We start from the raw sequence: 60948 nt of genomic DNA on the forward strand, positions 1-60948 counted from the left end.
TCCTCGTCCGAACTTTGAGTCAGAGAGCCACTGCTTTCTACAGGTTCGTATTCTGACCCGCTGGATTCATCAGATGAGGGTTCCCATTCCTCATCCGACTGGGTCAGAAGCCTGTAGGCCTCTTCAGAAGAATACCCCTTGTTTGACATTTGGGCAACTAAACTTAGGGGTATTCCCTGAGACTACCCAAGAAAAAAAGCAAGCCTGTCTTACAAATGGGAGGCTAGCGAAGTACCGGAGGCCGCTGCAGTTGATAAAAATATCAAAACTGATTTTTTTTATCGCCGCAGCGCGTGTAAAGTGAATGTGCAGTGATAAATAAATAAATAAATATTTTGTCACTGGGGCGGGCGTGGGTGAACGCACATGTGGGCGACGGATCAGGCCTGATCGGGCAAACACTGCGTTTTGGGTGGAGGGTGAACTAAAGTGACACTAATACTATTATAGATCTGACTGTGATCAGTTTTAATCACTTACAGATACTATAAAAGTACAAATGCTGATTAGCGATACGCTGATCAGCGAATAACGGACTGCGGTGCGGTGGGCTGGGCGCTAACCGATCGCTAAACTACCTAACCAAGGGGCCTAAACTATCCTAAAACCTAAGGCCCCTTTCACACGAGCGAGTATTCCGCGCGGGTGCGATGCGTGAGTTGAACGCATTGCACCCGCACTGAATCCTAACCCATTCATTTCTATGGGGCTGTTCACATGAGCGGTGATTTTCACGCATCACTTATGCGTTGCGTGAAAATCGCAGCATGCTCCTCTTTGTGCGTTGCGGTGCGATAATCCACGCAACGCAGGCCCCATAGAAGTGAATGGGGTTGCGTGAAAATCGCAAGCAAGTGCGGATGCGGTGCGATTTTCACGCATGGGTTCTAGGTGACAGTCTATTCACTGTATTATTTTCCCTTATAACATGGTTATAAAGGAAAATAATAGCATTCTGACTACAGAATACATAGTATAATAGTGCTGGAAGGGTTAAAAAAATAAAAAAGTTAACTCACCTTATCCTCTTGTTCGCGTAGTTCGTTCCCGGTCTGTTTCTTTGCTAGCTGTGGGCTTGGGCTAAAGGACCTTTGATGACGTCAGATCACATGCTCCATCACCACGGTGATGGACCATGTGATTGGAGCATGTGATCTGACGTCACCACAGGTCATTCAGCCCAAACCCACAGCTAGCAAACAACAGACCGGGAACTACGCGAACAAGAGGATAAGGTGAGTTAACTTTTTTATTTTTTTTTAACCCTTCCAGCACTATTATACTATGCATTCTGTAGTCAGAATGCTATTATTTTCCCTTATAACCATGTTATAAGGGAAAATAATACAATCTTCAGAACATCAATCCCAAGCCCGAACTTCTGTGAAGAAGTTCGGGTTTGGGTACCAAACATGCGCGATTTTTCTCACGCGAGTGCAAAACGCATTACAATGTTTTGCACTCGCGCAGATAAATTGCGCATTTTCCCGCAACGCACCCGGCTCTTATCCGGGCAAAAAACATGACGTCCGTGTGAAAGAGGCCTAACAGTCGATACCAGTGAAAAAAAAACTTTTTTCCCTTTCACTAGTGATTGACAGGGGCAAGAAGGGGTGATCAAGGGGTTAATTGGGGTGCAGGGGGGTGATCTGGGGCTATGTGTGGTGTTTGGTGCTACTCACTGTGAAGCCTGCTCCTCTGCTGGAACCAACCGACCAAAAGGACCAGCAGAGGAGCAGGGAAGCCATTTAACACATCATATTTACTAATATGATGTGTTAGATGGCTTCTGATTTGACATTTTAAAAATCGCCAGCCCGCCAGCCACGATCATTGGCTGGCAGGCTGGTGCCAAAATTGTTCTCGTTCATTTGCCGGCCCGCGATGCGCTTGCGCGGGCCGGCTCAGTCCGAAATCTTGCGTCTCGCGAGATGACGCACGGATGCGTCCAGGCGGAATGAATCAACCGCCTCCCGGACGCATCCGTGCGTTCAGCGGTCGGGAGGCGGTTAAAGAACGAACATACGAATGCGGAAAGCACATGGATCACCCATGTGCTTTCTGTATCTGTATGTCCGTTTCACAAAAAGATAGAATATGTCTGCAAAATGTAAACCACAGCCCCATTTAAAGAGGATCAGTTTTGCAAAAGTCTAATTAGGGTGTTACCTTATAGGGTGGCCCCCACTGCTGCCATGGCTGTTTTGATTTTGGCGCCTTGTATTATAATGAGAAGTAGTGGGCGTCTCCTTCTCCCTGGCTGTAGCTCTGTCCAATCACAGCGCAGAGCGTTGCAGGGGTTTTTCTCCCTGGCTGTGATGCTCTCTGCTGGGATTGGACAGCGCTACAGCCAGGGAGAAGGAGACGCCCAGTGAGAAACAGGGCAGTCTCCTCCTCCCTGTACCGATGCTAGTAATTAGCATACTGAGCGGGAATAATACCGGAGGGCACAGCGGGCGAACGGAGCGGAACCCAGGTATAATAATAAGCACTATAGGATCGCTGCTTTATGCCCTACCTAAGGTGCTACTTATCTTATAAAGTCTGGACCCATGACAGGTCCTCTTTCAGTCAGTCGGCAAAAAAATGAGTTTAAAAACGGTGAAAAGAAATATGTGACTTCTGTGTGCTTTCCGCATTCATATGTCCACTCCGCAAAAGTTAGAATATGTCCTATACTTGTGGACCGCAGACGCATTAAAGTCAATGGGTCCGCAATGAAGTGGGGCATGCACACTGACCGCATCTGTATTTTGTGATCCACGGTGGTGTAGTGCTGGGCAATGTACCTCTGTTCACGATATACTGAGGGATTAAGAAGCGGCAATATGACCATCTTAATTATTGCGGTGTTTTAGTGACATCATAGGGGCAGTCACAGTTGCGCACATTACCTGTCATTTCCTTCAGCAGCTGCCCCCTTCTCGCTCCTATTTCATCAGGACCCGAGAACTGTGAGCCACAGCACAGCCCCTTGCAGACGAGCGTGTCCAGATTATGTCCGGATGCGTTCAGTGAAAACTGCGCAATTTTGCAGGCAAAGTCATTCAGTTGTGCCTGTGATCGCGTTCAGTTTTTATCGCGCGGGTGCAATGCGTTTTGCACGCGTGTGATAGAAAACGGAATGTTTACAAACAACATCTTTTAGCAACCGTCTGTTAAAATAACATCCGCACTTGCTTGCGGATGCAATGCGATTTTCACGCAGCCCTATTCACTTCTATGGGGCCTGCGTTGCGTGAAAATCACAGAATATAGAACATGCTGATATTTTCACGCAACGCAAAATTGATGCGTGAAAACCACCGCTCATGTACACAGACCCATTGAAATGAATGGGTCCGGATTCTGTGCAGGCGCAATTCGTTTGCATCACACATTGCACCCGCGCGGAAATTCTTGCTCGTGTGAAAGGTGCCTAACAGTGTTTTATGGATGTCTTGATATAAAGAACCGCGTCAGCATAACAACCTAAAGCACGGGTGGTCCTATATAGACGTACTTCTAGGAGCACTGCCCACTACAGCACTAAAACTGCACATGCGGTATATATCCGTATTCCTTCTGTGCAGTACTTGTGTCAGATGTAGACATTACTACAATTAAAGCCTCGGCTTGGAACAATCTTTATAAGAGGGAGTAGGCAGCAATTTAGTAAATATGTGGCACAAATATTTCTATATGTAGGACAGAGTGTATTTTCTATTATATATGTAAATGATTGTCCCGCTTTCAAAGACTTTTGGGCAGCCACACGCCCTGTTAAACCTGTGAGGGAAACATACGTAGGGCTCATGCACACGGCCGTTACCGTTTTTGCAGTCCGCAGATAGCGGATTTGCAAAACACGGATACCGGCCGTATGCATTCCGCATTTTGCGGAACGGAGCGTCCTGCTCTCTATTGAACCGTTCTATCCTTGTGCATAAAATGGACAAGAAGAGGATATGTTCTATTTATTTTTATAGAGATATGGACAGCACACGGTGTACTGTCCGCATGGTTTGCGGCCCCATTGAAGTGAATGAGTCCGCATCTGACCCTCAAAAAATGTGGATCAGATGTGGACAAAAAACACAATTGTGTGCATGAGCCCTTAAAAGGCTATTCCAGTTTTGTCATTTACAGCATCAGTTGACTAATTACTAATAGTGATTGTATATTTGTAATGTCACGTGACATTTTCCTACTGTGTTGCTTCCTCCTCCCGATGACATCACGTTGACATCAGAGGCATTACAAGGCTTGTAAAGCTGTACTTAGGCTTCCACAGGTCCCACAGAGGCCTCCAGTGACGTCATTGCATCAGTATGTCTCCAGGCTTGGTGTACAAAAGTATCTTCAAATTTACCCCAGAAACACGTGACACTCAACGCTTTTGTTGGAGTCTCATGCCCATGCTTCGACTCTCTATGGACAGAGCCTTACAAATCTTCCTCTGCTCATATAGCAGCATATACAACCCAACCAGTAGACACCACGGAGTGTGGGGGAAGTTTAATTTTTACTTCTTTTAAGAGACCTTCCAGTGTTTTGCAGCTTCGTATACCGAGAGCCTATTGAAAAAAAAACATCATGTATGGCTGATCGAAGCAGAAATGAGAATTGTACCAAACATAGGCTGATGTCACCTGGTTTCACAAACAGTATCTTTGCTCACAAACTTATTTCGCCTGACATTTACAGCCAGGTCCATAAATATTGGGACATTAACACAATTCTAACATTTTTGGCTCTATACACCACCACAATGCATTTGAAATGAAACGGACAAGATGTGCTTTAACTGCAGACGGTCAGCTTTAATTTGAGGGCATTTACATCCAAATCAGGTGAACGGTGTAGGAATTACAACAGTTTGCATATGTGCCTTCCACTTGTCAAGGGACCAAAAGTAATGGGACAATTCTCAGCTGTTCCATGGCCAGGTGTGTTATTCCCTCATTATCCCAATTACAATGAGCAGATAAAACGTCCAGAGTTCATTTCAAGTGTGCTATTTGCATTTGGAATCTGTTGCTGTCAACTCTCAAGATGAGATCCAAAGAGCTGTCACTATCAGTGAAGCAAGCCATCATTAGGCTGAAAAATCAAAACAAACCCATCAGAGAGATAGCAAAAACATTAGGCGTGGCCAAAACAACTGTTTGGAACATTCTTAAAAAGAAGGAACGCACAGGTGAGCTCAGCAACACCAAAAGACCCGGAAGCCACGGAAAACAACTGCAGTGGATGACCAAAGAATTCTTTCCCTGGTGAAGAAAACACCTTTCACAACAGTTGGCCAGATCAAGAACACTCTCCAGGAGGTAGGTGTATGTGTGTCAAAGTCAACAATCAAGAGAAGACTTCACCAGAGTGAATACAGAGGGTTCACCACAAGATGTAAACCATTGGTGAGCCTCAAAAACAGGAAGGGCAGATTACAGTTTGCCAAATGACATCTAAAAAAGCCTTCAGAGTTCTGGAACAACATCCTATGGACAGATGAGACCAAGATCAACTTGTACCAGAGTGATGGGAAAAGAAGAGTATGGAGAAGGAAAGGAACTGCTCATGATCCTAAGCATACCACCTCATCAGTGAAGCATGGTGATGGTAGTGTCATGGCGTGGGTATGTATGGCTGCCAATGGAACTGGTTCTCTTGTATTTATTGATGATGTGACTGCTGACAAAAGCAGCAGGATGAATTCTGAAGTGTTTTGGGCAATATTATCTGCTCATAATCAGCCAAATGCTTCAGAACTCATTGGACGGCGCTTCACAGTGCAGATGGACAATGACCCAAAGCATACTGCAAAAGCAACCAAAGAGCTTTTTAAGGGAAAGAAGTGGAATGTTCTGCAATGGCCAAGTCAATCACCTGACCTGAATCCGATTGAGCATGCATTTCACTTGCTGAAGACAAAACTGAAGGGAAAATGCCCCAAGAACAAGCAGGAACTGGAGACAGTTGCAGTAGAGGCCTGGCAGAGCATCACCAGGGATGAAACCCAGCGTCTGGTCATGTCTATGCGTTCCAGACTTCAGGCTGTAATTGACTGCAAAGAATTTGCAACCAAGAATAAAAAAGTGAAAGTTTGATTTATGATTATTATTCTGTCCCTTAACAAGTGGAAGGCACAAATGCAAACTGTTGTAATTCCTACACCGTTCACATAATTTGGATGTAAATACCCTCAAATTAAAGCTGACAGTCTCCAGTTAGAGCAAATCTTGTTTGTTTCATTTCAAATCCATTGTGGTGGTGTATAGAGCCAAACATTTTAGAATTGTGTCGATGTCCCAATATTTATGGACCTGACTGTATTTAGCCCTAATAAAAGAAAGCCCGGCTGTGTTATATGCAATAGTTGTGCGACAGTAGAAACCGTTCCCAGCAATGATTTATAATGAGGTCTTTTACTTGCTGTTTATTTCAGGACTTCAAGCTTGCATTTGGTAACCACAAAGGCAAACTGAACTCCCGATGGCATGGAGGAGCGGCGACAGTAGTTGAAAGTGAGGGTGACAAGGTTTGGGGAGTTGTATGGAAAATGAATATTTCCAACCTGGATTCCCTGGACGTGTAAGGATTTATGCTCATTTAACACAGTTAAAGGACCCTTGCATATCATGTTCCGAGGATCCGCTCTCCTGTATGAGTTAAAGGGGTATTCTGAGTGTTTAATATTGATGAACTATCCTCAGGATAGATCATCAATTCCTGATCGGTGGTGTTCGAACACCTGGAACCCTTGCCAATCAGCTGTTTGAAGAGGCTGCGGTGCTTCAGTAAGTGCCTCGGCCTCCTAGCAGCTTGCACAGCACAGTACTGTCCATTGCTATTGCAGCTCAGCCCCATCCACATTAGTCACGCCTAGGTCACGTGACTGATGAACATGATGTCACTGGGCTAGGATGAGGCCTCAACAAACAGCTGATTGACGGGGGTGCCAGGAGTCGGACCCTCACCGATCAGATATTGATGAACTATCCTGAGGATAGGTCATCAATATTAAACACCCAGACAACCCCTTTAAGTAAAGTGTAAATTCCTTTTTTCTTTTTATAAAAGATTGCGATCTTGTGGCTTGCCGTTCTCTGTGATGACATCCTCATCCTTTTAATGACCCCCTAGAATGCCCGGGCCCCACCTCTAGAGCATACTTAGCTGCTTCCCGGCACCCATGTCACTTCTGATGCCTGTACGGCCGCCGCTGCATCTCCCCGTCTCACGGAACAAAACATCTGGCTACGGGGAGGAGCAGCCAATAGCAGACCGCAACGGTGACAAGCCTCCCTAGCGTCACCCGCGATTCTAGGGAGACTGGTCACTGCCGCGGCCTGCTATTGGCTGCTCCCCCCCATCGTCGGATGTTTTGTTCCGTGAGAAGGGGAGATGCAGCGGTGGCCAGGGAGCAGGTAAGTTTGCTCTTAAAGAGGGGCCTGGGCATTCTCGGGGGTCATTATAGGGATTGGATAATCCCTTTAAGTAAGGCCAAGTTCACACTTCAGTTATTGTGAGCCAAAACCAGTGGTGAAGCCTCCACAGAGATGAGGTATAATAGAAAGATCTGCATCTGTTCTGTGTTTTTTACCCGCACATGATTTTGGCTCAGAATAACTGATAGAAATAACTGAAGTGTGAACTTGACCCAAGTTAGTTAAGAGAAAAACAGATTCATTAAACATGAACTAAATAAGTGACAGACTGATACAGAAAGAAAGGTCCCTACCCACGAGACCTTACAAGCTACATGGTAAACTTCCTAAAACACACCATGTGATTTGAGGGTGAACTGTAAAAGCATCCAGGACGTACTCTGTTGTGTGCAAAAATGACTGTTTCCTCTGCTCTGATCAGCACTTGTTATAATTGGCTTTACATGATTATCTGATTTTCTAGCCAAGAGGGAGTGGCTGGTGGCGTTTATCAACCGATAGAGATCAATGTTCAGACACCAAATGGAGAGCTTGTCTGCCGGTGCTATAAAATGAATAAATGTATTTATGGACTGACATCTCCTCAATACAAGCAGGTAAAATATATATCTTATATTCTGGTATTATAAGGGTTAACATGGACCAGGAAAATGTTTTTCTTTTCACCATGACCCATTAAAGGGGAACAAAATGATTTGCTTCTGAATTTCCTGTCGTCCGTCACTGTAATCCATGATCAGTGTGTGTATTACATGTCATGAAGCTCACACAATGGCTTAGGGCTCATGTACACGATCGTATGTATTTTATAGTCTGCAAAACACGAATCCGCAAAAGATACAGATGACATCCGTGTGCATTCCGTATTGTGCAGAACGGAACATCTGGCCCCTAATAGAACAGTCCTATCCTTGTCTGTAATGCTGACAATAATAGGACATGTTCTATTTTTTTATTTTTTTGCGGAACGGACATACGGAAACAGAATGCACACGGAGTAACTTCCGTTTTTTTTGCAGACCCATTGAAGGAAATTGTTCCGCATACGATCCACAAAAAAAACCTGAACGGACTTGGAAAAATATATTTGTGTGCATGAGCTCTCATAATGGCTCTCCTGGTTGACTTCTATGTGTGCTGCCAATTTTTTGATTACTACACCATTTCCAAAAAGTACAGTTAGGTCCATATATATTTGGACACTGACACAAATGTAGTTTTTTTTTTTACCTGTTTATTAAAACATATTCATAAGTTATAGTTATATAATGGACATGGATACAAAGTCCAGACTTTTAGCTTTCATTTGAGGGTATCCACATTAAAATTGGATGAAGGGTCTAGGAGTTTCAGCTCCTTTACATATGGCATCCTGTTTTTAAAGGGACCAAAAGTAATTGGACAATTGGCTCAAAGGCTGTTTCATGTGCAGGTGTGGGCAATACCTTCATTATTTCATTGTCACGGCTGTGTCATGGTCTGGTGGTAGTGGACCGTGACACTTTAGCTGTGCATGCTTGTTGCCGGTGGCAACGTGTAGTTTTTAGCATGTTTACATACTTCCCCTTTAAGGTTGTTGTCCCTTCCCATTCTGGTGGGTATGGTGTTAAAGTGTGAGAAAGGTGGAGCTGGGTGTGGGCTCTTATAGTATTTGGGCTTGGAGCCTGAGGTTAGTGGAACTTTGCTTCTTTCTGAACTGGAGTTATACTGCCATCCTGGACCTTACCATCTGTCCAGATTGAGGGCCACCTTGTTAGACATAGATTGTCATCCCTTATGTATCCTCCATGTTCCCTACCTTACCTGTGTTGAAGTTTAGTGTGGATTTATGTTCAGGGTGTGGTGTACGTCTTGTTGTAGTTTCATGTCTGTTCTTTTGGTGTTGTTCGTCCAGTATGTATGCAAGGCGTTTCCCTGTGTGTTGTGCCTCCGGTGAGGGCTCCTGGGTTCCTCGGAGGGGGGAACCGCGTTGACCACCTGCCTGTGGAAGTGGGCTCCAGGGTTTCCTGGAGGGGAAACCACTACTCAGTAGCAGTTGTTGTTTCATCCAGTTGTTGTGGCAGGTAAGTGCTGTTGTTTCAGTGTGTGTGTTATTTGCGCTGGGTGCTTACCTGCCAATCTGGTTTATGCTACTGTCTGTCTCTTTCCTTGTTGCTAGGCCTGCTGGAGACTCCGATTCATCCATGTCATGGATGAACAGGTCGTCTCCTAGCCCTGACATTATTGCCAGGGATCTCTAGGGTTAGTAGGGCCCGAGGTTCCGGGTATTAGCCCTTCCACCATTAGGGTTCGCTCATACAGTTAGGAGGTCAGGGCTAGGATTTAGGGGTTTGTTAAAAGGTGACCTGCTCCCTTTTATTCCAGTTTCCAGGCGTAGTGGCATATCCCGCCAACCTACATTGTACGGTGTAGCGTTTCCCTCCACTCCCCACCGTGACATTCATCCTCAATTAAGCACATAAAAGACCTGAAGTTGATTTGAGGTGTGGTGCTTGCATTTTGAAGATTTTGCTGAGAAGGAAACATGCAGTTAAAAGAGCTTTCTATACAGGTGAAACAAGCCATCCTTCATCTGCGAAAACAGAAAAAAAACATCTGAGAAATTGCTACACTATTAGGAGTGGCAAAATCTACAGTTTGGTACATCCTGAGAAAAAAAGAAAGCACTAGTGACCTCAACAATGCAAAAAGACCTGGACGCCCACGCAAGACAACAGTGGTGGATGATCGAGAAACCCCTTAACAACAGCCAACCAAGTGAACAACACTCTCCAGGATATAGGCGTATCAATATCCAAATCTACCATAAAGAGAAGACTGCATGAAAGTAAATACAGAGGGTTCACTGCACGGTGCAAGCCACTCATAAGCCTCAAGAATAATAAGGTTAGATTGGACTTTGTTAAAAAAAAAAAAAACATCTTAAAAAAACAGCACACTTCTGGAAGAACATTCTTTGGACAGATGAAACCAAGATCAACCTCTACCAGAATGATGGAAAGAAAAAAGTATGGCGAAGGTATGGTACAGTACAGCTCATGATCCAAAGCATACCACATCATCTGTAAAACACGGCAGAGGCATTGTGATTGCTGGGACATGAATGGCTGCCAGTGGCACTGGGTCCCTAATGTTTATGGATGATGTGACACAATTCTGGGGTTTTCAGACTGATTGGTCAGCGTTTCATAATATAGATGGACAATGACCCAAAACATAAAGCCAAAGCAACCCAGAAGTTTATTAAAGCAAAGAAGTGGAATATTCTTGAATGGCCAAGTCAGGCACCTGATCTGAACCCAATAGAGCATGCATTTCACTTGTTAAAGACTAAACTTCAGACAGAAAGGCCCACAAACAAACAGCAACTGAAAACAGCTGCAGTAAAGGCCTGGCAGAGCATTAAAAAGGAGGGAACACATCGTCTGGTGATGTCCATGAGTTCAAGACTTCAGGCAGTCATTGCCAACAAAGGGTTTTCAACCAAGTATTAGAAATTAACATTTTATTTACAATTATTTAATTTGTCCAATTACTTTTGAGCCCCTGAAATGAAGGGATTGATTTAAAAAAAATACTTTAGTTCCTCACATTTTTATGCAATCATTTTGTTCAACCCATTAAATTAAAGCTGAAAGTCTGAACTTCAACTGCACCTGAATTGTTTTGTTAAAAATTCATTGTGGTAATGTACAGAACAGAAATTAGAAAAATGTTGTCTCTGTCCAAATATATATGGAGCTAACTGTAGATGACTGTTTTATCAAGTGGCACATGTTACAGTCCAAACAAAACTATTTGGTACAGCATCCATTGTTAAAGGGGTTATCCTATCTGGACATTTATGGCAGCTTGTTAGGCTATGCCATAAATGTCTGATAGGTTCCACCTCCGGGACCCACTCTTATGTTAAGAACGGGGCCCGTCATGATTGGAGAGCAAGCCGCACATATGTGGCCACACTTCTATTCACTGATAGGGGACATCTAAAAAATAGCCAAACGCTGGCTTAGCTATTGAATTAAATGGAAGAGGGCACACATTTGCAGCTTGCTCTACATACACTGCAGGACCAGGTTCTTGTGATAGGTTCGGCTCTCAGAGATGGTGTTACCATGCAAATGTGGATCTGCTGTGTCATTTAAACAGATTTGGTTTGGGGCTACTCCTAAGAGCATTATCTAAGTGGCCCCTCTGGTATTCACCCTTTTAACGTCTGTAAAGTGATCTGGTTTCGATGCAGGGGAACCCACAGGCTGCTGCCTCTTGGAGTGGTCTTTGTTTACTTGACGGATGACCTACAGGAGTCAATAAACATTGGTGTGGAGCACCGAGGGATCAGGCAGTAATGAATTCAGGGCAGGCTGAAGTCAAGACAGGCAGAGTCCGTGTAGACTATAAACAGTCTGAGGTAAGCTCAGGGTCAGGCAACCTCCTGGGAAACAAGCAGAAGTTTGTACATGGGCAGAAAACAAAGAAACAGCACACCTTTGCAGGACACTAGTGAACTAGAATCAAATGCTCAGGCACCTTCCTACAGGGAAAGGGTGCCTTAAAGGGGTTATCCCACTTTGCATTTTCATACTTACCTGCTGCCAGTGCGCCGTTCACTTCCTGGATTCCGGCTGGGGGCGGGCTTCATCTTGATTGAAGTCTTCTCCCGGCCGGGCCGCGCGCTGGACTGAATGCGAACGCCGCCACGCATGCACCATGGTGACTTATTCCTGGCCAGTATAGTACAGACCCGGCGTGCGCGTTCGCGGCTCTGTACTTTTCTGGCCAGGAAGAAGTCACCATCGCGGCTGCGTGCGTGTTCAGCGAGCGGCCCGGCCGGGAGAAAAGGAGTCTTCTGCGCAAGCGCGGCCACCGGGATTCGGGAGAAGAGCAGTGGCCGTAACCAGGGGAGACCGAATGACAACAATGAGGTAAGTGGGGATGAATTTTCTCCTAAACGGTGGGAATTGGTTAATCAAATATACAGTACAGACCAAAAGTTTGGAGACACCTTCTCATTCAAAGAGTTTTCTTTATTTTCATGACTATGAAAATTGTAGATTCACACTGAAGGCATCAAAACTATGAATTAACACATGTGGAATTATATACATAACAAAAAAAGTGTGAAACAACTGAAAATATGTAATATTCTAGGTTCTTCAAAGTAGCCACCTTTTGCTTTGATTACTGCTTTGCACACTCTTGGCATTCTCTTGATGAGCTTCAAGAGGTAGTCACCTGAAATGGTCTTCCAACAGTCTTGAAGGAGTTCCCAGAGATGCTTAGCACTTGTTGGCCCTTTTGCCTTCACTCTGCGGTCCAGCTCACCCTAAACCATCTCGATTGGGTTCAGGTCCGGTGACTGTGGAGGCCAGGTCATCTGGCGCAGCACCCCATCACTCTCCTTCATGGTCAAATAGCCCTTACACGTCCTGGAAGTGTGTTTGGGGTAATTGTCCTGTTGAAAAATAAATGATGGTCCAACTAAACGCAAACCGAATGGAACAGCATGCCGCTGCAAGGTGCTGTGGTAGCCATGCTGGTTCAGTATGCCTTCAATTTTGACTAAATCCCCAACAGTGTCACCAGCAAAGCACCCGCACGCCATCACACCTCCTCCTCCATGCTTCACAGTGGGAACCAGGCATGTAGATTCCATCCGTTCACCTTTTTTGCGTCGCACAAAGACACGGTGGTTGGAACCAAAGATCTCAAATTTTGACTCATTAGACCAAAGCACAGATTTCCACTGGTCTAATGTCCATTCCTTGTGTTCTTTAGCCCAAACAAGTCTCTTCTGCTTGTTGCCTGTCCTTAGCAGTGGTTTCCTAGCAGATATTCTACCATGAAGGCCTGATTCACACAGTCTCCTCTTAACAGTTGTTCTAGAGATGTGTCTGTGGCATTGACCTGGTCTATAATCTGAGTTGCTGTTAACCTGCGATTTCTGAGGCTGGTGACTCGGATGAACTTATCCTCCACAGCAGAGGTGACTCTTGGTCTTCCTTTCCTGGGGTGGTCCGCATGTGAGCCAGTTTCTTTGTAGCGCTTGATGGTTTTTGTGACTGCACTTGGGGACACTTTCAAAGTTTTCCCAATTTTTCGGACTGACTGACCTTCATTTCTTAAAGTAATGATGGCCACTCGTTTTTCTTTACTTAGCTGCTTTTTTCTTGCCATAATACAAAATCTAACAGTCTATTCAGTAGAACTTTCAGCTGTGTATCCACCTGACTTCTCCACAACACAACTGATGGTCCCAACCCCATTTATAAGGCAAGAAATCACACTTATTAAACCTGACAGGACACACCTGTGAAGTGAAAACCATTTCAGTTGACTTCCTCTTGAAGCTCATCAAGAGAATGCCAAGAGTGTGCAAAGCAGTAATCAACATAAAAGGTGGCTACTTTGAAGAACCTAGAATATTACATATTTTCAGTTGTTTCACACTTTTTTGTTATGTATATAATTCCACATGTGTTAATTCATAGTTTTGATGCCTTCAGTGTGAATCTACAATTTTCATAGTCATGAAAATGAAGAAAACTCTTTGAATGAGAAGGTGTGTCCAAACTTTTGGTCTGTACTGTATTTACAAAAATGATCACTGTCAAATCATTAACAGATATAACAGTGATCATTATGATGGGATAGGTTGGAGAAGATTAGGTTCCCTGTGCAGCTGACCCTTTAAGAGCTAGAGGGACCACAGCAGAAGCAACCCTAAGCATGTGTTGAAGAGTGGGAAACTGGCAGCACTACCCCAGTGGCCTGGTACACCAAAGGAAATCTGGTGCGGTAGGAGATGCGGCAGCTGTGCCCACCAGAAGGAGCGGAGCGGTGTTGGGCATGGACTGCCAACATAACAGGTGGGACCTGCACCTATTGGACATTTATGGCATGTACTGGGTGTCCGGATGGGAATATCCTTTTACAATCAAATAAACCAAAGTCTTAAAGTAAAGTTGAATTGCTAGAGTCTAATTTCCCATGGTATTCCCCTTTTATCATGGTTCCTGTATGAAGAAAGAGGAGCATGTTCTTAATCAAACTGTAGTATATAGCGTTACCATAAATGGGGCAACTAATCTGGTAAACCCTTGTCCATATGCCCCATTAGGGCGCCAAAGTAATATAAATTACTATGGTGATGATTCTTATTAAATGTGATTGCCACAAAACATATCATAATCAGAATTAACTATGAGAATTATCAGAAATATGTATATTGTATGAGTACATTAGATATTTGTAGTATAATCTTTACAGTGCATGCACTCACAACAGCATCTGCCGCACAGCCGCTCTGTAGATATTACATCGGTCGACCAATAGATTGAGATTGACCTTTTTTTTTTTTTTTTCTGTATCTGTATTATTCCTGTCTGTCAATTATTGTATTACATGTAAATAGATATTCTCATATCTGTAGGTTATGCAGTTTAAACATGGATTTCATTTACTTTATCTGCAGGTCATGTGTATGGGAGCAAAGCAGAACGATTTACCATTGGAATATCAGAAAATGTTGGAAGAATTAAAAACCAATAACTATTCTGGGCATATTGCAATAATGGACAAATTGAAAGAAGCAATGCAGAAAGTGCAAGATGATGGATGATTTCAGTGTGAATTGCAGTATCTGCCATGTTTGATTTTGAGTTAATTTACATCTTTTTCCTTATGGACTTCATTTGGCAGCTTACATATGTGATTGATCCTAGAAATTTCATAAATTTATATTTCAAGTGGTCTCAAGTGTCATCATTTTCATGCTTGCAATTTATGTAAAATAATGTACAGTACTTCGTTCAATTACCACATTTTTCGCTTTATAATATATACCTGATGATAATTATGTGCCTACATTTTAGAAGAGGAAAATACGAAACAAATATTTTTCATCAGTACAGACCCCTTAATCATCAGACCCCCAAATTAGACCCCAATCTTCATCAAAGTTCAGATCAGACTCCCATATGAAACCACAGATCAGACCCACACATCAGACCTCAAAGCAAACCCTAGCATCAGATCAGACCCCTATGCCAGCTCTTAGATCGGATCCCCATCAAAATAAATAAATTAACTTACCTCTCCAGCTGCACCGCCACTCTTCAGATCTGGCTGTCTCTTCTGTCTGCCCCATTCCCAGGGCTGCGCTGGGACCTGCCCTGGGGGAAGACCAGGGAGTGATTAGCACAACACTACAGTCACCGCTCCCTGCTGCTCCTGGATACTAGTGAGTGGTTTTATAATGAAGACTCTCACTAGTATTCGCTCTATTAGATGAAATGCCATTTTTTCCCCTGCTTTAGAAAATTTGGTAGTTATGTACACAAAGCAGTAATGAGTATAGTGGCATATTAACAGACCACTACAGGTAAAAGTAACAGGATCCAGGTGCCCCTGTAACAAGGAAACAAGGTGGATATGTAGCATGGGTTTCTATGTCTGAACAGCTGCATGCATGAAGCACAATGCCAAGCATTGAGTTAAACGACCAAGCGATTCTCTTTTTTTTTTGTTTTTTATGTATACTGTTTATTAATATAGAACACAAAATTCCCTCCCGACTCTAATCAGGCAATCAGACTAACTCCCTGGATCAACGACCCCTCTCTAGTAGCTATAGCCTGTAATATTATTAAGCGCCAGAAATACATCCAGGCCCCTCTTGAATTCCTTTTATATGCTATATTTATTGCCCCGATTCTGTAGTTTGTAGAATCACCCCATATGTGGCCGTAAACTACTGTACGGGCACGCGGTAGGGCGTAGAGGGAAAGGTGCGCCGTGTGGTTTTTGGAAGGCACATTTTGCTAGACTGGTTTATTTACACCATGTCCCATTTGAAGCCCCCCTAATGCACCCCTAGAGTAGAAACTCCATAAAAGTGACCCCATCTAAGAAACTACACCCCTCAAGGTATTCAAAACTGATTTTACAAACTTTTGTTAACCCTTTAGGTGTTGCACAAGAGTTATTGGCAAATGGAGATGAAATTTGAGAATTTTAATTTTTGGGCAAATTTCCCATTTTAATCCATTTTTTCCAGTAACAAAGCAAGGGTTAACAGCCAAACAAAATGCTATATTTATTGGCCCGATTCTGTAGTTTGCAGAAACACCCCATATGTGGCCGTAAACTACTGTATGGGCACACTGTAGGGCGTAGAGGGAAAGGTGCGCCGTGTGGTTTTTGGAAAGCAGATTTTGCTGGACTGGTTTATTTAGACCATGTCCCATTTGATGCACCCCTAGAGTAGAAACTCCATAAAAGTGACCCCATTTTGGAAACTACGGGATAAGGTGGCTATTTTTAGGGTACATATGATTTTTGGTTTATCTATATTACATTTTTGTGAGGCAAGGTTACCAAAAATAGAAATTCTGAAATTTCATCTCTATTTGCCATAAACTGTTGAGGATCACCTAAAGGGTTAATAAAGTTTGTAAAATCAGTTTTGAATACCTTGAGGGGTGTAGTTTCTTAGATGGGGTCGCATTTAGGGAGTTTCTACTCTAGGGGTGCATCAGGGGGGCTTCAAATGGGACATGGTGCCAAAAAAAAGGCCATCAAAATCTGCATTTCCGTCTGCGTTCCTTTCCTTCTGCGCCCTGCCGTTTGCTCATACAGCAGTTTACGACCACATATGGGGTGTTTCTGTAAACTGCAGAATCAGGGTAATAAATATTAAGTTTTGTTTGGCTGTTAACCCTTGCTTTGTTATTGGAAAAAAAATTATTAAAATGGAAATTTTTTACCGTGTTCATCTGAGGGGTTAGATCATGGGGTATTTTTATAGGGCAGATTCTTACAGACGTGGCGATACCTAATATGTCTACTATTTATTTATTTATTAATGTTTTACACTATATTATCTTTTTATAAAGAAAACATTATCTTAGGTAGGTGCTAATTTTTTGCGGGATGAGAGGACGGTTTTATTGGCACTATTTTGGGGGGCATATGACTTTTTAATCGTTTGCTATTACAATTTTTGTGATGTAAGGTGACAAAAAACACTTTTTTTTGCACGGTTTTTTTATTTTATTTTTTTGACCGTGTTCATAGAGCAGTTTCTTACAGACGCGGCAATACCTAAATTTTTTTTTTTTTTAGTTTTAGTGTCTCACGTCTGAGAACCATAGTTTTTTTTATCCGATTGTGAGTGGCTAAATTGGGATATAAATTTAGTACTCCATGGAAGTGTTGTACTCCCTGAAGCAACCAATAATGCAGAGGCCCGGATGATCAGGGCACGTGTCACACTGAGTAGTGGTGTCCTTCCGTATCCCCCTCCTGTGACACACTTTGCGCATGGCGTTATATTGCTTGAGGACTTGATCAGATATATTAACTCCTCCTATATACCGATTGTAGTCAACGATACAATCGGGCTTGAGGACTGTTGCCGCAGTACCTCGCACAGGGACAGGGGTGATGCCGTTACCATGAATTGTGGACAGTACAAGGACATCCCTCTTGTCCTTATATCTGACCAGCAACAGGTTTCCACTGGTAAGGGCATGGGTCTCACCCCTGGGGATAGGTACCTGGAGGAGGTGGGTAGGGAGGCCGCGTTGATTTTTCCACACGGTCCCACAAGCAGACGTGGATCTGGCGGTGAGGGACTGGAACAAGGGGATACTAGTATAAAAGTTATCCACGTACAAGTGGTAACCCTTATCTAGCAGTGGGTGCATAAGGTCCCACACAAGTTTCCCACTAACACCCAGAGTGGTGGGACATTCTGGGGGTTGAATACGGGAATCTCGCCCCTCGTACATACGAAACTTGTAAGTGTACCCTGAGGTACTCTCACAAAGTTTGTACAGCTTCACGCCATACCTTGTCTGCTTAGAGGGAACATACTGGCGGAAAAGGAGTCTCCCCTTGAAAGCAATGAGAGACTCATCAACCGCAACCTCCCTTCCAGGTACATAGGCCTGGACAAATTTGGCCCCAAAGGGATCGATGACCGGCCTGATTTTGTACAGGCGGTCATAGGCATGATCACCTTGGGGGGGGACATGCTGCATTATCTGAATAATGCAAGCATTTCCGGATGGCCTCAAACCTGGAGCTTGTCATGGCCGTACTGTAAAGTGGGGTCTGGTAGAGGACATCCCCACTCCAGTAATGCCTGACACTAGGTCCATGTGCAGCACGAGGCCCCAAAACGTCCTCATCTCGATTGCACTGACCGGAGTCAAGCCACCGAGCCTAGACAAAAAAGAGCCTGGGTGCTCAGCAACAAACTGTTGGGCGTACAGGTTTTTTTGCTCCACCATTAGATTTACAAAGTAGTCGTATTCAGTGAAGCCCACTGTGGAAATCTGGATTCCTGGTTGGCCTACAAAATCAGGAATCACAGACTCAAAACGCTCTGGGGTATACCATGCAAGATCACCCGCAGGGTGCTCCGGTGGACTTAACTGGTGTGCCAGAAAACTAGTACGAGCCTCAGAGCTGCTCGTACTAGTGTGGGCCACAGGGTCCCTAGCATGGCGATCCCCTTGCTCCGCCTGGCGGCGTATCCACCGCCTTGGTGGCTCATCATCATCGCTAGATGATGAGGATGCGGATGACAAAAGGAAAGTGGGGTCATCCTCGTCCTCACTGGGGCTCTCGGACTCGGAGGCAAGCTGGGCATATGCCTCCTCGGCCAAGAACATCCAGCGGGCCATAGGGGAGTGTGTGTGTGGGTGTGGAAAATTTTATTTGGTGTGCGTGTGTGTGGGGGCACGAATGTTCGCAAACTCAACCTAAACCTAACAGACAAAAAATAAATAACTAACTAAAATAAGGGCAAGAAATATGATTTTATTTTTTTTAACGTTCAAAATCGCTGATCAACCGTCCGAAGTTGATCAGCGGTGGCGTGTGTGCGATGCGCTAACAGTGGCCGGACGCTAAGAGTGCCGGCCACAGTCAGCGTACGCAAAAAAAAAAAAACTGCTTGCGCTTAAAAAAAGTTGTGGGGGGAGGGGGGCAAGCTGTGCTGTGGACCCCAGACACCCGATTTAGGGTGATGCAACAAAAAAAATTTATTTATTTTTTCTCACTAACTTTCCTTGAATATCCCTGCCTAACCTAACCTTTCCCTGAATATCTGGGTGGTGCTGGGGCACAGATGGGGGTGCTGGCTGGAGATCCGTGCAGCTGGCGATCCCCGTGCAGTGCTCCTCTCTCCTCGGCTTCCGGACACAAAAGGAGGAGAGGAGCGCTGCAGTAATTTGAACTGCCCAGCCGACCAATGAGAGCGATCCTGAGAGGTGATCACAGGATGGTGATTGGTGGTGTATTATCACACCACTGATCACCATCCTGTTCCGAGTTATCGGGTCCCCAGAGACCCGAATAACCCGGAAATGCAGCAAACCGCAGGTCTAAATTGACCTGCGGTTTGCTGCGATCGCCGACATGGGGTTGTCACAGGCCCCCCCCCCCCCGGCGCATTGAGACAAGGTGCCTGCTCAATGATTTGTCCTTAAGTACATCATGTGTCCTTAAGTACCGGGACAACATGCCGTACCGGTACGTCATGTGTCCGGAACAGGTTAACACTGGCCTACAATACAGACATACAATGCAAAAGGGAAATTAAATCCCCATACGGTAATCCATTAAATCATATAAGTCTCAATACTCATCTTTGCCCCCCATGTCTTGATCCACACGGATGCGGCTGCAAAGTGGATTCTGGCAGCAAAATGGCTTGTGTGCAGCCGCATCCGTGTGGATCGAGATATGGGGGCAAAGATGAGTATTGAGACTTATATGATTTAATGCATTAACGTATGGGGATTTAATTTCCCTTTTACATTGTATGTCTATTGTAGGCCAGTTTTAAGAGGTGAGCCTGGGTTTGGGTGTGCGGTTACAAACACAGCCCAACACAGGGATCACCACCTCTGAAATTGTAACTGAGCCTATTGTTAATAGGTCCCCTGATGAGTTGGACTGATGTCCAACGAAACGCGCTGGGGACGTTTAGAAGGACCAAACGTAGTACATGGTTTATGACCAGAAGACCGATCTACTGGTAACAGGGCTCTCCACCACAGCGTGACGAAGCTGGGCAGTCTCCATTCTACATGGAGGGCCTTATAGGTTTCCACCGACAACTATGGGAATTGATGTGGATGGTGCCACTGACACCCTATATCCATTGTAGGGAGAGACTAGCTGTTTGAGACCCAGTATTAGTCTCCCCCATCCCTAGCTCCTGGTTACCACTGGCGCAGCGTATGGTGTATATCATTATATTTAGGGATTTATTTGTATACTAATAAAAGTTATGTTTTGAAAGGTATCTATTTGGAATATAATTGTGAAACTTATGGTACCAGATTCTTTCACCAAGCAGTGACCAATGCGCATTTTGGTTGTGTTACAAGCCGAAGTTCCACATGTATGCTGAGCCCACTCTGTATTCCACTTCTACTGGTGCCACAAGACCTCCACTTTCCAGGTGAGCAGAGTCAGGTAAATCTCCCTCAGGGGTTCAAAGGGAGCCGTCTGGAGGGAAGACAGAACCAGATTGAGATACCAGGAGGGCAGAGGAGGAACATACGGAGGAACCGAATGCGCCACCCCCTGCATGAAGGTCCTCACAGGCCCAAGCAGAGCCAGGGACCACTGAAAGAAAATGGCAAGAGCCGAAACTTGACTCTTTAGGGAGCTCAGGGACAATCCCATCTCTAGGCCCAACTGGAGAAAGGAGAGGACCACAGGAACAGAAATACGAAGGGGACAAACGTCTAGTTTCTCTCAAAAGGCAAGAAAGGCCTTCCAGATACGGTAGTATATCCTGGATGAAGCAGGCTTCCTGGCCTTGATCATGGTCTTCACAACGGAGTCCGAGAAGCCCCTCTTCTTCAGGATGGCGGTCTCAACAGCCACGCCGTTAAACAAAGCGACCGTAAATTCTGGTGTAAGAGCGGTCCTTGAGACAGCAGGTCCTCTCAGAGGAAGAGGCCACGGAATGTCCGCCAGCATCCGAGTGACCTCCGGGAACTAGGCGCGGCGAGGCCAATCGGGAGCGATGAGGATGTCCGGAATCCCTTCTACCGTGATCCTGCGAAGAACCTTTGGGAGTAACGGCAGCGGTGGAAAGACATAGAGGAGGGCAAATTCTCGCCACGGAGACACCAGAGCGTCCACCCTGTACGCCTCCGGATCCTGAGCTCGGGCCAGGAATGTGGGAACCTTGTTGTTGAGTCTGGACGCCATCAAATCCACGTCCGGTTTGCCCCAACGACGACAGACGTCCTCGAATACGTGACCACTCTCCCGGATCCACTTTGTTGCGACTGAGGAAGTCTGCCGCCCAATTGTCGACCCCCGGGATGTACACTGCCGACAGAACTGGAACGTGAGTCTCCGCCCACTGAAGAATCCCTCTCACCTCCTGCATCACCATCCGACTTCGGGTCCGGCCCTGATGATTGACGTAAGCCACGGCTGTGGCATTGTCCGACTGGACCCTTACCGGGTGACACGCCAGGAGAGAAGTCCAATGAGAAAGGGAGAGGAAAATTGCTCTGAGCTCCAGAATGTTGATCGAAAGGCAGACCTCCACCGCTGACCAAACCCCCTGAACCGTCCGAGTCCGGAGAACGCCACCCCAACCCAGAAGACTGGCGTCGTGATGACGACCGTCCAGGAGATTGGAAGGAAGGACCTCCCTGAAGTCAGGTTGTGAGAGGAGAGCCACCACTGGAGTTCCGCGCGAACCCAAGGAGGCAGGCGGATCCGAGAGTCCAGACCTCTCGATGTCTTGTCCCAGGAGGACAGGATCGCCTGCTGCAGAGGCCGAGTGTGAGACTGGGCAAAGGGGACGGCTTCGAAGGAGGCCACCATCAGCCCCAGAGCCTGCATGCACTCCCGGATGGAGAGATACCGGGAGTGCAGAAGACGGGACACCGACTCCTGAATCTGAGAGGACTTGGCATCCGGAAGGAATACCCGGGCTGCCGTGGTGTCCATAATCATCCCCAGGAAAGTCACCCTCTGGGAAGGACGAAAAGAGGACTTTGGGAAGTTGATCAGCCAGCCGAACTGTTCCAGAGTCTGGACAGTGATTCGGACGCTGTCCTCTGCCTGAGGAAGGGAGGGAGCCTTTATCAGTATGTCGTCCAGGTAGGGCAACAGAGATATGCCCCTGGTACGGAGAAGCACCATGAGCGGCGCCAAGATCTTGGTAAATACCCCTGGAGCTGTCACCAGCCCAAAGGGAAGCGCGACGTACTGATAATGATGTCCCCCGATGGCGAAGCGCAGGAATCTGAAGTGAGATTCTGCGATAGGGACATGCAGATAGGCGAAGCGCAGGAATCTGAAGTGAGATTCTGCTATAGGGACATGCTGCACGTTCTCTGCCGGAAAAGGATAAAGAGTATCCATGCGTCTTGTGGCAAAAAAACGGTGATTAGGGCGGTCCCAGGTCTTAGAAAGGACCTTGGCAAATTCGCCATAGATGGGGAAAGCGACTGCCTCTGGTTTTCTAGAATGGAAAAGGGGGAATTCCTGGCTACTGGTGGAAGGAGGGTCCCCCTGGATATCAAAGGTGTCACGAACCGCCGTGACCAAGTCTGCCACCATGGTGGACAGTTTAGGCGACGGCTCCAGCTCAGTGTCTTCGTCCGAGCTGGATCGTTCCCCTTCAGACCTATGGTCCCTGCGAGGAGGGGGAGAGTCTGAGTTCGCCTCCAGGCGAGGGGGTGAAGCAGAGTCATCCGAAGAGGGATGCTACTATGCACGCTGCCTCTTAACAGTAGTGCGTCCCCTGTGGGAAGCACTGTTAGGTGGAGCGGTGCTAGCCACATCAGGCAGTCCCTAAGTGTCACACAGGGAGACCGAGGGGGGGGGGTCTGCAGGAGAGCTGCATATACTTATCTGCGTCCTGCAGTCTTCACCCTCTGCTCCACACCAGCGGGGTACACCTCTTCAGTCAGCTGGCACAAGGAGTGGCAGTGATCTGGGTAGAGGGCAGGAGTAGGTGACCCTGGAACTGGTAGGCCGCCGGAGCTGCAGGTTGAGCCCGGTTCCACTTGTCTTCTGGGGGGAGTCTGGAGGTAGCCGGGGACGCCATTTCGACCCCGGCACTCGCTCCACTGAGAGACCAGGGCAGCCCTATGCTGCCCTGTGTCCTCTGTTGAGAAAAAAACAAACATGAGTAGAAGAAACAGAAGTGTCAACCTCCTTATCCGACACTAAGCAAGAACTGAGGTCCTCCTGTGGGAGTCTGGGGGTATAGCCCGTGTAGGAGGAGCTTTCTTCTTTATTTGCATAGTGTCTCCTCCTGGTAATGGCCTAGGCTATACCCATGGTCTGTGTCCCCCAATGGAATGGGCGAGAAACCATATGCCGCACCTTTCCCTCTACGCCCTACTGTGTGGCCGTACAGTAGTGTACGACCACATATAGGGTGTTTCTGTAAACGAGTCAGGGCAATAAATATACAGTCTTGTTTGACTGTTAACCCTTGATTTGTTAGTGGAAAAAATGGGTTAAAATGGAAAAATTGGCAAAAAAATTAAATTCAGAAATTTCATCCCCATTTGCCAATAACTCTTGTGGAGCACCTAAAGGGTTAACATAGCCTGTGAGATCAGTTTATATGAATACCTTGAGGGGTGTATTTTCTAACATGGGGTCATTTTTGGGTGGTTTCTATTATGTAAGCCTCACAAAGTGACTTCAAACCTGAATTGGTCCCTAAAAAAATGGGTTTTGGAAAATTTCTGAAAATTTCCAAGATTCTGCTTCTAAACTTCTAAGCCTTGTAACATCCCAAAAAATAAAATAGCATTCCCCAAATGATCCAAACATGAAGTAGACATATGGGGTATGTAAATTAATAACTTTTTGGGAGTTATTACTGTGTATTGTAGAAGTAGAGAAATTGAAAGTTAGAAATTTGCAAATTTTTCAAAAATTTTGGTAAATTTGGTATTTTTTTATAAATAAAAATGAATTTTTTTACTCCATTTTACCAGTGTCATAAAGTACAATCTGTGACAAAAAAACAATCTCAGAATGGCCTGGCTAAGTAAAAGCGTTTTAAAGTTATCACCGCATAAAGTGACAATGGTCCGATTTGCAAAAAATGGCCTGGTCCTTAAGGTGAAAAAAGGCTGTATCCTGAAGGGGTTAATGACAAGTCCCGGTTTGGGCCTCCCTGACTACAAACTCACATTCCACGCATATGCTCGACAAATTTGTAAAACCATGGCGGGTGTGCTGACACAATATCACAGAGGTAAGTTACGTCCTTGTGCCTTTTTCTCAAAAATCGTTCCGGCATCCGTCCAAGGAATGCCGGCCTGTCTGAGATCTCTTGCAGCCTGTGCTATGATGGTTGAGCTTGCAACGCCACTTACAATGGGACATGAGACTATCCTGTACACCACACATGATGTAGTAGGCCTTCTCAAAGGCATACACACACAGCACATGTCCGCACAAAGACTATCTGGATATGAGATTCTACTCCTCAGCAATCCCTCCCTCCAAATCAAATACGCAACACACACCTCAGGTCCAGCACCTATCTTGAACGCCCTATTAGGAATTAAAGGACCTGAGGATCACTTGACAGAGGCACATGATTGTATACACGCCATACAACATGAGACATAACCCCGCTCTGATTTACAATCTGTACCAGTAGAAGGGGCTCCTGATGTTTTTATTGATGGATCCTGCAGCAGACCAAATGACAACACTTATCATGCAGGATATGCTAGTGTTATGCTACCCGATGTTGTCCTGGAAGCCAGACCCATCACATGCCAATCTGCACAAGCAGCAGAATTAATTGCACTCACGAGAGCATGCATACTACATGAAGGCAAGCCAGTCACCATTTACACTGACAGCAGGTACGCACATGAAGTGGTCTGGGACCACGGGGTCATTTGGCAAAGGAGAGGATTCATTGCAGCTGATGGTAAGCACATCTCACATTCACAACTTGTTATACAACTTTTAGAAGCCATAAGATTTCCCTCACAGATAGAGATGTCGCGAACATAAAATTTTCCATTCACGAACCGCGAACACAAATTTTTGCAAATGTTCGCGAACGGGCGAACCAGGCAAACCGCCATTGACTTCAATAGGCAGGCGAATTTTAAAACCCACAGGGACTCTTTCTAGCCACAGTAGTGATGGAAAAGTTGTTTTAAGGGGACTAACACCTGGACTGGCATGCCGGAGGGGGATCCATGGCAAAACTCCCATGGAAAATTACATAGTTGACGCAGAGTTGGGTTGTAATCCATAAAGGGCATAAATCACCTAACAATCCTAAATTTTTTTGAACAACGTGGTTTAAAACATCCAGTGTGTGTATACGATCAGGTATGATGTTGTATCGATCAGGTAGTGTAAGGGTTACGCCCGCTTCACAGACATTGACAGACCAAACTCCCCTTTTAATGCACCGCAAACAACCGCAAACAGTCCATTTGCCCAATCGCAAACTCCCCATTTGCACAAGGTTGGATACCAAGCTAGCCATGTCCTGTTGATGTCATTGAAGGTTTCTTCCTCCACCCAGCCACGTACAACACCAAGGGTCCCCGAAAGGTGAATTGAATCGATTTTTCGAACGGGGAGATGGTTAAAAAAACGCTGGCTCCCTCCCCTTTGTTTAAATCCACGGTTACTGCGTCTGCGCCGTGCAATTTACTGTCACACCCGATATGAGTGGTATTTTCTGTAGTACTATTCTCATCAATTAAATCCCTGTTACGTCCCCAATCTGGTGTCCATTTATTGAATTGATTTTTCGAACGGGGAGATGGTAAAAAAAACGCTGGCTCCCTCCCCTTTGTTTTAATCCACGGTCACTGCGTCTGCGCCGTGCAATTTACTGTCACACCCGATATGAGTGGTATTTTCTGTAGTTCTCTTCTCATCAGTTTAATCCTTGTTACGTCCCCAATCTGGGGTCCATTTATTGAATTGATTTTTCGAACGGGGAGATGGTAAAAAAAACGCTGGCTCCCTCCCCTTTGTTTTAATCCACGGTCACTGCGTCTGCGCCGTGCAATTTACTGTCACACCCGATATGAGTGGTATTTTCTGTAGTTCTCTTCTCATCAGTTTAATCCCTGTTACCTCCCATATCAGGGATTGCCTTTTGTGAAAAAAAATTTAGGACGGGTACCTTCGACTGCCTTCACAGTGACAGACCAAACTCTGATACACCAAACTGAACTGATTTTAGGAATCAGGAGATGGAAAAAGCAGCTTGGTCGGTCCTCTTACTCCCAAGTTAAGGCATTGCACATGCACGGAGCAATGTGCTGTGACACCCTGACCCTATATGAGTGGTGTCTTAACTAGTACTATTCCTATCAGTTTAATCCCTGTTACGTCCCCTATCCGGGGCCGTGTGTTGAATTGATTAACCATTGTCGAATTAACGAACCATTACGACATCCTGAAATAATTTAGTTCTGAGCTCTGTACTTGCTTTGTATTGGAATTGATGGGGATTTTTTAAATTGTCTGCATTATTTCTAATAAACTATTAAGAGACTTTATTATGATTTTTTTATTTTATGTATTAAAAACCCATACAACTAAAAAAAAATAAAAAAAAATTTATGATTTTTCTATGAAAAATTATCCAGCCGATCGCTTTTAGTCTGATCATAATGAAGCAACGACCTTATCATCTGGGGTGTGGCAACATTGCCAACACACTCATAGAGGTGATGATCGCTTCATTGTGATATGCAAGCCCCTTCACCACAACAAGGTACCGATCACGAAGGGGAATTGACACATATATGTGCCTTTTTTTTTGTTTTGTTTTTGCAGCCACAGTGCAGCACCAGAGGCCAGAAAAATTAGGCATGTACACATGCCTGAAAAATGTGGTATTGTTGCAGCCGCTGCTACAGCTGTAGCAGCGGCCGGAATTTTTTTTGTCTTCCAGGCAGAAAGGTGACTAAAACATTGCGGCTTGAACCCTAGTTGGTGGTGGAGAATTCACGAAAGTCATCTGGTATGCAGACATTAAATACAGCAGCGTGGGGACCATTTTACGGCCAAGGCATGTCATCAGGCCTTTTGTTAGTCAAATTCATTCATCTTAATGAAGGTGAGGTAATCAACACTTTTTTGACCGAGGCGACTTCTTTTGTCAGTGACAATGCCTCCTGCTGCACTGAAGGTCCTTTCTGACAGGACACTTGAAGCGGGGCAGGCCAGAAGTTCTATCGCAAACTGGAATAGCTCAGGCCACAGGTCAAGCCTGCACACCCAGTAGTCAAGGGGTTCATCGCTCCTCAGAGTGTCAATATCTGCAGTTAGGGCGAGGTAGTCTGCTACCTGTTAGTCGAGACGTTCTCTAAGGCTGGATCCCGAAGGGCTGTGGCGATGCGTAGGACTGAAAAAGCTCTGCATGTCCTCCATCAACAACACATCTGTAAAGCGTCCTCTCCTTGCCGCCGTGGTCGTGGTAGGAGGAGGATTACTTTCACCTCTTCCCCAGTTAGATTCCCGTTGTGCTGTGACATCCCCCTTATAGGCTGTGTAAAGCATATTTTTTAGTTTGGTTTTGAACTGCTGCATCCTTTCTGACTTTCGTTAATTTGGTAACATTTCCGCAACTTTCTGCTTATACCGGGGGTCTAGTAGCGTGGCCACCCAGTACAGGTCGTTCTCCTTCATCCTTTTTATACGAGGGTCCCTCAACAGACATGACAGCATGAAAGACCCCATTTGCACAAGGTTGGATGCCAAGCTACTCATTTCCCGTTCCTCGTCCTCACTGATGTCATTGACGGTCTGTTCTTCCCCCCAGCCACGTACAACACCACAGGTCCCAGATAGTTGACAACAACGAGCACCCTGGGATGCCTGCTGTGGTTGGTCTTCCTCCTCCTCAAAGCCACATTCCTCCTCTGACTCCTCTTCCTCATACTCCTCTTGCAGCGTTACCGCAGGTCCGGCAAGCGATGATGACAAGGCTGTTTCTGGTGGTGATGGTGACCACAACTCTTCCTCTTCCTCTTCACGCTCATCTACAGCCTGATCCAGCACTCTTCGCAGGGCATGCTCCAGGAAGAAAACAAATGGGATGAGGTCGCTGATGGTGCCTTCGGTGCGACTGACTAGGTTTGTCACCTCCTCAAAAGGACGCATGAGCCTACAGGCATTGCGCAGAGGCAGAAGCTGTCCTAGCACCCCGGTCATACAAATACTCGTTGACTGCTTTTCTTGTTGGAGCAGGCGGTCGAACATTAGGAGTGTTGAATACCAAGCTGTTGGGCTGTCGTAAATCAAGCGCCTCACTGGCATGATGTTTCAGCGCTGAATGTCTGAAGAGTGCGCCATGGCCGTGTAGGAACGCCTGAAATGGCCACACATCTCCTGGCCTGCTTGAGGACATCCTGTAAGCCTGGGTACTTAGACACAAAGCGTTGTACGATGAGATTCAACACATGTGCCATGCACGGCACATGTGACAACTTGCCCAAATTCAATGCCGCCAACAAATTGCTTCCATTGTCACACACCACTTTGCCGATCTCCAGTTGGTGCGGGGTCAGCCACTGATCCACCTGTGCGTTCAGGGCGGACAGGAGTGTTGGTCCGGTGTGGCTCTCTGCTTTCAGGCAAGTCAACCCCAAAACAGCGTGACACTGTCGTATCCGGGATGTGGAATAGCCCCTGGGGAGCTGGGGGGATTCAGTTGATGTGCAGCCTGACGCCGCAGCAGAAGAGGACTCAGTTGAGGAGGTTATGGAAGAGGATGGAGTAGAGGAGGTGGCAGTAGGCCTGCCTACAAGTCGTGGCGGTGTCGTTAACTCCGCTGCAGAGCCACGCATTCCATGCTTGGCAGCCGTCAGCAGGTTGACCCAATGCGCAGTGTACGTGATATACCTGCCCTGACCGTGCTTTGCAGACCAGGTATCAGTGGTCAGATGGACCCTTGCCCCAACACTGTATGCCAGAGATGCCATGACTTCCTGTTCAATCACTAAGTAGGGGTTTGGGATTGCCTTTTTTGAAAAAATTGTCCGGGTACCTTCCACTGTGATGGCCCAATAGCAACACATTTTGTGAAGGACTCAGACTCCACAGGCTAGTATGGTAAAAGTTGGCGGGCTAAGAGTTCCGTCAAGCCAGCTGTCAGATGCCAGGCAAGGGGGTGACTCTGTGACATTGGCTTCTTACACTCAAACATTTCCTTTACAGACACCTGACTGTGGGCAGATGAGATGGAACTGCTGAAGGTAAGAGGCGGAGTGGCGGGTGGTTGAGAGGGGGCAAGGAGGACAGCAGTGGTTGACGTGGCTGAAGATGCTGGACCAGGAGGAGGATGGTGGCTTTGAGTTTGTGTGCTGCTTGTACTCATGTGTTGATCCCATTGGCGTTTGTGATGTGAGATCATGTGCCTTCGCAAAGCAGTTGTACTGGGTATTGGACTTCCCACGACTCAGTTTCTTTTGGCACAGGTTGCAAATGGCATTGCTGTTATCAGAGGCAGACACACCAAAAAATGCCACACTGTTGAGCTTTGCAATGACGGCATTCTGGTGGTGGCAACAGCATGCGTTGATTGGCGTGCTCTCTGGCTGACCCCGGGTGCCGATACATGCTGTCTGATTGTGCCACTAGTTCCTGGCTACGACCTCCCCCTGCTTCCAACTCGTCTCCTCCTTCTCTCTGTCTCCCCTTCAGAACTTTCCCCCTCTTCTTCTTCTCTTCGAGCAGGCACCCACGTGGCATCCACGGACACATCGTCATCATCAACCGCTTTACATGTATCTGACACATCAGCAAAGGAAGCAGCAGCGGGTACAACATCATCATCATCATCACACTGTACGTCCATGTGTATAATGCTGCCTGACTGAGACATATCCCTGTTATCTACATCCTCTGGCAATAATGGTTGCGCATCACTAATTTCATCTAACTGTGTAATGTGTAAATAATTCCTCTGAGAGATCAAGCGAAGCGGCTGTGGTGGCTGTGGTCGTAGTGGTGGTGGTGGCAGCAGGCGGGAGAGTGGTAACTTGAGAGCAGGTGACCAAAGCTGAGCTGGAGGAGGATGGTGCGTCAAGGTTCTTAGCGGAAGCTGTTGAAGATTGGGCGTCCTGTGTAAGCCAGTCAACTATTTTCCCCGAATTTTTGGGGTTCAGGGTACGTGGCCTCTGAACACTGGGCATTATTCCAGGGCCAGTGGAAATCACAGCACCACGACCACGACAGCCCCTGCGGGGTGGCCTGCCTCTGTCTGTCATTTTCTTTTAGATAAGTGGTACTATGCGTGCAAGGTACTGAGCCACCCTATATAAGTGGTGGGCAGTGGGCACAGTACAGTCTGTATGGGCCTGACACACACTGGCTTGCAACTGCGATTATATCACAGAGAAATAATATAAATTGAATTATTTTTATCTGCAAGGTATTGTCTGTGACACCCTGTATGAATGGTGTGCACACAGTACTGTCTGTGGGCCACACAGTCACTCACTGGCTTGCAAAGCGATTATATCACAGAGAAATAATATAAATAGATTTTTTTTTTATCTGCAAGGTATTGTCTGTGACACCCTGTATGGATGGTGTGCACACAGTACTGTCTGTGGGCCAGACAGTCACTCACTGGCTTGTAACTGCGATTATATCACAGATAAATAATATAAATTGAATTTTTTATATCTTCAAGGTATTGTCTGTGACACCCTGTATGGCGGGTGTGCACAGAGTACTGTCTGTGGGCCAGACAGTCACTCACTGGCTTGTAACTGTGATTATATCACAGATAAATAATATAAATTGAATTTTTTTTTTATCTGCAAGGTATTGTCTGTGATACCTTGTATGGATTGGGTGCACACAGTACTGTCTGTGGGCCACACAGTCACTCACTGGTTTGCAACTGCGATTATATCACAGAGAAATAATATAAATTGAATTATTTTTATCTGCAAGGTATTGTCTGTGACACCCTGTATGAATGGTGTGCACACAGTACTGTCTGTGGGCCACACAGTCACTCACTGATTTGCAAAGCGATTATATCACAGAGAAATAATATAAATTGAATTATTTTTATCTTCAAGGTATTGTCTGTGACACCCTATATGGATGGTGCGCACACAGTACTGTCTGTGGGCCAGACAGTCACTCACTGGCTTGTAACTGCGATTATATCACAGATAAATAATATAAATTGATTTTCTTTTATCTGCAAGGTATTGTCTGTAACACCCTGTATGGATGGTGTGCACACAGTACTGTCTGTGGGCCAGACAGTCACTCACTGGCTTGTAACTGCGATTATATCACAGATAAATAATATAAATTGAATTTTTTTTATCTGCAAGGCATTGTCTGTGACACCCTGTATGGCGGGTGTGCACAGAGTACTGTCTGTGGGCCAGACAGTCACTCACTGGCTTGTAACTGTGATTATATCACAGATAAATAATATAAATTGAATTTTTTTTATCTGCAAGGTATTGTCTGTGATACCTTGTATGGATGGAGTGCGCACAGTACTGTCTGTGGGCCACACAGTCACTCACTGGTTTGCAAAGCGATTATATCACAGAGAAATAATATAAATTGAATTTTTTTTATCTGCAAGGTATTGTCTGTGACACCCTGTATGGATGGTGTGCACACAGTACTGTCTGTGGTCCACACAGTCACTCACTGGCTTGCAAATGCGATTATATCACAGATAAATAATCTAAATTGAATTATTTTTATCTTCAAGGTATTGTCTGTGACACCCTATATGGATGGTGCGCGCACAGTACTGTCTGTGGGCCAGACAGTCACTCACTGGCTTGTAACTGCGATTATATTACAGATAAATAATATAAATTGATTTTATTTTATCTGCAAGGTATTGTCTGTGACACCCTGTATGGATGGTGTGCACACAGTACTGTCTGTGGGCCAGACAGTCACTCACTGGCTTGTAACTGCGATTATATCACAGATAAATAATATAAATTGAATTTTTTTTATCTACAAGGCATTGTCTGTGACACCCTGTATGGCGGGTGTGCACAGAGTACTGTCTGTGGGCTAGACAGTCACTCACTGGCTTGTAACTGCGATTATATCACAGATAAATAATCTAAATTGAATTTTTTTTATCTGTAAGGTATTGTCTGTGACACCCTGTATGGATGGTGTGCACACAGTACTGTCTGTGGGCCACACAGTCACTCACTGGCTTGCAAAGCGATTATATCACAGAGAAATAATATAAATAGATTTTTTTTTATCTGCAAGGTATTGTCTGTGACACCCTGTATGAATGGTGTGCACACAGTACTGTCTGTGGGCCACACAGTCACTCACTGGCTTGCAAATGCGATTATATCACAGATAAATAATCTAAATTGAATTATTTTTATCTTCAAGATATTGTCTGTGACACCCTATATGGATGGTGCGCACACAGTACTGTCTGTGGGCCAGACAGTCACTCACTGGCTTGTAACTGCGATTATATCACAGATAAATAATATAAATTGATTTTCTTTTATCTGCAAGGTATTGTCTGTAACACCCTGTATGGATGGTGTGCACACAGTACTGTCTGTGGGCCAGACAGTCACTCACTGGCTTGTAACTGCGATTATATCACAGATAAATAATATAAATTTAATTTTTTTTATCTGCAAGGCATTGTCTGTGACACCCTGTATGGCGGGTGTGCACAGAGTACTGTCTGTGGGCCAGACAGTCACTCACTGGCTTGTAACTGTGATTATATCACAGATAAATAATATAAATTGAATTTTTTTTATCTGCAAGGTATTGTCTGTGATACCTTGTATGGATTGGGTGCACACAGTACTGTCTGTGGGCCAGACAGTCACTCACTGGTTTGTAACTGCGATTATATCACAGATAAATAATATAAATTGAATTTTTTTTATCTGCAAGGTATTGTCTGTGACACCCTGTATGGATGGTGTGCACAGAGTACTGTCTGTGGGCCACACAGTCACTCACTGGCTTGTAACTGCGATTATATCACAGATAAATAATATAAATTGAATTATTTTTATCTGCAAGGTATTGTCTGTGACACCCTGTATGGATGGTGTGCACACAGTACTGTCTGTGGGCCACACAGTCACTCACTGGTTTGCAACTGCGATTATATCACAGAGAAATAATATAAATTGAATTATTTTTATCTGCAAGGTATTGTCTGTGACACCCTGTATGAATGGTGTGCACACAGTACTGTCTGTGGGCCACACAGTCACTCACTGGTTTGCAAAGCGATTATATCACAGAGAAATAATATAAATTGAATTTTTTTTATCTGCAAGGTATTGTCTGTGACACCCTGTATGGATGGTGCGCACACAGTACTGTCTGTGGGCCAGACAGTCACTCACTGGCTTGTAACTGCGATTATATCACAGATAAATAATATAAATTGCATTTTTTTTATCTGCAAGGTATTGTCTGTGACACCCTGTATGAATGGTTTGCACACAGTACTGTCTGTGGGCCACACAGTCACTCACTGGCTTGCAAATGCGATTATATCACAGATAAATAATATAAATTGATTTTCTTTTATCTGCAAGGTATTGTCTGTGACACCCTGTATGGATGGTGTGCACACAGTACTGTCTGTGGACCAGACAGTCACTCACTGGCTTGTAACTGCGATTATATCACAGATAAATAATATAAATTGAATTTTTTTTTATCTACAAGGCATTGTCTGTGACACCCTGTATGGCGGGTGTGCACAGAGTACTGTCTGTGGGCTAGACAGTCACTCACTGGCTTGTAACTGCGATTATATCACAGATAAATAATATAAATTGAATTATTTTTATCTGCAAGGTATTGTCTGTGACACCCTGTATGGATGGTGCCACACAGTACTGTCTGTGGGCCTCACAGTCACTCACTGGCTTGTAACTGCGATTATATCACAGATAAATAATATAAATAGAATTATTTTTATCTGCAAGGTATTGTCTGTGACACCCTGTATGGATGGTGCGCACACAGTACTGTCTGTGGGCCAGACAGTCACTCACTGGTTTGTAACTGCGATTATATCACAGATAAATAATATAAATTGAATTTTTTTTTATCTGCAAGGTATTGTCTGTGACACCCTGTATGGATGGTGTGCATACAGTACTGTCTTTGGGCCACACAGTCACTCACTGGCTTGCAACTGCGATTATATCACAGATAAATAATATAAATTGAATTATTTTTATCTGCAAGGTATTGTCTGTGACACCCTGTATGGATGGTGTGCACACAGTACTGTCTGTGGGCCACACAGTCACTCACTGGCTTGCAAATGTGATTATATCACAGATAAATAATACAGGTCCTTCTCAAATAATTAGCATATTGTGATAAAATTCATTATTTTCTGTAATGTACTGATAAACATTAGACTTTCATATACATTAGATTCATTACACACCAACTGAAGTAGTTCAAGCCTTTTATTGTTTTAATATTGATGATTTTGGCATACAGCTCATGAAAACCCAAATTTCCTATCTCAAAAAATTAGCATATTTCATCCGACCAATAAAAGAATAGTGTTTTTAATACAAAAAAAGTCAACCTTCAAATAATTATGTTCAGTTCTGCACTCAATACTTGGTCGGGAATCCTTTTGCAGAAATTACTGCTTCAATGCGGCGTGGCATGGAGGCAATCAGCCTGTGGCACTGCTGAGGTGTTATGGAGGCCCAGGATGCTTCGATAGTGGCCTTAAGCTCATCCAGAGTGTTGGGTCTTGCGTCTCTCAACTTTCTCTTCCCAATATCCCACAGATTCTCTATGGGGTTCAGGTCAGGAGAGTTGGCAGACCAATTGAGCACAGTAATACCATGGTCATTAAACCATTTACCAGTGGTTTTGGCACTGTGAGCAAGTGCCAGGTCGTGCTGAAAAATGAAATCTTCATCTCCATAAAGCTTTTCAGCAGATGGAAGCATGAAGTGCTCCAAAATCTCCTGATAGCTAGTTGCATTGACCCTGCCCTTGATAAAACACAGTGGACCAACACCAGCAGCTGACATGGCACCCCAGACCATCATTGACTGTGGGTACTTGACACTGGACTTCAGGCATTTTGGCATTTCCCTCTCCCCAGTCTTCCTCCAGACTCTGGCACCTTGATTTCCGAATGACATGCAAAATTTGCTTTCATCCGAAAAAAGTACTTTGGACCACTGAGCAACAGTCCATTGCTGCTTCTCTGTAGCCCAGGTCAGGCGCTTCTGCCGCTGTTTCTGGGGAATGCGGCACCTGTAGCCCATTTCCTGCACACGCCTGTACACGGTGGCTCTGGATGTTTCTACTCCAGACTCAGTCCACTGCTTCCGCAGGTCCCCCAAGGTCTAGAATCGGTCCTTCTCCACAATCTTCCTCAGGGTCCGGTCACCTCTTCTCGTTGTGCAGCGTTTTCTGCCACACTTTTTTCTTCCCACAGACTTCCCACTGAGGTGCCTTGATACAGCACTCTGGGAACAGCCTATTCGTTCAGAAATATCTTTCTGTGTCTTACCCTCTTGCTTGAGGGTGTCAATGATGGCCTTCTGGACAGCAGTCAGGTCGGCAGTCTTACCCATGATTGCGGTTTTGAGTAATGAACCAGGCTGGGAGTTTTTAAAAGCCTCAGGAATCTTCTGCAGGTGTTTAGAGTTAATTAGTTGATTCAGATGATTAGGTTAATAGCTCGTTTAGAGAACCTTTTCATGATATGCTAATTTTTTTAGATAGGAATTTTGGGTTTTCATGAGCTGTATGCCAAAATCATCAATATTAAAACAATAAAAGGCTTGAACTACTTCAGTTGTGTGTAATGAATCTAAAATATATGAAAGTCTAATGTTTATCAGTACATTACAGAAAATAATGAACTTTATCACAATATGCTAATTTTTTGAGAAGGACCTGTATAAATATAATTTTTTTTATCTGCAAGGTATTGTCTGTGACACCCTGTCTGAATGGTGTGCACACAGTACTGTCTGTGACTGAGCCTGCAGCCTCTCACACACGGGCAGGCAACTGCAATGTATATATATATATATATATATATATATATACATATAAAAAAAAAAAAAAAAAAGAAAAAAAGCAGACTGATGTACCAGCCCTAAAAAAGGCTTTTTGGGGTGCTGTCAGGACGCTGTCCTTACAGCAGACGAGTCTGTGGACACAGAACACTGCACTAGCTAACGCTTTCCCTATTGAATCAGCAGCAGCTACACTCTTCTTCCTCTCACTAAGAATGCAGCTTCCGAATGAATCTAAAATGGATGCTGTCCAGGAGGTGGGAGGGTCTGGGAGGAAGGGTCTGCTGCTGATTGGCTGGAATGTGTCTGCTGACTGTGAGGTACAGGGTCAAACTTTGCTCAATGCTGATGTATAGGGGGCGGACCGAACATCGCATATGTTCGCCCGCAGCGGCGAACGCGAATAAGTTATGTTCGCCGTGAACTGTTCGCCGGCGAATCGTTCGGGACATCACTACTCACAGATTGCAATTGTCCACTGCAGGGCGCATACTGGTGGTAAAGATCATGTGTCCCAAGGCAATGCCCTGGCAGACGTGGAGGCCAAGAAGGCTGCACTGATGGCCCCGGCCACATTGCAAATGGTGAATTTAGTACCTACTTCACTTGAGTTAACTCAGATGCTTGTGGATCTCCAGTCCTCAGCTACTGACGATGAAATGGCCTGATTAGTGTTATCCAATCTTGCAGAAGAATTCTAGGACAGGATTAATCTGCAAATACCACAGCACAGCTCCCCTTTGTTCATTGCACATTTTCATGGAGTAGGACACAACAGCATTCAAACAACACACATGCTGCTAGCACAGAATTTCTATATTACAGGCATTAAACAGTTAGTGTCAGATTATGTGGGAAGGTGTATCACATGTTTGAGGAACAACCCAAACACCAATGTAACCAGATTGATTAAAGCCCTAAGTGAAATTGAGGAAAAAGTTGCTTTTAAGTCTCATTGTCTTCCACAGGAACCAACTCACCCATTACAGGTGGGAGATATCGTGCTGATAAAGAAATTAAAGAAAGGAAAATTCGCAGGAGACTTCACCTACTGACCACCGACTACAGTGGTAGCCGCGACCCGCAAAGCAGTACTCACGGAAAAAGCACCTACTTGGATCCACGCCACCAGAGTAAAACTGGTAAAGGAGGCACCCCAAAAGGAGGTAATAACGGGGACAAACAGTCCTGACCTCGAAAAAGGACAAAGTGAGGTACTAACGGGGGCAGACAGCTCTGACCTCTACCAGGATGCACTCCCTCAATTCTGGAAGATGGCACAGACGATCCACTTGGACTGTGGGATTACTAACGATCCTAATGACTCTGCCGGAGGATAATAGCTGAAGTTGCTATAACTCAGAAAGGTGGAATCACTACCTTCTGGTACAATTCCTCCAGTACTCACGTTGCAACTTACTCCTTCTGTTTATGCAGCATAATGAAGTGCAGTCCTTCCACGAGATGCGGCAACCACTATAATAATGGACAGGCTTATATCTGTATTACTGACCCTTATTGGGGTAATAGATGTGCATATTGGGGGTCAGCAAAACTGCATGGTACTTGATATGATACTTGCAGAAAGAGGTGGTGTCTGTAAGGTATTGACAGACCCCTCATCCTGCTGCACGTTCATACCCAACAACACCGGCCCTAATTGTAAGGTCACACTGGCAATAAAGAAACTCGAGGATTTATCAATCGAGCTCAAAAGAAACCCAGGTATCGATAACCCTTGGGATCAGTATTTTGGCTGGTCCACTAACTGGAAACAGGCACTTGTACAGTTGGGAATCATTATTCTGATAATTATTATAGTAATAGCAATAGTTGCAACATGTATCATACCATGTGTACAGAAACTGATAATGAAAGGAGTATCAAATATGTCATTTTATGAGACTCTGCTTCCCAATCCTGAAGACAACTCACATGAAGGATATAGAAAATATCTGGCGGTATACAGGGAAAAGGGCAAGGGTAAGAACCATATTATCTAAGAAATTTGGTTCTAAGAGGGGATTGAAGAGAAATGTGACTCCATCTTGTTTCTTCTAAATATGTAAAGAATTGTTATAACATCTCACCCACGCACTGTTTCAAGTTCCCCCGCTGTGAGTTAGGTTCGCTTATCTGTCTCAGGACAGATTCTGTGAATCTCCTAGAACTAGTACAAAGTTCTTGCCTTATTCAGGGTCATTCGGCACAACTGCGTACATTCTTATATGTGACTGATTAAAACCTATTCTTTCTGCTTACTACACATACACATACCATAAAAATAGGTTCCGGTAGTATGTGTGTGAGCACCAATGTTTATCATTTATGATTGGTTTAACGCTGTTGTTATGCAAACTTTTCTACTGCCTATATAAGCCCAAGCAATAGCATAATAAAGTTAGAGTATTTCTCAGTGATACCTGTGTGTGTCTGTTATTGCCAACTGAGAAACATCTCTCCTGACGTCAGTGTCTCAAAGCAAGGTTAGTAACATAGTACATAAGGCCGAAAAAAGACATTTGTCCATCCAGTTCGGCCTGTCATCCTGCAAGTTGATCCAGAGGAAGGCAAAAAACCCCTGTGAGGTAGAAACCAATTTTCCTCACTTTAGGGGAATAAACATTCCTTCCCGACTCCAATCAGGCAATCAGAATAAATCCCTGGATCACTGATCTCTCTCTAGTAGCTATAGCCTGTAATATTATTAAGCTCCAGAAATACATCCAGGCCCCTCTTGAATTCCTTTATTGTACTCACCATCACCACGTCCTCAGGCAGAGAGTTCCATAGTCTCACTGCTCTTACCGTAAAGAATCCTCTTCTATGTTTGTGTACAAACCTTCTTTCCTCCAGACGCAGCGGATGTCCCCTCGTCACAGTCACCGTCCTGGGAATGAATAGATGATGGGAGAGATCTCTAGTACTGACTCCTGATATATTTATACATATTAATTAGATCTCCTCTCAGTCGTCTTTTTTCTAAAGTGAATAACCCTAATTTTGATCATCTTTCAGGGTACTGTAGTTGCCCCATGCCAGTTATTACTTTAGTTGCCCTCCTCTGGACCCTCTCCAGCTCTGCTATGTCTGCTTTGTTCACTGGAGCCCAGAACTGTACACAGTACCCCATGTGTGGTCTGACTAATGACTTGTAAAGTGGTAGGACTATGTTCTCATCACGGGCATCTATGCCCCTTTTGATGCAACCCATTATCTTATTGGCCTTGGCAGCAGCTGCCTGACACTGGTTTTTGCAGCTTAGTTTGCTGTTTATTAAAATTCCTAGATCTTTTTCCATGTCAGTGTTACCGAGTGTTTTACCATTTAATAAGTACGGGTGACTTGCATTATTCCTTCCCATGTGCATAACTTTACATTTGTCAGTGTTAAACCTCATCTGCCACTTATCTGCCCAAGCCTCCAATCTATCCAGATCGCTCTGTAGTAGTTTACTGTCCTCATCAGTGTTAATTACTCTACACAGTTTAGTGTCATCTGCGAAAATTGATATTTTACTATGCAAGACCTTCTACAAGATCATTAATAAATATATTGAAGAGAATAGGGCCTAATACTGACCCCTGAGGTACTCCACTAGTGACAGTGACCCAATCTGAGTATGTACCATTAATAACCACTAGTGTTGAGCGGCATGTCCCATATTCGAATTCGCGAAATTTCGCGAATATTCGAAAGAATATTCGTAAAATATTCGCGAATATTCAAATTCGTTATTATTTCGCATATGCGATAATTCGAATTTTCGCATCGCATAATACATATTATGAGATGCAAAATTCGCATGTGCGCTAATGAAATCGCCTTACGAAGATTCGCAACTCAATTCAATCACTAATGTAAGAATGCAAAGCCCTTTGCCTCTGTTCTGGGACAAGTGCTGATATTCGCCTGTGCGCTAATAAAATCGCCTTACAAAGATTCGCGCCTCAATCACTTTCTAGGCAATGTGAGTAAGATCTGAGCTTTTGGACTTTTGTGAATCAATCGAGATACAGTGGGGGGCGATGACAGTAGTTGACAGAGTACAGATCAATGTCATCTGTAAGGTGGAAACTAAAATAAAAAATATGAATATTCGTAAATCGAATTTTACGAAGTTTGAAGTATTCGCGAATATGGTGCTAAACTATATACATGCACAGGCCTTTGCCTCTCTGTTCTGGGGACAAGTGTAGATATTCGCATGTGCGCTAATAAAATCGCCTTACGAAGATTCGCAACTCAATTCACTAATGTATGAATGCAAAGCCCTTTGCCTCTGTTCTGGGACAAGTGCCGATATTCGCATGTGCGCTAATAAAATCGCCTTACGATTACGAATATTCGCGCCTCAATCACTTTCTAGGCAATGTGAGTAAGATCTGAGCTTTTGGACTTTTGGGAATCAATCAAGATACAGTGGGGGGTGATGACTGTAGTTGACAGAGTACAGATCAATGTAATCTGTAAGGTGGAAACTAAAATAAAAAATACGAATATTCGTAAATCGAATTTTACGAAGTTTGAAGTATTCGCGAATATGGTGCTATACTATATACATGCACAGGCCTTTGCCTCTCTGTTCTGGGGACAAGTGTAGATATTCGCATGTGCGCTAATAAAATCGCCTTACGAAGATTCGCAACTCAATTCACTAATGTATGAATGCAAAGCCCTTTGCCTCTGTTCTGGGACAAGTGCCGATATTCGCATGTGCGCTAATAAAATCGCCTTACGAATATTCGCGCCTCAATCACTTTCTAGGCAATGTGAGTAAGATCTGAGCTTTTGGACTTTTGGGAATCAATCAAGATACAGTGGGGGGTGATGACAGTAGTTGACAGAGTACAGATCAATGTCATCTGTAAGGTGGAAAGTAAAATAAAAAATACGAATATTCGTAAATCGAATTTTACGAAGTTCTACGTATTCGCGAATATGGTGCTATACTATATGAATGCACAGGCCTTTGCCTCTCTGTTCTGGGGACAAGTGTAGATATTCGCATTTGCGTTAATAAAATCGCCTCACGAAGATTCGCAGCTCAATTCAATCACTAATGTAAGAATGCAAAGCCCTTTGCCTCTGTTCTGGGACAAGTGTAGATATTCGCATGTGCGCTAATAAAATCGCCTTACGAATATTCGCGCCTCAATCACTTTCTAGGCACTGTGAGTAAGATCTGAGCTTTTGGACTTTTGGGAATCAATCGAGATACAGTGGGGGGTGATGACAGTAGTTGACAGAGTACAGATCAATGTCATCTGTAAGGTGGAAAGTAAAATAAAAAATATGAATATTCGTAAATCGAATTTTACGAAGTTCTACGTATTCGCGAATATGGTGCTATACTATATGAATGCACAGGCCTTTGCCTCTCTGTTCTGGGGACAAGTGTAGATATTCGCATTTGCGTTAATAAAATCGCCTCACGAAGATTCGCAGCTCAATTCAATCACTAATGTAAGAATGCAAAGCCCTTTGCCTCTGTTCTGGGACAAGTGTAGATATTCGCATGTGCACTAATAAAATCGCCTTACGAAGATTCGCAACTCAATTCACTAATGTATGAATGCAAAGCCCTTTGCCTCTGTTCTGGGACGTGCCGATATTCGCATGTGCGCTAATAAAATCGCCTTACGAAGATTCGCGCCTCAATCACTTTCTAGGCAATGTGAGTAAGATCTGAGCTGTTGGACCTTTGGGAAACAATCAATTATATGTGTACTGTAATTTTGTGGAAAAAAAAACAAACAAAAAAAACGAATATTCGTTTTTACGAATATATAGCACTATATTCGAAATATTCGCGAAATCGCGAAGTTGCGATATTCGCGAAAAAAATTCGCTTTTCGAATATTCGCGCTCAACACTAATAACCACCCTCTGTTTTCTATCATTGAGCCAGTTACTTACCCACTTACAGACATTTTCTCCCAGTCCGAGCATTCTCATTTTATATACTAACCTTTTATGTGGTACAGTGTCAAATGCTTTGGAGAAGTCCAGATACACGACATCCATTGATTCGCCGCTGTCAAGTCTAGAACTTACCTCCTCATAGAAACTGATTAAATTTGTTTGACATGATCGATCCCTCACGAAGCCATGCTGATATGGCGTTATTTGCTTATTTCCGTTAAGATGCTCTAACATAGCATCCCTCAGAAAACCTTCAAACAGTTTACCCACAACAGATGTTAAACTTACCGGCCTATAGTTTCCAGGCTCTGTTTTTGGACCCTTTTTAAATATTGGCACCACATTTGCTATGCGCCAATCCTGTGGGACATTCCCTGTCAACATAGAATCTGCAAATATTAGAAATAAGGGTCTGGCTATGACATTACTTAATTCCCTTAGGATACGGGGGTGTATGCCATCCGGTCCTGGCGATTTGTCTATTTTAATCTTTTTAAGTCGCTGATGTACTTCTTCCTGGGTCAGACAGGACACTTTTAATGGGGAATTTATTTCAACATTCGGCATGTCATCTGACAGTTTATTTTCCTCAGTGAATACATTGGAGAAAAAAATATTTAACAGCTTTGCTTTCTCCTCGTCGCTCTCTGCGACTCCCCCCTCATTACTCTTTAACGGGCCGACACCTTCAGATTTATACTTTTTAACATTTATATAATTGAAGAACATTTTAGGGTTAGTTTTACTCTCTTTGACAATTAATCTCTCGGTCTCTATTTTGGCCGCTTTTATTTGTTTTTTACATGTTCTATTTTTTTCCTTATAGTTTTTCAGTGCTTCCGTGCTACCTTCCTGTTTTAGTGTTTTATATCCTTTCTTTTTGTCATTTATTGCTTTCTTTACAGTTCTGTTTATCCACATTGGTTTCTTTTTGTTCCTTAACCTTTTATTCCCATACGGTATGTACCTCTCACAATGAGATTTTAGGATGCTTTTAAAGATATCCCATTTTGTGGCTGTATTTTTATTTCTGAGGACTTTATCCCATTTAGTTAGGCCTATGGCCTCTCTTAGGCTAGTTTCACACTAGCGTTCGGCTGTCCGCTCGTGAGCTCCGTTTGAAGGGGCTCACGAGCGGACCCGAACGCTTCCGTCCAGCCCTGATGCAGTCTGAATGGATGCGGATCCGCTCAGACTGCATCAGTCTGGCGGCGTTCAGCCTCCACTCCGCTCAGCAGGCGGACACCTGAACGCTGCTTGCAGCGTTCGGGTGTCCGCCTGGCCGTGCGGAGGCGTGCGGATCCGTCCAGACTTACAATGTAAGTCAATGGGGACGGATCCGTTTGAAGATGCCACAATATGGCTCAATCTTCAAGCGGATCCGTCCCCCATTGACTTTCAATGTAAAAGTCTGGACGGATCCGCTCAGGCTAGTTTCACACTTAGCTTTTTTTTGCAAATATAATGCAGACGGATCCGTTCTGAACGGAGCCTCCGTCTGCATTATTATGATCGGATCCGTTCAGAACGGATCCGATCGAACGCTAGTGTGAAAGTAGCCTTAGTTGGCTAAATTTAGCTTTTTTGAAGTTTGGTATTTTTGTTCCTCCCTGTAGAAACGCTCTTTTGAATGATAATTGGAAGGTTATTACTTTGTGGTCACTATTTCCCAGGTGTCCCCCAACCTGCACGTCTGTTGTTCTGTCAGGCCTATTGGTTAATACTAAGTCCAGTATGGCCGTCCCTCTAGTCGGGTCCTGAACCAGTTGGGAGAGGTAATTGTCTTTGGTTATTGCCAAGAACCTGTTTCCTTTATGAGATATACAAGTTTCAGTTTCCCAGTCTATATCTGGGTAGTTGAAGTCCCCCATAATAACCACTGGTTGTCGTAGAGGTCCAGAAAGGTCCACATCCTTTCAGAAACCCCCCAAAAGTGACCCCATTTTGGAAACTACACCCCTCAAGGAATCTTTGAAGGTGTGTAGTGAACACTTTGACCTCAAAGGTGTGCCCTAGAATTAGGAAACACTTGGCAGTAAAAAAGGAAAAATAGCATTTTTTTCTAGAAAAAGTTGCTTTACACCCACATTTTTCACTTTCCCAAATGGTAACAGGACAAAATGCAGCCCCCATTTTGTTCCCCATTCCCCCCCCCCCCCCCAAATACGGCAACACCCAATATATGCTCAAAAAATTATGTATGGGCGCACAGCAGGCTTCAGAGTGGAAGGAGCACCATATGGCTTTTGGAGAGCGGATTTAGCTGGAATGGTAATTGGAAGCTATGTCGCATATGAAGACACCCTGAGGTGGCCCTACAGTGGAAACCCCCAAAAAGTGACCCCATTTTGGAAACTACACCCCTCAAGGAATCTTTCAAGGTGTGTAGTGAGCACTTTGACATCAAAGGTGTTCCCTAAGATTAGGAAACACTTGGCAGTGAAAATGAAAAATTTAATTTTTTTCTAGAAAAAGTTGCTTTACACCCACATTTTTCACTTTCCCAAATGGTAACAGGACAAAATTCACCCCACATTTTGTTCCCCATTTTCCCCCAAATACGGCAACACCCCATATGTGTTCAAAAAATGATGTATAGACGCACAGCTGGGCTCTAGAGTCAAACAGCAAAATAAGGATTTTGCTGACCTAAATGCCAGACATGGATTTTAGGTGCCATGTCGCATTTAAAAAATTCCTGAGGTACTCAGAAATTAAAAACCCCAAGAAGTGACCCTATTTTGGAAAGAGCACCCCCATACGAACATTTTAAGTGGTGGATAGGGTACTTTTTCAGCAAATGTGTGTCTCACAGAAGGCAGAAACACTTGTTAAAGGATTTCAAAGCACACATTTGTGAAAATGAAAAATTGCTAGCAGACAATGGCGGATTACAATAGGGGTGTTCGGGTCGGCAGCCCCGGGCCCAGCACCGCTGGGGGGCCCAATGCCAACCCGAACGCCCATATACTGCGGCGGGGCACAGGAGCACATAGTTCCCTGCCCCGCCGCTGATCACTGCCATAGGCTTCAGGCCTGGTAGGACTGAAGCCTATGCGGTAGTGAAATCCCAGCGCAGATGGGCGTGATGAAGTCATCGCACACCTCCTGTGCCGGGACGTGTGCATGCCTGCCTCATCCTGTCTCTGCGAGCAAGCGCCTGGCCCTGGACATAGGTGAGTATTTAGCTTTTCTTTTTTTTTTCTTTTTTTATTGTATGTGCCTACTTTTGGGGAATTGGGGGGGTGGGGACACATATAAAGACATATTAGTGAAGAGACATCGAGTACATCAGGGGAAATTACTATATTGGGGCTTTTGTATGGGGGCAAATTACTATGTGGGGGAAAATTATGGCGGTATTACTATGTGGGGGCTGTGTGGGAGAAATTACTTTGTGGGGGCAAATTACTATGGGGGATTACTATCTGGGGACGTTGCTATTGAGAGGCACTGTAGGGGCAATTCTATTATTTTTGGGGACACTATACAGGGATTATTACCTGGAGAACAAAATAGGGTGTTATTATTATTACTGGTGGCACTATAGGGGACATTATAACCGGTGTAGACAGTATAGGGACATTTGGGGTAATTTATCAAACTGGTGTAAAGTAGAATTGGCTTCGTTGCTCATAGCAATCAATCAGATTCCACCTTTTATTTTGACAGCTCTTTTGGAAATCCAGTTCTACTTTACACCAGTTTGATAAATGACCCCAATTATGTCTACTGGGGTCACTATTTTTTCAGCAGTATAATTCCTGGGCCATTGGGGAGCACAACAGGTACAGTATTGGGAGTGGCAGCAAGATAAAATTGTCGGGACACCAGGATGGGGAGGTTGATGGAAATCTAATGTATCTGATTAACAAACTCTGTAGAGACGAGATGCGGCTGAAAGAATTTGCTATGGTGGTCTAGGTCAAACGGAGGAGAAGAGGAAAGAGAAGATTTACATGACAGGAGTTGTCCCTGGATGTAAGAGGTATGTGGTGCTGTATTCTCCTCTAAGTCTTTTTTAAAATAATTATATGAATTTAAAATTTGGCAACCAAATTTTTCAATTTAGGAGCCTATTTTGGGTCTTTTTTTTAGGCCTCACACACACGACCGTGACGTTTTTTGCGGTCCGCAAACCGCGGATCTACAAAAAATGGAAACCCCCCGTGTGCCTTCTGCAATTTCCAGAATTCAAATTTGCAATATTTCACGAATATTTAGGCAAATATTCGTCATATATTCGCAAATTAGAGATTTCTTGATTGCAAAAAATCGGCAATGTCATATTCGTGAAATGCGCGCGAAATACAGGCGTGGGTCACTTTTGATACATTTTTCAAGCTGCTAGAAGTTTCCTAAACTGGAGAAAATGGTTGGCACGGCAGAACATTAAAAATGGCTTTATATGCAGTTAGAGTGCTGCAATATATTTGCAATTGCGCTAATCAGCACTAATGATGTGAATATTTGGGCGCAATACGTGAAACTTCACATTTTAGCAGGACTACATATAAGTATGGACAGCAGAACCTATCACACTACCTAACACACTGCATTGCAACAGCTACACTATATCAGGATATAACCTACACTGACTATCTCCCACTAACTATCTGTATTATCTATATAATCTATTGTCACTGTCCCTTAGGCGACTGATGTCAGGAGATCAAAGAGACTGGCTGAGCATGGAGGAATCTGACAGCCTCCTTGATTTCTCTTGATTCAGTGTTGATAGGGGTAATGACCACTTCCCTTTTATCAGCTGTTGCCCAGTGGTCATCACTTCTACCCTTTATAGTCTAACCCCACCCTTCTGACTATGCGGTAGATAGCTTTATTTGCGTTTGGCTGAGCTGGTGTGAGGTCTCTGGTGTTCCGGATCGTCCTTCTCTACAGAAGTTAAGTGTCGCATTTGTTTGTGTTTGTTTTATTCCCTGTTGTTTGTATCTGGGCCTGAGACATCTGGGGAGGAATGGGTTGTCACTGGTATTAACCTTATTCCAGGGCCTTATAGGGAAAAAGGGCCTAGGTTGCCTGCATATGAATATTCCTACCTTCAGGGTCTATTCATATTGATAGGTAGTTAGAGCCAGGATTAGGGTTGTTTAGGAGGTGACCTGTTTCTTCCCTAGTTTCCAGGCCCAGTTACTGTTCCCCTTCCCTCCTGTGTTCAGTGTGGAATTTTCCCCCCACACTGATCGCGACAATATCTACCGCCATAAAAAACGTCATTTCGTTCAGGTCAGTGCAGCTATGGATCCTATGTCTGCACTGGTCAAATAGCTGCAGAGACTATCATTGAGGGTAGCTGACCTCCGCGCGACAGTCTTACTGATTCAGAGACCACAGGCGGCTGGTCTGATGGTGGGTGCCCTGAAGCTAAGGTTGCTCTCCCGGACAGATTTTCTGGGGGTAGTGACAATTTCATTAGGGTCAGGTAATCGTGTAAGTTGTACTTAAAGCTGCGTCCATACTCTTCTGGGGATGAGTGTCAACGTGTGGGTATGATCATTTATTTGCTTCAGGATGATACACAGTCTTGGGCTTTTTCTCTGCCGACCTGGTCACCGTCCCTCCAGTCGTGAATTCAGGAGATGGGCTACAGATACAGAGCGGAATGATCCTGCTCTCCGTAGCCAGTTCTGTCAGGGTCTATCTGAGAGACTGCAGAACGAGCTGGCCTTTCATGAAAAGCCTGAGTCATTGGAAAAAGATATGTCCCTTGCTGTACGTCTGGATAGACGCCTTAGGGGGATATCTAAGGGTCCTCACCCTCAGGACGTACTCAGACACCTGTGGTTACGCCTTGTGAGGAGCCTATGCTGTTGTAAGGAGCTACTCCTGGGACTGCTGGTAAGAGCTCTGGTCATATGAAGGGAGTCTGTTTTTGTTGTGGAAAAAAGCGAAATTTCGTGAATATTTGTCCATACATTCAGCGTCAAGGTATAAACAAAAAAACAAAAACAAAAAACGCTTAATCCCTAAATTACTATTGGTGGTGTGGAACAAGAAAACATACTTTTGTCATTTACTGGTAGTACCCGATTTCCCCTGTCTGCCGAGGTGGCACTAGAGTTCAAAACTGTGGAAATCGAGGTAATTATCAACAGTGGGGATAGGGTTAACCTGATAGATGGATAGTTTATTCGTTCATTGGTTGACTACTAGTGCACTAGAGAAAAGCATTTCTGTCTTTGCAATTGATTCTGCACCTCTTACCCAAAATGCCTGTCGCAGGTGGTAAATGACATCCATTTAAGAGTGGTTGATTTCCATCAGGAATCTATCTCATGTTATGTGTTGGAGGGTCTTCCTGCTCCGATGGTTTTGGGCTTACCATGGTTAAGCAAACATAACCCTACCATCAACTGGCTAACGAGTGAGATTCTCGATTGGAGTGATTTTTGTAAGGACAACTGTCTTAATGCGTCTTTTTCTGTGGTCACCACTAAAACTTTACCCTCGTTCATTTCCAAATTTTCTGATGTGTTTTTTAAGAGTGGTAACCAGGAGTTACCCCCGCATCGGGAGTATGATTGTCCCTTCAATCTAATTCCTGGAGCTAAACTGCCCAAATCTCGGTTGTATAATCTTTCGGAACCCGAAAGAAAGGCAGAAAGTCTATGCGAGAATATATCACCGAGAGCTTGGCGAAGGGTCATATCATACCATCCAAATCCCCAGTGGCTGCTGGGTTTTTCTTTGTAAAAAAAAAAGATGGTACCCTTAGACCATGTCTGGACTTCCGTAAGCTCAACCATATTTCCGTCTGTGATCCTTACCCCCTTCCTTTGATTTTGGATTTGTTTAATCAAATTGTCGGTGCCAAGGTGTTCTTTAAATTGGATCTGATGGGGGCATATAATTTGGTAAGGATCAAAGAGGGGGACGAATGGAAGATGGCCTTTAATACCCCTGAGGGTCATTTTGAGAATCTGGTCAAGCCTTTTGGGTTAACCAATGCTCCAGCAGTTTTGGGATCGACCCGAAAATATGAAAGCGCTTATGCGGTTTTTGGGATTCACCAACTACTACCGTAAATTCATCTTGAACTATTCAACTGTGGTTAAACCTTTAACAGACATGACTAGGAAGGGGGTTGATTTCGCTGTTTGGTCTGAGGCAGCATTATAAGCCTTTATTGCTGTGTTGGAATGTTTTGCTTTAGCCCCTATTCTGGTGCAACCAGACGTGTCTCAGCCATTCATTGTAGAGATTGACGCATCCGAGGTAGGGGTGGGAGAAGTTTTGTCGCACGGTCCTTCACCTAGTAAATGGCGCCCATGTGCTTTTTTTCTCTAAAAAACTTTTGACTGCTGAAAGAAATTATGATGTGGGTAATAGGGAATTGCTGGCCATAAAGTTGGCTTTTGAAGAATGGCGCCATTGGTTGGAAGGAGCAATTCATCCTATTACGGTAATTACTGATCACAAAAATCTGGCTTATCTTGAGTTGGCTAAACGACTGAATCCAAGGCAGGCCAGATGGTCGCTGTTTTTCACCAGATCTAACTTTATTGTCACCTACCGCCCTGGGGTTAGGAACGTCAAGGCGGATGCTTTGTCGCGCAGCTTTCCTGGGAGGGGGGGGGGGGGGTGATTCTAAAGATACTAATCCTATTTTGTCTGAAGGGGTAGTCATATCTGCCCTATATCCTGATCTTGGGGCTAAAGTGTTGGAGGCCCAAGAGGATGCACCAGACTTGTCCTCCAGGGAAATTGTTTGTTCCTTGAGATTTAGGTCATAAGGTATTTGAGAAACATCACTGTACTGTCTTGGCTGGACACCCTGGGAGTAGATCCACTGTCGATCTCATCTCACGCAGATTTTGGTGTCCGGGGCTGCGTAAGTGTGTTGAGGACTATATGTCAGCCTGTTGTAGCTGTGCTCGTGCTAAGGTGACACATGCTCGGCCTTCTGGATCTCTTCTTCCGTTACCCATGGACGCATTTGTCCACGGACATTATCACGGATTTGCCTGGTGGTAGTTGATCGGTTTAGCAAAATGGCGCATTTTATAGCATTGCCTGCTCTACCTAATGCCAAAACTCTTGCACAGGTGTTTGTCGATAACATTGTGAAACTACATGGCATTCCCTCTGATGTGGTGTCTGATCGGGAAACTCAGTTTGTTTTCAGATTCTGGAAAGCGTTCTGTACTTGACTGGGGGTGCAATTGTCCTTTTCTTCTGCTTTTTATCCTCAGTCGAAAGGACAGACGGAGCGCACCAATCAGAATCTGGAGACTTACTTGAGATGTTTTGTTTTGGAGGACCAGGAGGAGTGGTCTTCATTCTTGTCGTTAGCTGAGTTTGCCATTAATAAATGTAGACAGGAGTCCACTGATAAGTTGCTGTTTTTTGAGGCATATGGATTCCATCCAGAGTTTGGCACATTTTCTGGTTCTCACACTTCCAGTATTCCTGAGGAGGAACGATTTTCCTCTTCTTTGTCTTCGATTTGGTGGAAAAGTCAAAATAACCTGAAAAAGATGGGCAAGAGGTATAAGCGTGTGGCTGACAGAAGACGTATGAGTGGTCCGGACCTGAGAGTGGATGATTCTGTGGGCTGTCCACAAGAAACATTAAGCTTAAGGTACCTTCTTGGAAGTTGGGCCCAAGATTTATTGGTCCATATAAGATCACTGCCATTGTTAACCCTGTAGCCTTCCGTCTTGAACTTCCTCAGGCTTTGAAGATTCATAACGTATTTCATAAGTCGTTGTTGAAGAAATATGTCAAACCTGTTGAGCTGTCCTCCTTGCCTCCCGCTCCTGTCATGGTGGACGGTAATTTAGAATTTCAAATCAGCAGGATTGTGGACTCCCGAGTTCTCCGTAGATCACTCCAGTATCTTGTCCACTGGAAGGGTTACGGACCAGAGGAGAGGATGTGGGTTCCAGCGGCCGATGTTAATGTGAATCGTCAGGTGAAGGCCTTTAACAGAGCCTATCCCAATAAGGTTGGTCCTGGTTGCCCAGAGGTCACCCATAGAAGGGGGGGTACTGTCACGGTCCCTCAGGTGACTGATGTCAGGAGATCAAGGAGACTGGTTGAGCATTGAGGAATCTAACAGCCTCCTTTATTTCTCTTGATTCAGTGTTGATAGAGTTAATGACCACTTCCCTTTTCTCAGCTGTTTCTCAGTGATCAACACTTCTACCCTCAAGAGTCTGACCCCACCCTTCTGACTTTGCGGTAGATAGCTTTATTTGGGTTTGGCTGAGCTGGTGTAAGGTCGTCTCTGGTGTTCCTGCTCGTCCGTCTCTACAGAAGTTAAGTGTCGCCTTTGATTGTGTTTGTTATATCCCCTGTTGTTTGTATCTGGGCTCGAGACAGAGACTTCCATTCGTCCATCTGGGGAGGAATGGGTTGTCTCTGGTCCTAACCTTATTCCAGGGCCTGATAGGGAAATAAGTAGGGCTGCGCATCTTCACTCGTCTCACGATTCGATGCGATTACGATTATCAAGTCCACGATTCGATTCGATTCGATTCGGCGATGCATCACGATGCATCAAGATTATTACCCAAGTCCCCTTGTTTTTCAATTTTACATCAAAAAATTAATTCAATCAGTCAGAAATTGCACAAAAATATTTATTTGTATCTGCTATTTAAACAAATCATACCAAGTTCCCTGCATATCATATAGCAAAGTCTGAATGAACAAAACAGTGCAGCAGACAACAGTATTTATTTAAAACAGTACTGTCAGTGTCTCTGTAACATTAAACTGTTGTGCTGGCCTGGCTGGTGCAGTTAGTTTATAAGTTTTACAATAGTTTTACCATATAATATATATTATATAATATTAAACAGTACCTACAAAAAAAGGAGCACTTCAGTTCCTGACTGTAAAACATCACAGTGAGTCAGTGAACCTATAACACAGTCAGTGTGACAGTGACTGTGTTATAGGTTCACTCACTGTGATGTTTGCCAGTCAGGAACTGTCTGTCACACAGTGTGTTCAAGTTGTCTGTGTTGCAGAACTTCCTGGTTCACCGTGATTGTTTTGGCAGCAGGAGCAGCACCACCACCACCACCACTAGCACCAGCACCACCACCAGCACCACCACCACCAGCACCACCACCAGATGGGTAGTACGTCTAGATCAGTGCTATAAGCTCTCAGAGTTGTCACTTTACAGAAAACGTTACCTGCACTGAGCACTCAGCAAGCACTCTACCACGATACATCAACTGAAGCCAAGCCATGCCACCATTAGAGGAAGCTGGAAAATCCTTGACAGAATACATTTTCAACTGAATCTGAAAACCTTGGACAAATCTTTATGGGATCACAAACACACACCACAGAATACCAGAAAAAAAATAAACACACATCCTCCTCACTGAATCATAATGGTAAAGGGCAGGCCACAGGACGGGCAATGTGGCACAGCCACCATAGTCAGACATGATGTCAGAAGGTCGGTGTGTGTTTTTTTGGTTTGTGTGAATGTGTATTTGTGTGATCCAATAAAGATTTACTCCAGGTTTTAAGTTTAAATTTATTCTTTCAAGGATTTGCCTTCCTCTGGTGGCTTGGCGGGCGTCAGTTGTCTGGAATTAAATACAGAATTCTTTTGGTTGAAGGTTAAACCCCTAAACAGAGTCAGAAATTCACAGAGCATGACAGACACATTGGGAAAACACCAAAAAACACGTCAGTGTAAAAATACAAAATGGATCGGACGGACAGTCGCATAATAGAAAACCATTCTCTATCTCCTCTAGTCTCCACTCCAGTGCTGCTAAAAGCTAGAATAATATCATATATTCTGATTAATCATCACAGTGAACTTAGAATATATGATATTATACAATTACAAATATACATATTATAACAAAATGTTACATTCATTGATCGTTTGCAATTGCCACGACCTGCCGACCACTGCCAGTCACCTGCAGGCGGTCACTGCCAGTCTGACTGCCAGTGCCACGACGGCACCCCACCAGTCAGTCAGTCACAGTGACTGAGTGCGTTCCGTTGAGGACGAGAGTGGCATAACTGGCGTTAACCGTTAAGTAACTGGTCTTGTTGACAATGACAGGGATGGAGTTGGAGTAACTCGTCGTGAGGGAGGGGTGGGGAGGAAAAAGGGAAAGGAGAGGAAAAAGGGAAGGAGGGGAAGGGAAAAGGGAAGGGGAAGGGGGAAAAGGGGAGGGGAAGGGAAAAGGGGAGTCTGGCACTGGCAGGGGAGACAGAGAAATAAAAAATTTCAGTGGCAGAGACAATGCTATAAACAAAATCTATAAAATTAAAAACACTGCTCAGCATTTTGGAACATGTAGATTTTTCTGTAAGAACACCAATTGATCTACATGGTCTGGTTTGAGGGCGCTTCTTTTTGCAGTTACCACATCTCCTGCAGTGGAGAAAACCCGCTCTGCAGACACACTTGTACCTGGGATACACAAGTATTGCTTTGACAGCCGAGAAAGGAGGGGAAATATGACCTCATGCTCACGCCACCAGTTCAAAGGGTCCTCAGTGAGAGGCAGAGGTGGGGCTTTACAATAGTTTTCCATTTCCTCTTCAGCCTTGGCATAGGGGGTCTTTTTGGGTTCTATTGTACCTTCAGTGTCAGTGAAAGACTGTCCCAGCAAACTCACGAGCAGCGATCTGGCCTTTTTGGGAGGAGATGGTGGAGATTCAGAATGGTTGTCTTCGATGGGTGAACTGTCCTCTTCTTCCAGAGTTTGTTTTCTTCTAGGCACTTGATGATCCTCTTGTGTCCTCTCACTCTCATCTGATGTAATCTGTGTTTGAACAAAAAAGAAACGGAAAAAAAAACAATAAGTAAAAACACAAATGTCAATGCCTTTGATTCTGATGGGGTGATGAAAAAGCACAGGAAACGGACAGTACAGTTCCCGCACCGCATCAGATTCAGAAGCGTGGTAGTGCTACTGTCGTTTCAAGAAGAAACATGATGGAATTCTTCAAATTAATTTAATTACCTCCAAGGATGCAGCTTCCTCAGTGACTCCTTTAAATATCTCCAATCTTTCTTCATCTGTGAGGATGAAAGGCAGTCCCTTAAAGCGAGGATCCAGTGCAGAGGCTGTATGAAGGATCTTCTTCTCGGCCTCACTGCTGTACCTCTTCTGGAGATCTGTTCTAATAGAATTCTTGATCTCATGGATCATGGGTGTGTCTCCCATCGTGTCTGTCATGCTCTGGAGAAGTTGTGCATTTATAGGGGCAATGAGAGAAACTGTTGGATTGCGCTCTTCTGACATCAGCATGGTTGCATCCTTCATTGGCTTTAATGCACTCACGGCGTCCTCTGCATTTGACACATCTGTTTCGTTTAGAGTGCAGAGATCGGACTCTCCTCTTCTGACTTCTGGAGACAGCAAGGTGGCACAGACTGCAGGTTGTTGTTCCAAGAACCTCTCGACCATGTCGTATGCACTGTTCCATCTTGTTGCCACATCAGTTATCAGCTTATGATTCTTCAGGCCAAGACATTTCTGTTTCTCTTTTAGACAGTGGCTTGCTCTAGTGCTGCGGTGAAAGAATGTGGATATCCGACGTACTCTGCCAAGAAGCCTAGAGAGAGTGGCCACTTTCAACGCTCGCTGGGATGCAAGATTCAGTGTATGGGCGAAGCATTTCACATGGGGGAATTTTCCAACTTGAGCTGCAACTATCATGTTTGACGCGTTGTCGGTCACAAGCACTACAGATTTATCGGACAGCTGCCATTCTTCCACAACATGAGAAAGTAGCTCTGCCAGATGAGCACCCGTGTGAGACTCATAAATGGCTCTCGTTTGCAGTACATGCGACAAAATCTGCCAGTCCTTACTAACGTAATGTGCTGTTATTGTAACATAAGACTCTGTCGTGACTGAAGTCCAGGAATCGCACGTTATTGCGACTCGACTTGCTTGGCTCATTGATGCAATTATCTTAGCTTTGGTTTCGTGGTAGAGTGCAGGTATGACGTTTTCTGTAAAGTGACTTCGTGACGGGATCTTGTAACGCGGCTCTATCGTCTTCAAAAGGTAGCGAAACCCACTGTTTTCCACAACAGAGTAAGGGCGCAGGTCCTTCGCTATGAAAGCTGCCACAGCTTTTGTTATTCTCTTTACCTTTTCAGAGTTGGGTGGCAAAGTTGACTGTAACATTGCATCAATTCTTGGCTGATCTGGGTTCATTTCCTTGGTGGTGGTGGTGGTGGTGGTAGGTTTTAGCATTTCTGGGTGAAAACGGCTGACGTGGTTTCTCAGATTAGTAGTATTCCCTAGATATTTAATTTTTGTGTGACAGATTTTACACACAGCGTATGACTTGTCCAATTCGTGCTTCCTACTTTTTTCATAAAAGCCAAAATGTTCCCAGATGTTTGCTTTTAAAAAGCTAGGTGCATTTTTTATCTCTCGTTCCTTTTGTTCTACTTCTGCCATTTTTATTTACTAGCAAATGCAATGCATGCCAGGCATCTATGTGAATTTGTGAGTAGGGATGACACAAGTCTTGAATTTGAGTGACTAAGCCTAAAAGCCTGCCACGAGATCAACAGAAAAAGTAACACTGCTGGCTGCTGGTGGTGGAGCGATTCTCCTCCTGCCTGTGGTGGACTGGACTGAGCCTGAGGAGTGAGGAAAAACGGACAGGTGAGGTGACAATTTTTTTTTTTTAGGTACGGTAATAACAGGCAGTGACCAGCTGCAGTCTCTGTGAGTGGTGTATCTGTGTGATGGTCACCTACCTGTCACAACAAGGTGGCAGAGTCTGGCTGGCACGTGGCACCTGCGCAGGGGCGTAGCTAGAAATGACTGGGCCCCATAGCAAAAAAAAATTATGGGCCCCCCGGTGGTGACCTCTATGAACCTTGTAAAGAAACCAAGACAATGGGGACACAGCTTTCTGTAGCAGTTACATCTGACTCCGGTCCCCGAGGGGCCCAAAGGCACCAGCATTATAAATGGCACAACATGCCATGTGCCATTTATAATGCTGGTGCCTTTGGGCCCCTTGGGGACCGGAGTCAGATGTAACTGCTACAGAAAGCTATGTCCCGTGTCCCCATTGTCTTGGTTTCTTTACAAGGTTCATAGAGGTCACCACCGGGGGCCGGGGGCCCATAAATTTTTTTTGCTATGGGGCCCAGTCATTTCTAGCTGGTAGGCGGCGGTAGAGAGTTTACATTGGTGCTCGAGGCTGTGCTTAATGCTACTTTCACACTTGCGTCAGAGGATTCCGGCAATCTGGACGCAAATGGATGCATTTGTCAGGCGGATCCGGTGTTTATTTTTTTCACAGATTTAAAGGTCTGCGCAGATCGGAAGAACGGATCCGTCAATGCAGCAATTTTAATGCCGGATCTGGCACTAATACATTTCAATATAAGTTTAAAGCTGGATCCGGCAAGTGTTCAGGATTTTTGGCAGGAGAGAAAACTGTAGCATGCTGCGGTATTCTCTCCGGTCAAAAAACGTAAGAGGGACTGAACTGATGCCTCCTGAACGGATTGCTCTCCATTCAGAATGCATTTTTTTTTTGCCATTTTAATGCAGACGGATCCGTTCTGAACGGAGCCTCCATCTGCATTATTATGCGCGGATCCGTTCAGAACGGATCCGCCCGAACGCTAGTGTGAAAGTAGCCTTAGTCTGATACACGTGTGAAGTGAAGTGAAGGGGCTCTGAGGGTGCAGGATCAGTAACTGTCAGTAAATCTGACACTCCAGCAGTTTCAGATCTCCTGAATAGTGTGAGATAAATGACTGTAGACATTCCCAGACTGGCCACTAGGGGCCGCTGTTTGACCGCCTTTCATAGACCCGGAACCTAAAGTTCCGTCCACTGTAGACGGAGGGGAAGAATAAGAGAGACACAACCGAAAAAGATAAAGAAGAAACATGGCGCGGGCGGCAATTCGGCAAAGGTATGAGAAGCGGCAATATGATCTGTGTAGGTGGCAGGCGGTAGGTGTATGTATATGCTGTGTAGGTGGCAGCACTGGCAGGCGCTTTGGAGGTACTAGATATTACATACTCATATAGGTGACAAAACTCACCTCGCCAGCCACCGCACGTCCACTCTGCCGCCGGCTTCTGAGTGTCTGACTGGGAGCAGTGGGAGCCGGAGATGCGCGGAAAGCCGGAAACCACGCCTCCGGCTCCTCCTCACTCAGACCTGGCTCACTCAATGTTGTGGCCACTGGCCACCCCCTCTGACACGTCGGCGGGAGGCGGGAGGCGGGAAAGAAGGCGCCCAAAAACTTTTTTCGACTCGGCTGCACGGCGGACGCGACGCTGACGTCATCAACATGCATCGATTATTTAAAGCAACCGCATCGATGCAGAATCGCCGGGGGTCGAATCGCGATGCATCGCTGCATCGATTATATTTGACAGCCCTAGAAATAAGGGCCTAGGTTTCCTGCATATGAATATTCCTACCTTCAAGGCATATTGATAGGTAGTTAGGGCCCAGATTAGGGTTGTTTAGGAGGTGACCTGCTTCTTCCCTAGTTTCCAGGCCCAGTTACTGTTCCCATTCCCGCCTGTGTTCAGTGTGGAGTTTTCTCCCCACACTGATCGTGACAGCTATCTATCTATCTATCTATCTATCTATCTATCTATCTATCTATCTATCTATCTATCTAATGTAGTGTGGAAGGCACACAGCACAGCAATGACACTGCTGTCTCTCAGAACTTTAAAAAACTGTAGAAAATGTCTGCTGGGGAAGTTCTTATATAGTAAGGGGTAGGTAACTTTCCTATTGGTTTCTAGGTATGTTGCTAAGCTCAGACAAAGACATTTCAGTCTTCTCATTGGCCCACAAGCAAGAAGGGAGGTTACTTATGAAAAAATCTAGAATATTCTCAAAGTGCCAATATTCGCGATTTGAATATTCGCGCCCAACACTAATACCAACAGGAAACATATAGTTACATAGTTAATACGGTTGAATAAAGACATAAGTCCATCAAGTTCAACCAAGGGATAGGTGGGGACACGAATCCCAGAAGGAAGTGAGACTCAGATTTCTACACATTTTCATAAGTATTAATGCATTTACTTTTAAGAATTCATCTAAACCCTTTTTAAAACTGTCCACTGTTCCTGCTGTGACCATGTACTGAGGAAGTCTATTCTACAGATTCACAGTTCTTACAGTAAAGAAGTTTTGACGCTTTTTCTTCTCCAGTCGGAGGCAGTGTCCCCTTGTCTTTTGAGGGCATTTGACATGGAACAGTTTCTCACCATATTTTTTGTATGGCCCATTTATATATTTGTATATGGTTAATCATGTCCCCCCTTAGACGTCTCTTCTCAAGATTAAATAAATTTAATTATTTTAATCTTTCTTCGTAACTAAGACCCTCCATGCCCCTTATTAATTTAGTCGTTCTCCTCTATACTTTTTCCAGCTGCAGAGCATCATTTCTATGGACTGGTGCCCAGAACTGAACTGCATATTCCAGATGAGGCCGCAACAACGCTTTGTAAAGTGGTAATATTACATCCCTGCCCCGCGAGTCCATGCCATGTTTAATGCATGACAATATCCTGGTGGACTTAGAAGCAGCTGATTGACATTGTATGCTGTTATTTTATCTACCATCTACAAGGACACCCAAATCCTTCTCTATAAGCGACTCTCCCAGTGTTACATCCCTTAGGACATATGATGCACAGAGATTATTACTACCAAGATGCATAACTTTACATTTGTCCACATTGAACCTCATTTGCCAAGTTAATGCCTAATCACTCAGAGTCTTCAAGTCAGCTTGTAGTATATGGACATCTTCAATAGACTGCATAGTACTACACAGCTTAGTGTCATCTGCAAAAATAGAAATGATGCTATTAATCCCATCCTCGATATCATTAATAAATAAATTAAATAATAGAGGACCCAGCACTGAACCTTGGGTTACTCCACTTATAACCCAGGACCATTCTGAATAGGAATCATTGACCACAACTCTCTGCACACGATCCTTCAGCCAGTTTTCAATCCAATTACAAACTATACTTTCCAAGCCTATAGACCTTACTTTACCTATTAAACATCTATGAGGGACAGTATCAAAAGCCTTTGCAAAATCCAGAAACACTACATCCACAGACGCCCCTCTGTCCAGGCTACTACTCACCTCCTCATAAAAAACAATCAGGTTAGTCTAAGGCTGCTTTCACACTAGCGTTCGGTATTCCGTTCGTGAGCTCCGTTTGAAGGAGCTCACGAGCGGACCCGAACGCAGCCGTCCACCCCTGATGCAGTCTGAATGGAGGCGGATCCGCTCAGACTGCATCAGTCTGGTGGCGTTCAGCCTCCGCTCCGCTCGCCTCCGCACGGACAGGCGGACAGCTGAACGCTGCTTGCAGCGTTCGGGTGTCCGCCTGGCCGTGCGGAGGCGTGCGGATCCGTCCAGACTTACAATGTAAGTCAATGGGGACGGATCCGTTTGAAGATGCCACAATGTGGCTCAATCTTCAAGCGGATCCGTCCCCCATTGACTTTACATTGAAAGTCTGGACGGATCCGTCCCAGGCTATTTCCACACTTAGCTTTTTTTTGCTAAAATAATGCAGACGGATCCGTACTGAACGGAGCCTCCGTCTGCATTATTATGGGCGGATCCGTTCTGAACGGATCCGCCCGAACGCTAGTGTGAAAGTAGCCTAACAACTTCTGTCCTTGGTAAACCCATGTTGGTTATCACTTATAATATTATTTACAGTCACATACTGCTGTATATAGTCCCTTAAGAGTCCTTCAAACATTTTTCCCACAACAGAAGTTAAACTAACTAGTCAGACCTTGTTTTTTTAGCATTCATATATTAAAATAATTTTGGGGGATTTGTTTTGCTCTATTTTGCTACCTGCTGTTCGTTTGGTATTTTTGCTAATTTTATTTCCTTTTTAACAGATTTTGTTAAGCCCTTTGTAAACTTCAAAGGCTACAGCTGACCCCTCAGATTTGTATTTTTTAAATGCCCTTTTTTGTCATTTATTACCCTTTTTACAGTAGCTGTAAATTATGGGGGGTTTACTTTTAGCTGTTTATACTTGTTACCAAAAGGAATATTTTTTTTGTGTGCAATTACTCCATGTGGATTTAAAGCTCTCCCATGTATCCTCAGTATTATTATGTGACAGTAGCTGCTCCCAGTCTATGCCCTGAAATGCTGCCCTCAACCTAGGGACATTAGCCTTTTTAAAATTCAGTGTTTTTGCTCTGCCTGACAGAGTTTGCATCTTATAGTGTAGGGGGAATATAATTATATTGTGGTCGCTATCACCTAGTGTTTCTCAAACAGTAACATTTCCAACAAGCTCTGCATCATTAGAAATTACCAGATCCAACAGAGCATTGCCCTTAGTGGGAGCTTCTATAAACTGGCCCATAAAGTGGTCCTGCAGCAAGTTGAAGAATTTTCTCCCCTTTGTGGTTGAGGCAAACCTCGACCGTGGTCAATGACTGGGAAGTTAAAATCCCCCATTATGACTACTG

The 60948-nt window shown here is 44.5% G+C and overlaps 2 protein-coding genes across 2 annotated transcripts in view; one reads left to right on the forward strand and one right to left on the reverse strand.

The window, feature by feature from the left end:
• The window catches only part of GGCT (gamma-glutamylcyclotransferase), a 21059-nt gene extending 5879 nt beyond the window's left edge, over positions 1-15180 (forward strand). The window contains exons 2-4 of the mRNA XM_044293888.1: positions 6425-6570; positions 7891-8023; positions 14902-15180. Coding sequence (XP_044149823.1) covers positions 6425-6570; positions 7891-8023; positions 14902-15048 — 426 coding nt within the window. The 3' untranslated portion in view covers positions 15049-15180. The remainder of the gene's footprint in view (positions 1-6424; positions 6571-7890; positions 8024-14901) is intronic.
• Positions 15181-23388: 8208 nt separating this feature from the next.
• LOC122939463 (E3 SUMO-protein ligase ZBED1-like) lies at positions 23389-55875 on the reverse strand. Its single transcript, XM_044295536.1, has 4 exons — positions 54421-55875; positions 53818-54219; positions 52612-52722; positions 23389-23589 (listed from the first exon to the last, which is right to left on the reverse strand). Exons 1-4 carry the CDS (start codon positions 55873-55875, stop codon positions 23389-23391), a joined length of 2169 nt encoding a protein of 722 aa, XP_044151471.1.
• Positions 55876-60948: the final 5073 nt, after the last annotated feature.

Source organism: Bufo gargarizans, chromosome 5 (assembly GCF_014858855.1).
Source record: "Bufo gargarizans isolate SCDJY-AF-19 chromosome 5, ASM1485885v1, whole genome shotgun sequence".
NCBI classification, from domain to species: domain Eukaryota; kingdom Metazoa; phylum Chordata; class Amphibia; order Anura; family Bufonidae; genus Bufo; species Bufo gargarizans.

Bases quoted from the DNA above. Each gene is read 5' to 3' on its own strand.
- LOC122939463 (XM_044295536.1), bottom strand. From the start codon at position 55,875: ATGGCAGAAGTAGAACAAAAGGAACGAGAGATAAAAAATGCACCTAGC. The intron at 54,220-54,420 runs GTAATTAAATTA...GTTCAAACACAG, and splicing joins AGGAAGCTGCATCCTTGGAG to ATTACATCAGATGAGAGTGA. The intron at 52,723-53,817 runs GTAACTGCAAAA...CAAGGTTTTCAG, and splicing joins TCTCCACTGCAGGAGATGTG to ATTCAGTTGAAAATGTATTC.